General features: G+C 40.6%; 2 protein-coding genes across 3 annotated transcripts; both read right to left on the minus strand.

The window, feature by feature from the left end:
- Nucleotides 1-1,397: 1,397 nt before the first annotated feature.
- tfap2b (transcription factor AP-2 beta) lies at nt 1,398-11,003 on the minus strand. Of its 2 annotated transcripts, none has more exons than XM_023953210.1 (7): nt 10,877-11,003; nt 9,300-9,758; nt 8,218-8,272; nt 7,594-7,813; nt 7,401-7,519; nt 7,168-7,309; nt 1,398-2,381 (listed from the first exon to the last, which is right to left on the minus strand). In XM_023953210.1, the coding sequence occupies exons 1-7, from the start codon at nt 10,922-10,924 to the stop codon at nt 2,090-2,092; spliced, it is 1,335 nt and encodes a 444-aa protein (XP_023808978.1). In that variant the 5' UTR covers nt 10,925-11,003; the 3' UTR covers nt 1,398-2,089. The 2 variants fall into 2 exon arrangements, with proteins under 2 accessions (XP_023808978.1, XP_023808979.1); XM_023953211.1 differs by lacking the exon at nt 10,877-11,003 and adding an exon at nt 9,857-10,356.
- A 17,554-nt stretch (nt 11,004-28,557) lies between these two features.
- On the minus strand, nt 28,558-40,517 carry tfap2d (transcription factor AP-2 delta). The gene is made up of 8 exons (XM_023953242.1): nt 39,769-40,517; nt 39,032-39,550; nt 35,160-35,220; nt 31,685-31,850; nt 31,032-31,150; nt 30,815-30,956; nt 30,560-30,673; nt 28,558-29,467 (listed from the first exon to the last, which is right to left on the minus strand). Exons 1-8 carry the CDS (start codon nt 39,805-39,807, stop codon nt 29,254-29,256), a joined length of 1,374 nt encoding a protein of 457 aa, XP_023809010.1. The 5' UTR covers nt 39,808-40,517; the 3' UTR covers nt 28,558-29,253.
- Between the last annotated feature and the right edge of the window lie 31,572 nt (nt 40,518-72,089).

Consider the following 72,089-nt stretch of genomic DNA (forward strand, 5'->3'; position numbering starts at 1 on the left):
GTACAGAAAATCCAGTTATAGGTTTCTCGTATCGTGTACTCTAGATGGCTTTTGATGGCGCCCCCCTCTTTCTGCCACTGCCAGTTGCTGGACCACAGCGTATGTCAATCAGCGGTGGGCTGGTGACTGGTGGATTAGAGGGGGCGGGGCCTACCTGGGTGCGCGTTGGCTGAACGTTCTCCTCCGGCTGAGTGTATAAGCAGGCTGCGCTATTTTTGTTCGAGCTGTAACCATTCTGACAAGGTTAATAAAAGCCAATAAAAGCCCTGCATCATCTCCATCTTTTGGAAATGAACCCAAACGGCAGAATAGGGTTCTGACTCTGCAGAGGCTCTGGGAGTTTTAAAACAGCGTCAATTATTCGCTGATTTTTGTTATTCACGGGGGGGACTAAACAGGGGGATTACTGTAATGTTTCATATATTCACAATGCTTTTTTTAGGCTATATATTAATTAGTATACTTTTACTTAATATTTTAAATAATAAGAAAAATAATAATAATGACAATAAAACCGCTAAATATTTTGAAAAGCAGCCCAAATTTTATAGACCCGCCCAATGCCAATTTTACCCGCCCAACATAACCAAAAGAAGCCCAATTGGGCGGAAACCCGCCCAATCTGGCAACACTGCTCTCAGTTCATCATTAGCTTACCAGCAGTGAATCCCCAACAAGGAGGAAGTGGGGCCCGCGAGGCACGATTCTGATCCTCCCGCCCCCCTCCCGCGTGCATGAAACGAGGGCCGAAGCTTCTGGAAAATGCAGCCAATTATCTTTCTGGAATTATCCGTCACGGGGACGTGAGTGTCTGCGCGCTCACGCGGGAATCTGCACTTTGCCAACAAGAACCCTTGAAACCCTAAAGACACATTTGCAGGACTCTACATCATAAGAGGATCATTAATAATTATTGGAGAATGACCCGTTCATATTTAAACCACGAAAGGAATATATATATATATATATATATATATATATATATATATATATATATATATATATATATATATATATATATATATATATATATATATATATATATATATATATATATATATATATATATATATACCACACCTTTGGTCTGCACTGTATGTATATTTATATACATGTATATATTTACAGGGAGAGAAAAAAGGTCACATTTGGTCATTTTTTATTTTAAATACTTTTAAATGCGCTATTTATGTTGCTCCACCTGATTGTTACAGCGCTGCCGCTTTCTACATTGTTTTACATCAAAAACTTTATTAAAACTTTAAAGTCCCACCGTAAACTAATTTCATTCACAATTTTCTTCACTATCACATAAACCTTTGAATGGAGGGATTGAACCAGTTGACCCCAACGTTTGATCAGACTTTGGGAGACAGAGCGCAGGCTGCACACCTAGCGTAATAAAACAAATGGTTTATTATCAATATGATAGAAATGAAATCACTGGACAGTTAAAGCATGTCTACCCATCATCAGCACCATGACAACAGCTCTATGAGAACAGAAAAAAACCCACACTGGACAAGGCCTGTTTTCCCCCCAACACTGACTCACAAAGGTCACAAAGGTCACAGATAAATAGGTCTACTCCAAGAAAGCTGGGGCGCCTATTTACACGACCATCCATATAAATTAATATAAATAAATATTTACACATATTACCACCTTGCTTCCGTTTGCATTAAATAACCGGACAAACCTGTTTAACAGATATCATCAACTCCAAACTTGCGATGCGTTTTCAGTGAAGACAAACACAGGCACACACTCACTCAGACACAATGTTGTTTGCTTGCTGCTCGCAGCATCTCAGTCTCACAGGATGCAGGCGGGGGGGGGGCGAAATGGATGTAGCACGGTATGTCCTCGGGGGAATGAGAAGAGTGTAACACAGATGAAAAATCCCTCTGTGCTCTCTGACACTGGCCCACGGGTGTCTCTTCTCTGCCGTTTTCTCTTCACCAGATCCTCCTATTCGACCTCTGTGTTGGTGGCAGGGCAGCCGCAGTGGTGCAAATCTAGAGGAAAAGGTGTGATGCCTCTGTCCCTCTCTCCTCTTCATCGTCGGCGCTCCCCTCCTGGGCCTGCTTCATTTCCGCTGTTTCTCCTCTTTGTCGCCGGCTGCTTTGCCGGCATCCCCGTGCCGATTGTTGGACGGGTTGTTCAGAAACATCTTGTCGAGTCCTTTGAGAGCCTCGGTGAGGTAGTTCTGGAGGGCGGTGAGCGCTGCACAGATGGCCGGAGAGCCGAAGCCGTGTGTGATGAAGGAGAAGTGGGAGAGGCAGCTCTGGATGCCAGGCTCCAAGATAGGGGTGGGTCTTGAGTTGCCCAGGGGAGTCCTGTCCTGGGCCAGCAGGTCTGTGAACTCCTTACACAGCTGTCTGTGGGCAAAAATACAAAGTCAGGAGGAAACTCAGCCTCAGCACAGGCCCCCCTTTACTGTCTTTCAGTCATTTGGTGCCAGATTACCCGTAATATTGATATCACCACGGCCCAAATCCCATAGAAGGAGATTTAGAGCATAATCAAGGTTTTATATTATGACCATAGTCCTTGGAAAAAAACAAACTTTCACCCACAGTCAAGAAATTACAATCCATCCATCCATCCATTTTCCTAAACTGCTACATTCTTTTCAGGGTCACGGGGTTGCTGGAGCCTGTCCCTGCTACTGTTGGGCATACACCCTGGCATTGGTTGCCAGTCTGTCTCAGGGTAATTATTATACATGTTTTTGAAATCTAGCCACAAAAAAGTTCTAATTTAACTCTACATGACCTCTGATAATTGACTGTATATGAGAACTGGACTGAGTGTCCCTTCCCTCTGGCATTCCAAACAGGAAGTGCCCACTGGCTTAAAAAAACAAAAACCCATACACTTCTATGGAGCAATAACCAGCTGTTACTAAGTTCTATTCAGCAGAATGACAATTTTTGCTTTGATACCTTTTTTAACACGTCCTCGCTAATCCTAATTTTTGTTAACGATAGTTTTTTTTCTGCAGTGCAAGCTATTCAAGTTATAAACTGACCAATCAGGTGCCTCAATAAAAGTTTGTGGTCTTATGTTGAACATTCAGAACGTTTCGAGTGGTAGGGGTTTGGCCTTCAACCAAGCTCAATCTTGATTGGTGGAGTGGTTCTCGTAGATACAATGACTCAGACAAACTCAGTCCCATCACTGCTTACTAACAATTTCTGGTTCCAACACTCAGATGTCCGTATCGAGAAAGAATGACGACTGAATTGACTGACTGGTTGGAAAGTAAACCATTTTCTGGGGTTGACGTCCCACTCACTCAGTCCAGTTCTCATAAACAGTCAATGCCTCTGACCTTCATCAAGAGCGCCACCTAGGGTCAAATGTTTATGCCAACAAAAAAAATTTAACTATTTGTAAACTTTTGCATACTTGTCTTTTGATGCTTCTGCTACAGACTGGCCTTACAGGGAGGGTAATCTGTAGACCTTCTACTCAAAAATATACTAAAATCTTTACTGTCACATTTTTTAAGTGGCGTCCTCCATTAGGTGAAAGTAAGCAAAGAAACCCTTTGAACTCCCTCAACCTTCGTACAATCAACACTTATTTGGAAATCTTGTTCTAAATGGAGCAGACAGAGTTATTCAGTGCAACACATTTATGGTGTAAATACGGCAACAACTTGGGACCTAAAGGAAAGTTGAGAAAATTACTTTAGCATTAAAAAATGTAAACCAGTTCAAATATTTATGTACTATTGGAATTTTACGAGCTTCAATTGTAATTCTAACCATGATTTCCGCTGATTCCTTTTTCTACGTTTTGGTTTAAGGGAGTCTTGTCTTTCCACCGTCACCTCATGCATGTTCAGGATGGGAGAAACACAAATGGAAATGGACAGACCAAACTGGAACAGCAAATTTAGTTTTTGCTCAGTTAGACCTTTTTGGGTAATTAATATAATACAAAACTGATATTGCAGCGGTTCTCCCAAAGGATTCTGCAAAACGAATACTACTAATAGTATAACTACAACTACTACTGATAATAATAATAACATGTTATAGGTCAATTGCAAAATAATCCACAATCAAATGCCAACAAAAAAGATTCTGTAAACTTTGATAACTCTGTCATTTTTTCCTCATAAATTCTTTTTTTTTGTGTGTGTACAAAACGTTCTGCTACTTTGTGCTGTATAAATAAAGGTTATTTTGATTATTTGATTTGATTTACTGAACTGCAATGCAGCCTGGGAAAAAAATTTACAGAATGTCAATGTTTTCAGTCTTGTAAGCGTTACATAGCAGTAAAGCATTATGAGAGAAATGATGCAACAAATACAAAAAAGATACTTGAAAAATCATAAATCAAAATGAGAATTATCTCCTTCATGCCTGACTTTTTTACAATGATATAAAAAATACCTGGATTTAAACGAATTCTTGGCATACGGCGTGATTTACTTTATATTTAAAGGACATTTTTTATTTTATATCGACATTAAAGTTGTGTTTAGGTGAACTAGCTAAATTCTTCTATTTAAAAAGTCCTATAAATAGATGGAGGCGTTGAATTAAGAGTTTGGATCCCTGCAGGTGTGAAGCAGAGTAGACGTCCAGGAGCTCAGAGCTGTTCTCCTGCTCCGTCTGATGAAACTCTTGCAGGAAGCTCAGCAGCTCCTGAAGGACAAAGCCGCTCCGCCTGCCTGCTGTTCCACCAGAAGAGGAAGCATCTCCATGCTCACCATGAGATCTGTGAGCTGCTTTTTGATTTCAAAACGCTGCCTGGTTACATGTTGCTCACTGGCTGCCGTTTACATCAAGAAAAAGCAAACTGGCGTTAGCTTGCGAAGAAACATAGACAAGGAAGAAAGGTCCATTTTGCTGATAAATCCCATCAGAATCAACAAAAATAAAGGATGTGAAGGTAAACTCGCTGAAGAATCAGGAAAGAACTCTTTTGCATCCATATTTTCCTGTTTACATTTGATTTAACAAAGAAAAAAACTCAAAATGTACAAAAAAAATCAACAAAAATGTTAGAGAGAAGAAAACAAAGAAGGTGATTTTAGAATGACTTCCAGCTCCACAACCTTTTGACGCATTTCATATTTAACACGTTTTTCATTCAAATTAAAGGGCCTAAAACATTTCATTTTAACTTAATTTATATAGATTTAAATATATTGAAATAAATCTAAACAAAAATGATTTAAAGAGGTCTCTAAGCCTAAAAGTTCATCTGTTCTGTCATTATTAAGAAAGACCTTTTAATTCACTAAATAAGCTAAACATTTGTTTTATTTATAATAAATGTTATTGTATTGTAAAATATGTTTTTACTGTGTTCTTTTTGTAAAATAAGGTGATATTTTCCCTTTAGAAACACTGAAAAAATAAAAGATTTCTTTTAAAAATTCTGAACTTACACCTGTAGTCAAATATAATTAGTTTGGCAAAATCATTATTGCCTTTTTTTTAATATTATTTCATTTTTGGAAAAAAGCCAATCTTTTGAAATTTGTCTAATAATTTTACACAGGATGCAGTTATAACTAAAAAATAAACCTTGTAGATTTTTATAGCTATTTATTTGTGTTTGTCCAAATATATTAACGTTTTTAGTGTTTTAACTCTTTAACAGCATTTAATAAATTCTGGTCAATGATAAAAATATAAAAATAAATGAAATCAAGTAAAAATTTCATTGATAATAATAAACATTTTTATAACTCAATTTTTTAAAAAAGATTCCTGATTTATTTAACATTTTGTCAGTTATAAAGAAATTGTTGTATTTAGTTATTTTTTAAAGTCTAAAAGTGTTTTGAATAGTGTGTTTTAATATGAGATCGATCTTTTCAAAGATTAATAATTTAATCTGTATATATTAATTGTCTTCTTTTGTTATTATCAATATTTTGCAGGTTTTGATGCTTCAGATTGCTTAAGTCTTTAATAAAAAAAAGGGAGGGGGGTATCTCCAGTGTTTCCTCTAATTAAATAAAGATTAATATGATCAAATTATCATGGGGAATTATTCAAGAAAAAAATTGTTTAAAAAAAATGGAGGCCCCAGGGCTGAACAGCAAAACTACAAAGATGATTCTCACTGATTGTGTGTGAAGAATGGACAAAATAATGAATGCGGCAGTGAGCAGGCTGGACTTGGAGGCCTCGTTATTGAGAGTGTAACTAAAATCAGGAACATCTCTGTGTTTTCTCTCAGTTTGGTGCTAAAAGAGACCCCCCCCCCACACACACACACACACACACACACCACCACCACCCTCTGTCTGCTCGTTACACTTCAGCAAATCATCATCTGCTTTCAGGCCAACATTTTATATTCAGGAGACCTCGTTCCCCCTCTAACAGACTCACACACACACTCCCTGAAAGCGGCCTAAGGGCAGAGCTCCTGCAAATGAGTGACAGGATGTGCGGCCGAGCCCAGCTGGGGTTAGGGGAGGGGGGGGGGGGGTGAAGGGGGAGCAGGGAGGAGAAGCCTCCAGCACCCGGAGCTACACTCAAGGCTCTCGCTGTTGTTTTCTGACGACTTGAAACACTCCACTGCTAAATAATGAATTTCTAACAGGCTGCACAAACTATTGGAACAGGTTTGTACGTCCAACAACACACACACACACACACATAGGGCAGATGGTTTATGCAAGCTAAAAATACAAGCGTCCTGGAGGGGTCTTTGTTAGGTGATTTACAGCTTGTGCATTCAGAAAACCACAACTCAGAAGAACAAATTGACTCGGCCATTAATTACACAAACAGATCCATTATTCTCACACTTTTAAATACAATTATGCATCATTGTGATTCATAAAACAAATCCCACAGCTGAGTCAGTTCAGTTCATATGATCATAAGCAAGTTTTGTTTTATTATTTTGATCAAATCTGTCTTTTGTTGTTGATCTTACATGTGCATGCTGACTATTGTTTTCTACGAGTTTTAGGGGTTTCCTTTTTATTGTTGAGGGAAATCTGACTTTCTAAGGGAAACCAATCCATTAATGTGAATTTAAACAATTAAATGTGAGTTTTAATTTTTCTGTTTGACATCATTTGTTTTGCATGATGTCGTGCAGCACTGGTGTGAATATTGTGCGTAAACTTGCGGTTATTTTGTGCGCCTTGACGCGCAGGAATGGAGCAGCACTTACTTCGTGGCCAGCAGCATGTTCTTCCGCGTGTGCAGCTCGCTGGGGTCCGCGTGCTGCCGGTTCAGGTACTCGCTCACGGCTTTGGTGGGAAATTCCGTCTCACAGATGTAGCCAAAGTCCCGAGCCAGGTGGACCGCCTCACCTGGACTCAGGAAAAAGTAAATAAAGAAACAGGTTCATGCATTTCTGCGCCTGCGTCGCGAGGAAGGACGGCGCACAGACGCGCGGCTTACCTTCTACCAGAGAGGTGAGGAGCGTGACGTTGGCAGCTTTGCGCCTCCCTGCGGGTAAATTCAGGCCGATCTTCTCCAGCTTTTCCCGCAGACACTTCCCTCCGTTTTTCGACTTGGCTCTGCGGGAAGAAACGGTTATAAACTTTTGGAAACTGAACAACAAAGTTGTCCGGGGAAAATCTGCCCGCCTCACCTCCTCAGGACGCCCCCCAACAAGGAGGCGTTGAGGCACTCAGGTGGGGACAGCCTCCTCTGCACCTCCCCCACGGTCACCTTGTACTTGGAGGTGGAGCTGAGCAGCGACAGGCGGCCCGGAACCGAGCAGAACACCTCGTTGATGTTGACGCTCACGCCGCCGATCAGGCCGTCCTTCCCCAGCATCAGGGAGCCCACGTTCTTGGGGGGCATGGGGACTAAAGGAGGATGGGAGGGGATGATGAGGAGCCCACGTGCCATGTTTGCTGATACATAGTGTCGCGCGCTTGATCGATTGTTGATTGGCTCATAAGTTGTGTTAAAAAGTAGCAAGCAGTCATGCGCACGGGTGGAGGCGAGAGAGGGGGGGGGGGTGTTGATGGCTCCACGGGGGATAATACTGCAGATTAGCTCCAAACGAGAAGGGCCATTTATTACATCAGCGGCTTAAGGGCCCCGCGGGGAGCGAAGTCACTCAATCAGCGCGCGAGCGCCACGCGGCCAGTCAGTCAGAAGGCAGACCATTTCCCTCCCCCAGTGCCCACACAAAATTCCAATCAGGTGATGTCATAATTTAATTGTAACTATCGCTGAGATCAAATATGTGCGCGCATGCGCGTACCTTTCTTTATTACTGACTGATCCAGGATGTTGGTTCCGTTGCTCTCGTCGATGGCCTGTCAGAATCCAAACACACATGTAAGAAAAAGTCATAATCAGTCACCAAAACAAAGACAGTTTAAAAAAAAATAAAAGAATGAATTGAAAACAAAACTTTATTTAAACAAAGATCCTTAACAGTTACGTCTCTTAGTCTTAAATGTATTCTGACAACCGCAACAAAAAGCGAGCAGATCCACTGCAGCCAAGCGGGTCAAAGGTCTTGCTCAAGGGCACAATTGTGAGGTAACAAAACAGGGAAAATCACTGATACACAACCAGGCAGGACTTGAACCAGCGACCCTCCCACCATGCTCTCAGTAAAAAAATAATACATTTAGCCTAATTTCTTCATTAAAAAAGTTTTTTTTTTACAAAAAGATTAAAATGTGTTTAAAAAAACTAAACTCAGCCCAAGTCTCCTGTTTATAATTAGATATTTTAATTTATGGATTTTATTTTAAATTTAAACTTGAATATTTTTTGGTATTATTTAAATAATTAAAAGGAAAAAAGACTTTCCCGCAGTGCCGGGCCTCATTTATCTCAGTCTTTCTCTGTAATGCCATCATTTGTGAGATAAAAAGAAAGGCAGGGAAAGAGCCATGAAAACAAATTTATATGGGGTTAATAAATTCATGACACGCGCACAGAAGGGCAGAAATGAAAATCTATTGCGGGGTTAAATGACAAACAAATCATGATAGTCGCGCCCTGAGGGGAGAGGAGAGGAAAATGAAATCCTCCACAGCTGAGCTGCAGCTCCTGCTGCCTTTGGAGGATTTAGGGCCAAAGTCACTGAAAAGAAGCTGGATTTTATGCATGCCTTTAAAATAAATATTGTAATAATTTAATAGCATTTGGGGATTTTTATTTTAAAATAAAGGTTAACAAAATATTAGAAAACCGTTCATTTATTTTGTTAAAAATGGTCAATTTAAGCTTTTATTTTGTTAAATGTACACAAAATAATGCCCAAAAAATGAAATCTTCATTGAATGAACAAAAAACAACTTATTTAAAAACCTGAAACTGATGGATCACCTGCACTTCGTCCATGCCGTGCAGCCCGTGCAGCAGACTGTCCCCCATCCCGGGTTCGAGCCCCGGATGGGTGGAGTGAAGCAGCACGTCAGGGCGCCGCACGCCGTAGTCCCGCCGCGGGTCTAGGCCCGACAGCTGAGGCAGCGAGGCCCGCGGCTGCGCTAGCAGCGACGAGCCGTCCATGCGCTCCCCGGAGGCGTCCTGGCGCTGGCGCGCGCCCCACGCGCCCTGCTGGCTCTGGTGTAGAGAGTTCAGGGAGTAAGGGTCGCTCACGTGGGAGTACGGGTCCTGGCTCTGGTAGTGTGCGAGCGGCTGATACGGAGGGGGGAAGTACGGCGGCTGGAAGTCCGAGGAGGGCGCGTGGGACAACGGCGGCGCGCTGGAGTAAGGGCCCCCGTGCGCCACTGAACCCAGCTGTGACAGGCGCGAGCTGTGGCTCGAGACCCCATCATGTCGGTCCTTAAAGCAGAAAAAAGATTTCAAGCGTTAAAACCAGCAGAGTTCCCCCCTCTTCATCCGCGCGTCTTTGGTTGGAGGGGTCCTGCATCCACACTCACCGCGGCGGAATAGGAGTGCACCAACATCTGGACAAACCTCTGGAGCAGCGGGACGAAGCGCGAGGTCGTGGGCCGAGATGAAGCGAAGTGATTCCAGGTCAGCGCACTCTGAGTGTGTCTGCAGGCATGCCTGCACCCCGCTCTGACTGTGCGCGCTCAGCTCCCGCCTCTACGCCCCGCTGTAATTGTTATTCATGACTGAGACTTACAGGAATATTAATGCGCGCCGCGCGGGCAGGGGACTGGCAACACACGGAGCGTGAAGCCTTTCCGGGAGTGACGTTTGGAGTCCGTGGAGGGCCGACCCGCTAAGCCTGAATCTGACGCAGACAAGTGCGCCTTTTTTTTAACCCACAAGGGGGGCCAATTTACGCACGTTTTTGGAGGACACAAACACGCGCAAGAGTAAACTTGTGAACACCCCTCCCCTCTCATGCCCTACACTCTTTCAAAATTCAGGATTTTTATTTTTGTAGACGAGTTATTTTTGAGAAAGGTTTGTCTTAGTTCACACTGGAGGCCCCACTCTGCCCCCCGTGGGTTCCTCGCGCATGTGGGAGAAAAGTGCGGCGCCCTCATCGTTGACTGCTCTGTTCTCCAAACGCTCCTTCAGAGATGAAAGCCAGAAGATTTCCACGAAGTTCTCACTGATCTGCTCATGTTTGCAACAATTTAAGGAATTTAATAATATATATTTATGTAAAAACCTCCACAAATCTGTTTTTTCCCCAAACAGTTTAAAAAAATATGGATCATTTTACACAGAAATACACCCCACTATACACGAGATGTAAAAAGATCTAATTTAAACAGTTTTTAATTTTATTTTAGTGGCTTTAAAACTAAAATAGTTGTTCCTAAAATGTAGTTTACAGTATATAACAGTTTAAAGACACAAAAACATATTTTAGGCCTCAATGCCTCACATCTAAAGTAAAAGAAAATCTACAACAAAATCTCTAAATCCGAGCAAGAGCATCGGATTTAATGTCAATCCCAAATTACAAACAGTCGGATTACCTCGTAAATATCTTCATACTTGACATTCTCCACTAGTTTCCACAGCATGGTCGCCTCTCCGATGTCGGTAAAGCGAATGCAGCCAAGTGAGGAGCCTCTACTGTGTTTCTCTCTCCTCCTTCCCTCCCCTCTCCTCACCCCCCCCCCTCCTCTAATGTCAGAAAGGCAGGCTTTGTGAATGGGGAACCCCTCCAAGGACTCCTCTGCAGCCAAGAGGAGCCACGGGGCTCCGTGGAGTCGAAAGGGGAGGATGCATGTTTTATTGATCTCTGCAGTAATTAAAACACAAAGAAAAAAATATGTATTTACCTATTGTGGAACCACAATAGTTTTTGTCAGATTACACTGAAAATCTTCCATGGATGAGCCCACAGTTCCCTGTTTCTTCTGTTTTTTTCTTGTTGTGTAAACGTCCAGGTGCTGTGAGATTATTAGAAACAACAGTCCACTCCGAATATCCAACAAACGCTGATTGCTGCTGCAGGATCTCATCAGAAATGGTTGTGATCTCACGTTTACAGAGCTAGAATTTTATGTCTTCTTCTTCCTCACACTTTTCTCATTTTTTCTTGTAAAGTTGCTTATTTTTAAAGACCTACTCCATTAAAAATGTTGTTTTTGGTGTTTTTAACATGTTCTTGTTGTATTTATCTGATGATGGAGAACATATATTTAAAAAATGTAGGCTTATAATTGCATCTCTGAGTATTTCTTTTTTATAAACAGTTGTGAATTAGAAGCCGATGAAAATCTGTTGTTGGAAAACAATCGTGTTTGTGTCGTAAAGAATACATTCAAGGTACTACAGTCTTCCTGCTCCGCTCAATTCTGATTCATCCACCTGCAGACAAATAGATCCATGAATGTATTTGTTTTCCTCGTCTGAGCTGGAATCTGGATCAGAACTGAATGGCTGAGTAGCTTCAATCTTGCTGGCATTTTTGTTGCACCGGTAATGTTAGGTTGGGAGTGTGATGGGCTGTAAGCTAGTGGGAGAGAGTGTGAACAGAGAACTTTTAGTAACATGGAAGGGAAAGGGAGGTTGGGTTGTTCGCCGACGGTCCCGCTCACAACACAAAGGTGAGTTGTTGTTTTTTTTCACTTTGCCTAAAAACAGCATAATCATATAAAAAAAAAACACTGATCGTTTCTTTCTTTATGAGTTTTCCTTCTGTCTCACGCCTGGATTTGGTTCCCATGAAAACCCCTTTCTTTACGGAGACTTTGCTGGTTTGGCAAATAGGCGGAGCCAATAATCCCAGCAGTTGCTGGAAAACTTTCTGGTCACCTGCACAGTTTCTGATCTGTCAATTCTTTTTTTTTTCTTTGCTTCATTTTCTGATTTCTAACATTTCTCAGGAAAGGGAAAGTGTCTTTTCAAGAGGTTGTTCTCTGGAACGCAGGTGAGGCAACATCTGTCGGTTTTCCTGCTGTCCTTCCTCTGATCCCTAGAGACCATGCGGATAAACAGATTCTGACAAACTGATCCATCAACTGCAAGGAGGGAATGGTTTAGAAATCCTCAGGTTGGTATAGATTTGCAGAATCAAGAAGATTTTGCATTTCAGAAACACTAGATCTTCTGGGATTTTCCCTCCACCTCTTCAGAGGAAAGGAGGGACCATCCAAACATCCAGTCTGTTGATTGTGTGTGGATGATGACAACTGATTGAAACACAACAGTAGGGTTGTGTATCTTTCCCTCTTACATGATTCAATACACGTCTCCATACATGGTCTATCTATCAGTACATAAAAGATTCAACTAACTTTTTGGTGATACGACAGTTTAATTCTTTAACTTAATAGATAAAATATGGATATTTATTATTTATTAGGCATTTAAAATTATAAATAATATTTTCTTATATTATAATTGATTACTTCCTGATCCATTTTATGCCTTTTTAATCCAGTATTGATCTCATGCTGAGAGTACAGATGGATTTTTAGAAAACTATCTTTTCTATTCTTACCTATGAAGGATGAGCAGTTCTGCTGTTCTGAGGCAGATTATATTTGTTTCATGTAAAGTTGTGTTTTCCTGTAAAATGTTCATTTGCTTTAAATACAGATAATAATCATTTTGGGGGCCTATAAAAGGCAGAAAACTAACATATCATATATATATATATATATATATATATATATATATATATATATATATATATATATATATATATATATATATATATATATATTCAACCAGTGTGCCGTGGCTAAAAAGTGTGGCGTGGGAGATGGTCAGGTGTGCCGTGGGAAATATCCCCTCATTAACTGATTTAAAAACATTTACCATCTCCAGGAAATCAGCTCTGTGTTCATCCAAACAGGTCCTGATAAAACACTGAGGAGTTAGGAATATGAAAGATCGTGAAATACTTTTTCCTTGTGTTTATTTGATTCTACAGACATTTTGATAAGAAGACGGTACCACGATTTAGCCGCAGCTTCAGCTGTTTGCGGAAAAGTCCCGCCCCTTTAACTGTCTCCACCAATCATTCTTGGAGGCTTAATCACATGTCATCAGTCTGACCAATCAGAAGTGGTTAAAGTCTTCACTTCCTTGTTCTGATTTATCTCATAAAGTCTCTCAGTTCCAACAAAAATACCAGCTAAAGCTCGTCTTTAGCGGTGTACCTTTCCACAGAATCCAGTATCAGGCCGTGGAACAAGTGAACAAAACAATGAAGCTCAGAGACGCTAGTCTGTTTGCGTTCGGCGGCTGTTTTCACTACATCTCCCATGATGCATTGGGTTAACGTGACAGCGTCTCACCGCACAATGAGTCTTCCTTTGACGTCTTGAAAAAACAACAAACACACATCAAACAGTTTTTAAATCTTCTGACTTAACTTTTATTACCTCTTTTAGAAAAAAACAGCTGCAACTTCCAGCTTTTTCTGCCACAATTATCACAAAAATGCACAGGAGATTGCAGAGGGGCTCTAGATCAATACAGACTATTAGTTTCTCCTTTTTTTTTTGGATGCTGGTGTGCCGCGGGATTTTGATCAAGGTTAAAGTGTGCCGTGGCTCAATAAAGGTTTAAAAACACTGGTCTCTTGGTTGTTTTTACTGTTTGACGCGATGGTGGTGTAATGGTAAAGCTATCATTATTTTTCGTTGTTTTTGCGGGCTTTAATGTCGCCTGCATGTGATTTAACGGCCACATCTAGCTGGAGATGATCATGTCCTCATGGCGTAAGGATGAAATGTTCACAAAATGTCAGAACATCACAAACTGTTCTTCTGGTCCCACAGTCTCCGTCCAGCAGAGCAGCTCTGAAAAGAAGCCAAACAGGAGATTGTCGTCATGGATACGCAGGCGACACATCAGCAGGGGCTTCATGAAACTCTAATGGACAAAAACCTGATGATGACTGTCACCTGTGAGGAACATCTCTGAAGCTCACAGTCACTCCAAATGGAAGAGGAGTCCAACCCAGTACCAACAAAGTGAACCTGACATGGGGAGTCTCACTCTAGTCAAAACCTATTCTGCCATCTAGTGTTGGGTGGTGGTATTACAAACAGTTTCATTACTAAAACATTTAGCTTGCTCTAAAATTCTGCACATGGGTCCTTATTCTACTGCAAACACCAAATCCACTAAACTCATTTTGACTTTCAGATGATGATGATGATGAGGATGCTTTGATGATCACAAACGGTAGATCCATGAGAGAAGATCATACAGCTCTGGATTCACATGTAAACACTCGCTGCTCCATCTTTTGATGCTTTTGCTGAACTCAGATTAGTTCCTGTTCAACAGGAAATCTCAATAATATGACAAAAACATCCAAAATAAAAGCACATTTATATCCATGCATCGCAGCTGAGATGCTATCAATGAGCCTGATCAGGCTGATGAAAAGGTCTAGACTTCATTGTGACATGGAGACGTGATTCCTGACCGCTCTAAAGTTTGACCCTCAGCTCACCTGTGATTGGGCGTCTTTGAAGAAAATCTCATTCACTCGTTGGAGTTATCTGAAGATGAGACAATGAATAAAGTTTAAAGCTGCTTCTTGGTTGGATGGATGGATGGATGGATGGATGGATGGATGGATGGATGGATGGATGGATGGATGGATGGATGGATGGATGGATGGATGAATGTATGGATGGATGGATGAATGGATGGATGAATGTATGGATGAATGTATGGATGGATGGATGGATGGATGGATGGATGGATGGATGGATGGATGGATGGATGGATGGATGGATGGATGGATGGATGGATGGATGGATGGATGGATGGATGGATGGATAGATGGATGAATATGTGGATGGATAGATGGATGTATGGATGGATGGATGGATGGATGAATGGATGGATGGATGGATGGATGGATGGATGGATGGATGGATGGATGAATGTATGGATGGATGGATAGATGGATGGATCTATGGATGGATGGATCTATAGATGGATGGATCTATAGATGAATGTGTGGATGGATGGATAAACAAAGGAATAAATGAACAAATGGATGAATGCCTCAAAGAATAAATGAATTAATTGTATTTAAATAGATGGTCCTTTGTTTTTTATGTTGTTTGTTTTCTATGTGTTTGTGTTTTTTTCTTTCACTTTCACTTCTTTACTAACTATGAGGATTAAACTGGAAACACTTTGATGTCAAATGTCACCTTCTTATCTGGTTTTATTGGAATAATCTGGATTATAACAACTATTTTAACAGCTTTTATAACCCTTGTGCTGTCTTGTGGTGTCCAGATGACCCCACCCTTACATTGACGTGTTCTCCCTACCATGACAAAGGTGGACAAAGGTGGAAAGATTTCATGTAATCCATGGACACCAGTGAAGATCACAAATCATTGAAAAAAAAAGGTTCAGCGCACTGTCTACTGGGTCTAGATGACCCCACTCCAAATGTTAACGTGCCTCCGAGGCACGTTTTCGACTAGATACCACAAGGGATAATCCATGTTGAATATTTTTTTTACTCAACTGTCAACCGGCGCTTCATAAAAAACTGAACTAAACTCAACGGATTGCAGGTTGGGTTTACTTTGGCTCAAACTGAATGTTAGGAATGTTTTGATCAAGTGTAAAGTTTACAGCTGAGGATGCAAAGAAAAGTGTGATGTGTCTGGAAAACACAAAAAGGAGATTTAAAGACACTGTTTTACATTCGTGAATGCAAAGAGACAAACATGAAGAGGAAATTTAGTCAAAAACAACAACAACAAAGATGTTTACATGAATATGTTAAGATGATTTTGTGCTGACATACTATGAAACCTTTTAGCTAAACAGCAGCCTCTTCAAAACAAACCCCCCAAAAGTAAAAGTTGCAGCTCTATGAATTTGTTGAGCAAATCTGCAGGAGTTCTCTACACTGTTGAAGTGTGGGTAAAGGGCGCCATCTAGTGGGAGGAGTTCATCCTTGCAACCACCTGTAAGAAGTCCATCCATCCATTTCCCTAAGTAGCTGTACACCTTTTGGGGTCATGGGGGAGCATGTCCCAACTGCTCTTAGGTAAAGGCAGAGTACACCCTGGACCGATTAGCAGCCTGTTGCACACTCACAGTGACATCTAGGGACAACTTCAAGTCACGTATTAACCTATGAAGCATGTTGTTAGACTGTGAGGAAGCTGGAGTGCCCTGAGAAAACCCATGCATGCTCAAAAAGAACATGCAAGCTCCACACAGAAAGGACCCAGCCAGGATTTGAACCAGGACCTTCTAGCTGTAAGGCAAGAATGCTAAGCACTGCACTGCACTCGCGCCTTTGACTGTCCCCACAACCACGGCTGGATGAAGCTCGTCTGCTGGACTTTTATATATGTAGTTGTAGATTTAAATAAGTTAATTCTTCTCTAAGATTTCTGGTAAATCGCCTGTCCGTCCTGGGGGAGGATCCCTCCTTCATGTGGGCACCCCTGAGGTTTCTTCGTTTTTTCCGGAATCCGGTTTTTTTGGGAGTTTTTCCTTACCGCGAAGGGGGGTCTAAGGGCAGGGATGCCAGTATAGCTTAGTCAGTTTGTTAGTTCATTTTAGTATTTTTCTATTGAACTCTTTGTATTCGTGATCCTTTTGATTTCATGTTTTACTTCGAAGCCCATCGAGACGACTGTTGTTGTGATTTTGGGCTATACAAATAAAATTGAATTGAATTGAATTGAATTGAATTGAATTGAATTGAATTGAATTGCACCACCGCTTAGAAGTGCAGAGGAAGAAACTGATGTGTTATGGTCTCAAACTGTACAAATATAATAGTTAAGAAAAATGAAATTTCTGTATTCATGCAACTAATTTTAGGTTCAAATGATTAGAAAATTCTAAGAAGTTTCTGTACACAAAAAATCACAGTTTGGAACTTTTAGAGGCTGCAGAACCTACATGTATTTTCAGTATAACGTGTTTTTGTATTTTGCATATTCAAAAAAATTGTGCATTTCTATAGTTTCCATAAATCAAGGCATCCAACTTTTTTTTCTTTTTTTTCCTCAATGTTTTCATTGTTGAAGTGTTGTGATGCAGGGCGAGGCAGAAGGATCAATGTAGACACCGGCACATTGAGTTCAATACTGGTCAAGTTGTGAGAGTCCAGGGGGAAGGCCAGAGCTGGGATGAGTAGATGCAGTTCAGGAACAGGGCTGGATTGGGAGACTGGGAGCTGGAGCAGGCTGGGCGGCCGGCCGAGCGCCAGGGTGGGCCGGGCCGGCTGAGTGCTGGATCCAACAGAGCTATGAGCAGAGACAATTAGGCAGCTAGTTGATGAAAGAGCTTGGTTTATATGCTGGAGCCTAAGCAGGAGATTGAAAGCATCTTAGTAGGTGAGGCAAACAGAATGAGTTTTTTTGGTTTTCTTATCTATTTCTTTTACTTTTTAAATGTTTGCTAAAATTATTTTTAAATCAATTATGACATCTATACAAAAGCAATTTTAATTTTCTGTTAATTGTACCACCACATGGTTAAAAAAGACAGAGAGCTCTGGCTAAGGAGACAGAGCAGTCATCTCAAAGCTATGAGACTGGTGGTTCAATTCCTGGCTTCTAGTCGTGTTTCAAAGTGTCCTTGAGCGAGCACTGAAAGTTTGTGTCCGTCGGGTTTGGTCAAGCATCATGACTGCCTCCTTTTTAGAGAGGCAATGTTTGTGCGAGCAAATAGAAAATAAAAATGAAAAGTGCTTAGAGAAACTCAATAGAAAAAAAAGTTCAGAACATTTTTCTATTTAGAATCACATATGGGGTTCCCCAGAGATCCATGCTGGAACCACAAATTTTACATTTGTTTTGGCTGACTCGTTTTTTGGTAAAAATCTGAGTATTTGGGGTAAAACTGAACTGGATGGTTTAAAAAACCACAGAGAAGATGATTTAACAGGGGAGCAAATGAATAAACTAACACTTGATTAAAAAAACATTCAACAGTTTGATCAGAAGAAACAAACTGATGCTCTGGTTGATCACAGCGTCATCCATTTGGAACTCTAGGGACTATTGTGGCATCACCACTGGCGTCTGTTTAACCCTTGTGCTATCCTAGGCACTTTAACATTAGGAGTGGGGTCATCTAGACCCACTAGACAGTGCTCGGAACCTTTTTTCTTCAATGATTTGTGATCTTCACTGGTCTCCATGGATTACATGAAATCTTTCCACCTTTATCCACCTTTGTCATGGTAGGGAGAAGGGGGGGGTGGTCATCTAAGATAGCACAAGGGTTACGATCCAAACAAATCCGTAGAAAACCTTCAGCTTTTCTGCTCTGACTGTGCTGCTCTTTAATTTTCAATTTCCCTTTCTGTGGGCGACATAACCTTTGACCCTTTGTAAGGCTAAAGTCGATTGCATCAGTCAGTTTAAATTATTCAATTATTTAAAAGTTGGCAGAAGAGTTTGGTTCCACCAAAATATATTAAATATTAACATGTTTCATAGATTTACATACAATTTTCTTTTTCTATTTGGGAGCTTTACTTTAGGACCGGAAATCTTAACTGCTGTGTTGAAGGTTTCATCCTGATGGTGGCGGTTATGATGTCATCTTGTTATTTATTTTTTATTGTTGTCTGCACAGACTGAGTCCATGTGTGTGTTGGCTTTCTGGGTTGGCGTTGAAAAGTTTGAAATAGTTTATTTATCTATTTATTAAAATTTCTTTCAAACTGTAAAGTGAATTCAACATATAATGGATAGTAAAAATGTAGGGCTGGTTTGATAAAATGGATCTGAATCGATCAATGTTTAATATATCAATAAAACTAGTGTTTTCATTTCTTTTATGCCTCTCCCTGTCCGGTGACTTAACGCACAACAGCAGTAAAACCATAGTCTGCTAGCTTGATGCTAACGTATAATGGAATTTCCCATAGGACGGCTAATGCTAACACTCAACCTAAATATACATTGCTGACTAAATGGACAGCTTTATATCCTCACAGACAGGAATTTTCCAAATTCTTTAAAGGAAACATTTGAGGTCTGAAGCACAGTATTTTTCGTCAAATCTCATGTGTATGGTTACGGCGCAAGCTCCATCTAGTGGCCAAACTGAAACGCCCTCCAGGAGAGGCAGAATATAATAAACTACACATTTTTCTTGGAGCTTCTCCTTTTAACAGTTTTACAGTATGTGAAATTGTATCAGATGGTGATGGTAAATGGCGTATACTTATATAGCGCCTTTCTTCCTACAAGGACAAAGCGCTTTACAGTCACGGACCCATTCACCCAGTCACACACACATTCACTCACACATTCACACACTGGTGGCCGCTCTGCTGCCAAACACAGGCGCCCGCCTACCACCAGAGGCAAGATGAAGACGAATATCTTTGAAACATAAATAGATCATTAATGTATTTCTATGCAAATGCAGTACAGACCTAAAGTTTCGACACACCTTCTCATTCAAAGAGTTTTATTTATTTTCATGACTAGGAAAAGATTCCCACTGAAGGCATCAAAACTGTGAATTAACACATGTGGAATAATATACATAACTAAAAAGTGTGAAACAACTGAAAATGTGTCACATTGTAGGTTCTTCAAAGTAGCCACCTTTTGATTTGATTACTGCTTTGCACATTCTTGGCATTCTCTTGAGCTTCTAGAGGTAGTCACCTGAAATGGTCTTCCAACAGTCTTGAAGGAGTTCCCAGAATGCTTAGCACTTGTTGGCCCCTTTGCCTTCACTCTGCAGTCCAGCTCACCCATCACACTCCATCTCCATTGGGTTCAGGTCAGGTGACTGTGGAGGCCAGGTCATCTGGAGCAGCCCCCCATCACTCTACTTCTTGGTCAAATAGCCCTTACACAGCCTGGAAGTGTGTTTGGGGTCATTGTCCTGTTGAAAAAGAAATGATGGTCCAACTAAACGCAAACAGAATAGCATGCCACTGTAAGATGCTGTGGTAGCCATGCTGGTTCAGAATGCCTTCAATTTGGAATAAATCCCCAACAGTGTCACCAGCAAAGCACCCCCACACCATCACACCTCCTCCTCCATGCTTCACGGTGGGAACCATGTAGAGTCCATCCGTTCACCTTTTCTGGGTCACATAAAGACCAAACCAAACCAAACCAAAAATCTCCAATTTGGACTCATCAGACCAAAGCCCAGATTTCCACTGGTCTGATGTCCATTCCTTGTGTTCTTAAGCCCAAACAAGTCTCTTCTGCTTGTTGCCTTTCTTTAGCAGTGGTTTCCAAGCAGATATTCTACCATGAAGGCCTGATTCACACAGTCTCCTTTGAACAGTTGTTGTAGAGATGTGTCTGCTGCTAGAACTCTGTCTGCCATTGACCTGCTCCCAGAGGAGGGCTACACCCTGGACAGGTCACCAATCTGTTGTGGGGCACACACTCACACATGCACACCTAGGGACAAGTAGATAAACCAATCAACCTGTGAAGCATGTTTTTGGACTGTAGGAAGAAGCCAGAGTGCCAGGAGAAAACCCACGCATGCATGAGGAGAACATGCAAACTGCATACAGAAAGAACCCAGCCAGGATTGGAACCAACTCCAACCATTTCTTCCTCCATGAAAGACACAAATTCTCTCAAATCTATGTCACATTTTCATCTGAAAAGACCCAGTCTCTTGCTAATTATTTTCAATGTCCTTAGATTTATGATTAAACTACGTCTCCCATACTTTAACACACTATTGGTTCCTTTTGAAGTTGTTTTTGATAAACAGCCTTTTGCCTCATAAATTGATGACTTTATCCTTGTACATTTCATATACTTTTAACTTGTAAATGTATGACTTTCTTCCCATAAAATGTATATCTTTTTAATCATAACTTTATAACTTTATTCTTAATAAGGTTTTTTTTTCATGGTGGCCCTAATATTGTTTAGTTTCCAGATGATCTTACAATTAACGCTAAATCCTAACTCCTCTTAAAAAGTTGAATGCCAGAAGAAATAGAGCAGTGAAAATTTACCAACTAAATACCAGATTGAATCAAAAAGTGCTATTAAGAAAAATTCAAAGTTATGTGAAAAAAAGCTACAAATGGAAGAATCTGTGAATGGTGGAAAATCTGACCAAAGAAATTAACTGAATGCTTAAAATGGTAAATAAAGAGGTACATGTAAAAACAAAAAAACATTATGTGCTCAATACTAACTCTGTTGCATAATATATGATATTTTAAATTCTTTATTGATCTTGAAAAGCATTAACAATGTGATGTCAAAGCTAAACTATCTAAAAAAAATGGAAAAGCTGAACAGAAGTAGGATTAAAGCAATGATTTTAAGAAAAGCTAAGATGTTTTGTAATAGAAATATTGAAAAAAATGCTGTGAAATCTTTTAATTTGGAAGCCTAAACAAAACTTAAATCATTTACAGACTCATGAATTTAGTCTGTAGAAGCAGTTCGATCATCTTCAGATAGTAAACAGACACTTTTCCATTTGAAAGAAGTTCAAACGAGACTTTTGGTGTGTTTCATTCACGTTTTGTGTCTAAAATCACATCTTCTAGATACGTTTTCCATCCACTAGTAAAATTCATGACTATTTCCTGTTTTTTTAGGCCTAAAATACTGGTTATCTTTCCGATCCTTGGGAAAGTAGCAGCCGTGTGGTTCTCCGTAAACACACACATGCATGCCCGCAGTAGGCTAACGCAAACACACACATTGTAGGACATATGACTGTGAGCATTAGCAGATGTCCTGACAGTCTGGGGGTCTGGAGGCGTAGTTGTGCTTCGGTCCTGCAGGGCTTTGACACACGATGCATCAGCATACATTACACACATGCCACTCCAACGCTGCTCCATTTGCCCCCCTGTCTTGGCAGCAATCTGTAAGTTTGGTTTTCTCTGTGTTTGCAGTCTCCAGGCTTTTTGCTCCGGAACTCAAACGGTTCCCACAGCGTCTGCTGTCATGTATGTATTATATATTCTTGTCTGTGTTCAGCGGTATCACCCTGGAACGAACCTCTCAAGGCTGCATCAGAATCATTATGGCAAAGAAAACTGGAGTTTTTACAGAAAACTCTTTGAAAAATAATTTGTCTTTGTCAGTGATGAGCAGTAATGGGATTAACTCTTTAAGTTACAGTAACACAGTAGTGAAAAACATTAAATATGATTTTAGACCATTTTTTAAATGTATTTCAGGTCCAGTATAGCACGCAATCGCAAAAACATCTGTAGCTCCTTTGAGCTTTTTTTAAAAAAAATTCATTTGGTCTTAAATTACTAAACTAAATTACAGTTAAAATTAGTCTCTCCTCAAACAAAAATTTACTAGAAAAAAAATATAAGTGAAACAAAAATGTGAAATGAAATATAATTGTTTGCATAAGTATTCACCCCTTTTAAATGTAATGGTCTAATTCAATAGAAGTCCATCCAATTAGTCCCAATAATGAAAACTGAAAACTGAGGGGTGTGGGTGTGTCCTAAGTGACTGAGTTATGAAACACCAGTCTATGAAGGGTCCAGATACTGGTGGAGCGGTCCTCCTGGCTACAACTTCACCATGAAGACGGAGGAACACTCCAAGCAATGGTTGTTAAAAGGTACAAGTCATTTCCAAGGCATTGAACATCCCCAGGAGTTCAGTGAAAGCAATCATCAAGAAATGGAAGGAATGTGGCACATGTGTGAATCTGCCTAGATCAGGCTGCCCTCAAAAAGTACCTGCACCTGTGCAAGTCTTTGTTTTCCTCGTCTGAGCTGGAATCCCCATCAAAACTGCACGACTGGATAGCTCCAACACTGCTCGCCGCTGATGTTAGGTTGGGGATTTGAGGGGCTGTAAGGTAGCAGAAGAGAGTGTAAACATGGGCAACCGAAAGGGAGGCAGGACTCAGAGGGACTTACTAATGAGGTCCTGCCGCCCTGCAGAAACTATGTCTTAAAAACTGTTAAAAACGTGAACTAAAATAGAATAGAGTAGCTCTTTAATAATCCCTAAGGAAATTTAAAGTATAATTTTTAATTTTTTATAATTTTTTGAAATTTAAATAGTTTAAAGGATGATCGAAGTAGAACTTTTATTTTGTTCTTTCCAGCTGTTGTAGATCAGGTCCAGTAGCTTTTAGCTGCTTTTAAGTAGTAAAGTAGTTTTTGTTTTCCTGAAGCACACAGTCCTCAAGGTCTAAAATCCATGACTCTTTCTGTATTTTTTAAAGCAAAATGCCTCAAATTGTTGTTTTTGTGGAGCAAAGTTGTAATATATATATATATATATATATATATATATATATATATATATATATATATATATATATATATATATATATATATATATATATATATATATATATATATATATATATATATATATATATATATATATATATATATATAAAAAATATATAGTTCTCCAGCTGTGGTTTGTGTGCTTCTACCAAAAATCCCTGTTTTATTTCAGTCATCACAATTACATCATATCACCTTTCATCTAAATATGATATATTTTGATGGTACATTTGTCAGCTAGGATTTAAATAGCAATGAGTTTAAGTTTCACAACACAATTAATAGTGTGAAAACAGAATTTAAAATAAACTCACAAGCTTATTTTATTGCAATTTAAAAACACAACATGTTCTCTGCTAATTTCAACAGAGCTCTGGTAACTAGGTAAATTCTCCTTTGTGGGCTCAATTAAGTTCTATACGTTTCTATTCTTAGCCTGAATGCGTATATTGTTGTCCTGAAAGAAAACACTTCAATTGCTAGTTTCATATCAATTCTCTTAGTCATCTAAAATATATTTTTTTTTCGAATTCTCAACTTTAAGCTGCAGTTCCATCTTTGACCACTAGGTCGCACTCGAACCCCATTTAAGGACAGAACTAGATTGTTTTTCTGCTGAAATTGTCTCAGAAAAAGACCTTACAGTATTAAAAAATGACCCATAACATTATTCTAAAACTTTTGGACATTTCCAATGAATTTTAGCTTAATCTTCTCCAGCTCTTTAATTGAGTTGCAGAAACTTCCTCCTATAATAGTGTGAATTGCAGCCGTTAATTTAGAAATTTTCGGTGTTTCATTTTATAAATTGTAGATTTGCACAGATTTCAGGATGTTATTAATACTCTGTATGAAATGACAAAAGTGTGACAGCAACTGTTGGGATGTTTCAGAGGAGAAAAGGCCTTGAGTGTTTCTGGGATCAGGGCTGAAGAGGAGGAGGTTTTAAAGGAGAGACGCAGGGAAGATGAGTTGGAGGAGGAGGAGTGTCATGGGGTTTCTCGCTTCAGAGGAGGAAAGAGTGGAGAGATGGGGGCTTAGAAGTTGGCAGAGGCTGGTATCCGTGACTGTGGGGCTCAGTCAGCGGGAGTTATAGTCCCACTGAGACGTCAGACTGCCTAATTCACCTGCACAGGTTCATCAGTATTCATGCATGCATTTCTGGATTGAAGAAGTAAATTTGAGTGTGTTTTCCAAATCTAAAGTATCATGAGAAAATTTTCCCTGATCCATAAAGACTGATAACTCGGCAGCGCACCGTTATGCGCTCGATAATCTGTGCATAATGCACCCCTCATCCATCACATTAGGCTCTACTGTTGTCAAGGATTTCATCTATTTATGTCAGTTTGTCCATTCACAATCAAATGTATTGATCCAATTCTTCTTTTTTGGCCCTGGGTTTGGGTGCTGCTGCATCAAATGAATGTTTATCATGCGAGCATGACCAGAGAAGCGGCAGCGCTCTCTGTTTGTGTGCATGCACAGCACAGATTCTGTTTGTGCTGATTTGTCGGTGCTTGTGCTCTCCTGTGAGATGCAGAAACCATCAAAGAGCCAATTAAGAGGGCTGCTTTCCTTCATACACGTCTATCTGTTAAATCTTCGCTCATGCATACACTTTTGATAAATCAGACTGGGTTTCTGGAAAACAAACGTACAAAGGGCCACTTTTCCAAATGCCAGAAATTAGAAGGGTTTTTAAGAAAATAGTGCTTTTGGTGCTTTTAACATGGCATTTTTCTGATGAAGGAGGACAAATACACAGAAAATTAAGATTAAAATTGCATTTCTAAGGTATTTCTTTTTTCAAATTGTTGTGAATCAGGAGCAGATGAAAAGATGTCACATGGGTGGCACACAGTCTTCCTGCTCCTCTCCATTCTGATGAATCCACCTGCAGACTATTAGATCCATGAACATCTTTGTTTTCCCTGTCTGAGCTGGAATCTGCTAAACTGTCCGACGGAATAGCTCCAGTATTGCTCACCGTTTTTGTTGCACTGCTGATGTTAGCTTGAGGGTTTGAGGGGCTGTAAGCTAGCGGGAGAGAGTGTAAACAGATGGATGATGGGAAATGGGGCAGGCTCACTCCGCAGTAACAGTCCCGCCGACAACTCAGAGGGGAATTTCTAATAAATTCTGCAGAAACTATGGACGACAGAGTTTTAGGGCCACGGTGAGAGAAAAATTCTGGAGGATAATTTTGTTTTAGTTCCTCACTTAAAGGGAAAAAAAGTCGAAATGTCGAGAATAAAGTCAAAATAAAGCAATTTTACTTTTTTTTTGGGTGGCCCTAAGACTCTCGTAACTACGTCCTAGAAAAGGTCTCAGTTTTTTTTTATTTTGACTAAAGACAGCATCATCATCATTAAAAGACCACTGGGAACACTTTGACTTTAAATTGTTTTCTTAACATAGCAATTGGAAAAGATAAAAATTATACCAGACTGGATTAACATAACCTTTAGCAAAAGTTGTTTTTTAAAATGTACTACAAGCATTCTCAGTCTATACTAAAACAGAGGCAGGATACTTGAAGCTTAATTTTTATACACATTGGTTCAATTTAGTCTAATGAAGTATTCTGGTAGTATAGTTCCTACGCTACAAGTACACTGTCTATAGCTATTCTTTTTCTGTTATGGTTGCATGCACAACTAAACATAAGTGTATTTTAAATAAGATAAAATAAGTTTTCATCGAGTGTGCAATCTAACGTTAATGCTAGAGGCTAATTATATGACTGTGTTTACAAGCACAAGACACGATATTTTCATCCGATCTTAAATACAAAAAATACGTTTAAGAAATGCTAATTTATGTCGGCATGTCGGCATATGGAATGTGTTGACTGTATTGGTAAAGATTGTTCCTGCAGTATCAGTCAGCATTTCTAATTTAAATCAAAGCCTTGCTTTATATTGGATTAAAATAATTGGGCCAAATTTTTCAGAAAAGCATGGGATCCACAAGAAAATACCAGATATTAGAAGATATATATTTATAATACACAGGTACTGTACTATAATAGTATTGTGAATGTACCCCTCAAGTTTAAAGACTGCAGTTTGTGCATAAACAGTCCATATTGTTGAGACTGGAGCAAATAGACATTGAGCATTTTTGTAACAATTGTGTGGACGGCCGCCATCTTTACACGTGGCCGCCACCATTTTAGATTTTTTGGCGTAAAAGCTAACACGCTTTTCTGAAAGAGGGGATCCTAAGCCAAATGAGGTGTTCGTACCACAAATGTGTGAAATATCAGGCCTTATTATGTTAGGCTGTGTGACATCGTTGGCCGTAGACGACAAATGACTCAAAAGATGCTGAGGCAACATGGAGATTCCTGCTGCCTGACGGCTTATTTCAAAATGATTTAGACAACTGAAACGCGTTACTTAAGCCGTTAGTTTATTTTCTTTAGCTAAGGCTAACACGAGTTTATACTGCCATCTAGTGTTGAGTCATGTTCATATTTAGCAATACAAGCATAAATGCAAGAAAACCGTCACTTGACCTCCACCTGGTTCAGCTTTTAGTGCAAAAAGAATTGCAAACCTGAAACTCTTCAGGATGTGGGCTATTTATTTTCTCTGTAGTAAGCAGTCTTGCTGCTCTGCAGAAAAGCTTCACTTCAAAAACTGGTTAACCCCCTCCTGGGGGAGACGCTGCACAGAGGATGTGTGTGACAGCAGAGCAAACAATCCCAGCAAGACTGGGAATATTCTGGTATCCTGCACCTGTGTCACTTCCTTCCTTTACATCTGTCTTTACCACCATTACCGACCCACCTGAGGGCAGCGTTTGCACTGATCCGGGGTGACAAACCGGTGCAGGCGTCACTGTAAATGCATCCTGTCTGATTATGCATGTTTGTGTCGCGCGCTGGATGTGACCTCCTTTCAGAAACGACTGGAATATTAAAGAGTCAACAGAACCCGTGGAGTCCTGATGGAGGCGCCGGCAGGCAGCTGCTCCTCTCTCTGTTTTATCATTAGGGTTCTTCTTTTTTTTGGGGTTGTTTTTTTAAATGTAAACAAACAGAGAAGCTGACAGAAGTCGCTCGAACTGCACACAGACTCCTGAACACAAAGGAGGCGTTTGAACTTCCCCTCCAAACATGAGAGGGGAACTCTGGCTTTTCATAATGTGGATAATTCCCTCTCACCGGCTTTGATCCGCTCTCCGTCTTTTGTCTCTCCTCATATATATATATATATATATACACACACATGTGTATGTTCACATATGGAGCGTGAACGTGTGTGTGCATGTGTGTGTGGTATGCCACGGAGCCAGGAATAAACACAACCGTCTTTATTGAACACCAGAATTTTAGAAGGATTTAACATATATATAGTCGAAAGCCTACAAGAAAAGTAATTTAAATATTTATATATATCTTTACAAATGTTCATGAGTCGGTTTCGCAATCTGGGGGGGCGAGGGTGTACAAAGATAGACATGCACAGGGAGGGGGGGTGTAACCATAATGTTACCTTTTACAAAAATGGCTGCGTTGGACCCATTTGTCTCCATTTTCTCTCAACGACCAAAAAAAACATTTTCCTTTTCATTCAGGATGGAAACAAAAAAATCATAAAAAAGGTAGAAATATGCCAGCTTGTTTTTGTTTGCTTGTTGTTTAATAGAAAAATGACTCAGAAGTCAGTTTGTGGTTTGTCCCCCCCCTGTCTGGAGGGGTCAGGGTGATTGGAAACATCCAAATGTTGCATGGTACGGTGGCCCAGAAGGTCAAATCACATCAACGAATCACTTAATGCCGAAACATATTAAACAACAATTAAAAAGGCTAAACAAAGAATTAAAAAGAATGACAACAGATTTTAGAAATCAAAACTAAATTCCAGAAACCAAAATGTAATTCCAAAAAAACAAAATAGACAAAAAAATAAGACAATTCTAAAAGACAAAATACAATCCGAATAAACAAAACACATTTCTAGAAAAAGGAAAAAAATAAAAGAACTGAAAAAGGTAGGAAAGGGACATCACTGATTGGATGATGACATTTGAGTTTTGAAGAAGAGGAAAAGCAGAAGAACGTTGATGAACTGTGGTAAAGAGTTGATCAGTCACTGAACTTTAGAAATGAAGATATTCCCAAGTAACTTCCCGTTGAAAATGAAAACAAATATCTCATCAGTAACTTCCCATAATTCCATCATACCTTTTTTGGTTTAATATTTTTTTTTGTTTTTTAACATTTCATTTCAATGTCTGCAAAATCTTTTTCTGAAATGTTTCCTTTTTTTGTGTCATTTTTTTGTCATTTATTTCTTTTTTTTCCAGAACTTGATTAGTTTTTTGGGAATTTTGGTCTCGATTTTGTTTAGATTTCCAAAATGTGATGTTTTTGTATTATTTGTTTGGCTTTTTTAATTTTTAAATTGTGATCTTTAATAAGTTTTTGCATTGAGTGATTTGCTGCTGTGATTTGACCCTCAGGGCCACCGTAGCACGTCGACGTGAGTTAGAGGACAGCCAAAGACCTTCGTCATCAGATGGAAGGATGCTCGCACACACGCTCACATTCCTAAATGCGGCGCTCCAAGGCACGGGGACCAGCCGGGCGGGGGTTTCCGTGAGGGGCCTGGGGCAGGGGGGTTTCGGAGGGCGGGGCTACTCAGTCTTTTCCGATTTCCCGTCTTTGCTCTGCGACTCGGCCGTTTTCCGCAGCTGCTGTGACTTTTCCGAACTGTTGCTGATCTGCTGGTCGTTGGCGGTTTTCCCGTTCGAGTTCTTGTCCAGGTAGTTGAGCATCTCGCTCAGGACCGTCTGGAAGGTGCTGAGGGCGGCGCAGACCGCCGGTGTGCCAAAGCCGTGGGTGATCAGGCTGTACGGGGGGGGGCAGACGATCATTAACACAAATATTCCATATACTTTTGGCATCTTCACATTTTTGGTTTCTTGTTGTGAAATGAAGCCAAAGTTGATCAACCGAGTGTTTTCATCATCGATTGTATAACAGAACTGGACTGAGCGATGTCATCCAGAGAAAATAGGTCACTTCCAGCTCCAACCAAACAAAGTCGATTCAGTTTTTCAATATTCAGTTCCGTTTTTTTTTTCCCAATACGGATGCCGCCACGTTGGAGCCAGACGACGTCAGTAAGCAGTGATTGGTGCAAGTTGGTCTGAGTTAACGTTTCTATGGCAACCACTCCTGCCAATCAGGAGTGAGCTTATTGGAAGACCACACCCCTATCACTGAAATGAAATCTGTCAGTGAAACATTTCAACCAATCAACACTAGATCACTTAGTTTTATTGAGACATCTGATTGGTGGGTCAGTTTATAGCTTCAATAACTTGCACTAAAGGAAAAAATATTATGCAAAAATGAGGATTACCAACAAGGTGTTAAAAAAAAGGCATCAGAGCAAGAACGGTTGTTCTGACAAATAGAGTGACGGCTGTTCATTTCTCTATAGAAGTCTATGGGATTCTGGCTTCTTGGAGCCAGCGGGTACTTCCTGTTTCAGTCCAGTTCTTATATACAGTCAATGGTTCCCACATCCATTGATTTGGTAGAAATTTAGAAGAGTAACCTTAAAATCCCATTTTAACTGTAAAACCTGCAAATTGATCTTAAACCTGAGGCCGTTTATAATACATTTCTGCAAATGAGAACAGAATGTAATAGAATAAAACTTTGTAAATAACACTAAAAATATGCTTAAAATAATTAGTAATGAATGTAATTAAATGATTCATCTTTTGTGCAGACAGATAGTATTGGACAGATTTGGCTGTTGCAACAGAGGGTTCTGGATCTTCTAACACACTGGGTTTGTATTTGTATAAACCCGCTTTTGTAATTTAGGCTAGGCATTAAAGGATTCATTAAATGAGGTCACTTCCCCTGTCATGTATGCCAAAGCGGCATGAAACTGAAAAACAGTGATGTGATTGTACGGCGTGTCACCTGAAGTGAGTGAGGTGTCTCTGGATGTCCAGGTCCAGGATGGGGGTGGGTCTAGAGGAGCCCAGAGGAGAGCGGTCTTGGCTCAGCAAGTCCTGGAACTCCTTACAGATTTGCCTGTTAAACAGAAGGGGGAGTTGGAATGGGGGGGGGGGAGTTGCCATCTGTCTCCACAGAGGAAAACAGAGCCAACTCCACACTCCCGTCCTCGCTCTCATGCAAAACCAAAAACTTCTGCAGAACTTTGCGTCTCCTCACTTTGTTGCCAGCACCATTTTCTTGCGCGCGCTCGTCTCTTTGGGCTCGCTGTGCTGCCTCGCCAAATGTTCCCCCACCGCCTTGCTGGGAAACTCTGTCTCGCAGGTGTAGCCGAAGTCCCTCGCCAGGTGGAGCGCCTCACCTGAGCAGCAAACGGGGGCTCATTAGAGGCGTGAGGCAGGTTCCATATCCTTCTGCGATAAAGAAAGAGACCCACCTTCCACCAGGGAGGTGAGGAGCGTGACGTTGGCCGCTTTCCGTCGTCCTGCCGGCAGGTTGAGGCCTAAGCGGTCCAGTTTTTCACGAAGACACCTGCCGCCATTCTTGGACTTGGCTCTGCAGGGCGGACAGAAGGAGAGTTTAGTCTTTCTGTGAAAACAATCCTGGTTTTTGCATCTTTAATGTGTCCACGAGCAGTTTCAATTCTTCCATTTTGAGTCTGGTTGAAAAAGAGTGGGGGGGGGGGGTCTCTAACCATATTCTCCCCCACCCCCCACCCCCTCCTGCTCTTTCTCTCTGCCTCATCAATAATCCAGAGCTGGCAACCCTTGCTTTCCTCCGTTCCTCTGATCCCCCCTGCTCTGGCCTGCTCTCGCCTCCCTCTGGCTCCCAGGACATGGCGGCGTGAGCAACGACCTCTCTCGCCCACCGACCTCTTTGTGAGGCTCAGCAGCCAGATGCATCCTTTTCCCAACTTTTCCTGTCTGATTCCTGCTTTTTTTCCGAGCCGCTTCTGCCAGCGGTCGCAGTGGATCCATGATTTATGAGAGGAAATCTAAGAGTCAGACTAGCAACCGTCTGCGATTCTGTGAAGCAGATGAGCTCGGAAGCTGGCGAAGCAGCTTCTTCTGGAGGCTCGCTCCGTCTTACCTGCGCAGGATGCCCCCCAGTAGGGAGGCGTTGAGGCACTCTGGCGGCGACAGTCGTCTCTTCACCTCGGCGATGGTGACTTTGTACTTTGAGGTGGAGCTGAGCAGGGAGAGGCGGCCTGGCACAGAGCAGAACAGGTCTGTGGGGTTGACTACGCACGTCCCCCCTGAGGACACAGGAAGAGTGGACAAAGTCCACCGAGACATGACTCCATTTGCTGCAGAACAATGTGAGGGCTGAGCAGCTTTAAGTTATGCAAGATGGATGAAAAACACCTGCAGAGAGCTGGATGTGCGTAGAAATGACATAAGTTCATTTTAAAAATGTAAACAGAGAAAAAATACATAAGATAGTTGTAAAAGCTGAAAAAAAGTGAGCGAAAAATGGAAATATTCACTGTTAAGATCTAAAATCACCACCTTCAGACCCAACTGAATTGGAAAAAAAGAAATAATTATTGTCTGAAAAGAAAAAAACTTTTAATAAAACTGAAATTTATATATTTTTTAAACTCTGACATTTAGTGGCATTTGAAAGACTTTGTGGTTTCATACCAATGATAAAATGTGTAAAAAAATGTAGTTTTATTTGTGACATCAGCAGCATTTGGCATCTGTTGCTTAGAAAGAAGAACTCCTGGGTTGTGATTTGTAAAGGTGTACATTGTTTTTTGCTGATGAGAAAATGAACAGAAAAAAGCAAATAAAAAAAATGTTTTTGTTTTTTTCAAAACAGATACATACTGGAGATGGTCTGATTTGGAAATTCTCATAAAGCAGCTTTGGAAGATTTTTCCGTGTAGAAAATGTCATTAAATAACAGCAAATATTCGGAAGAAAAGCTTTTTGTTTCAGTCAGATGGTTCTTTATCCATTATTCAGTTCATAATTAATAGTAGACACCACCTGAAATTGGTACTAAAGGGGTTTAATGAAGTTTCTTTTTGACCATAAATAAATCTTTTGGTTCTAATTTTTGGTTGATTTTTTCCTAGAAGAGCAAAAAAAAGATGCAGAAAATTATTATTTTCGTGTGTTTAATTAAAAAAAAGTTACTTTTACGCGAATAAAAGGGTTGAAATCGATATTATTCTTTGCTTTAATCAATATGTATGCCGTAATGTAGCTTACATATTTGCAAATGATCGAAAAAAACGACTTATTTGTGATCTTCTTCGCCTTCCGGGTTCAGCAGCTGAACTGAGGCCTGCCGGACTCGAACCGGTCAAAACTGTCTGTCAGGGCGCGCGCGCGTGAGTTCACGTCATATTAATTCCCTCCTAAAAAATGTTTTGATTCAAAGTAGTTTGTATTTTATGTTGCCGAGGGCGATCCGAAAAGAGCTGCTGCCGGTCTGCAGTCAGTGAGCGGAGCGCGCGGGCCCAGAGGCGATAACGGTATTTAAGTAACGGGAGAGTAGCCTCGGGCGGCGGCGCGAGCCGGATCACACGCGCCTTTTACGAGTTTACCACGGAAATTAAAGAAAAGGGGACGAGAGCCAAACTCTTTCTATTTTAACAAAAAATGTTTACGCCTACTATATTTAAGGGGGAAAAGGAGACAGCGAGCGAGCATGCGCAGTGGGGTGGAAAATGATTAAAAACACAGACGAATCCTCATAAAAGCGCAATTCTTGAGTGGATTTCTTTTGAGAAAAAAAGGGGGTTACGTGAATATTCATGGCGCCAGTCAGAAAGAACAACATTAATATGATCTCGGCTGAATCCCCCGCTCCTCATTTCCATATCAAAGCGTCCGCCCGAGGCGAGAGAAGCTATCGATACGGGAGCGCGAGGTAAAGCAAAGATTATTGGTTGTGATGGTTGCAGCGGCTGAGCTCAGGGCCAAATGCGGCGCGCCGTTAACCGAAAGTGATGGCGGAGGGATTCCCGCGTCAATCCGAGAGAAAAGCCCCGACACCCCAGCAGAGCTGATAAAACATTCAAGCGGAGACGCAGCTCTGCACAGTCCAGGGCGGAAGGAGACGGCTTTGATGCGCGAAAGTGCACCTGCGCTCACGCGGACACTGATTAGGCGTTTCAGATGTGCGCCATTGGGCTGGATACCATCAATAAATGCACAGCTGAACTAAACAGGAGCACTAATGTGATCACATTCAAACTTTTACAGTTTAAACATCCCATTATGTATGGAAGACAGGAAGTGACTTGGGCCGAAACATCAACAGTTATTGCCTAAATGACCCTTTACCACCAGACATGTCGCTGGCAACACCTAAAGAACACGTGCTCTTTGACCTATGGCGACTCCTCCACAGTTTCGAGTAGATCAGCTGGCTTTTCATCCTTTGCACTGAAACATTTTGCAGATGTAAACAGCAGAATCAGCCGATCCGTGTGGATGCGTAAACTCCTTACTAAAGTGTTGCATATCGGTGAAAAAGAACTGCAGAATCTGCTAGAATAACGTCAATTGCGTAAACAGTTTAAGAGTAACAGACGACAGAATGTTAGATTTCTCTAATTACATAAATGGCGGAACAGGTACAGTAGATGCGTTAAAGTGCGTTAATTGGGTGGGTGTTGCCACATAAAGTCTAAATCTATAATGTTATGTTCTGCACAGGTTAACTAAAAAGAGATTTTAAAAAAACACATTTTACTTAATGTTAACACCTTAATGTGACAACACTGCCCCCTAGTGGAACGTGACCAGCTTTAAAATCAGGCAAACTGTTTAAAAAGGTAAAAACTGTGATATGAATGCATAAAAAAATTGATCAGATACATGTCTGCATTTTCCTAACAAATTATTTTAATTATTTGCATGAATTGAGTAGGCAGGGCTATTGCACATCTGAATCCTAAGATTTAGCAAAAGCAATTCATTAAAAAAATTAAACTAGGTTTTTGTATTAATGAGCTGCTAAAAATTACACTTATCAACTTAAGAGAAAAACGTTTAAAAAGAAAAACAAACAATTGGTATAAGTCTTATAGGGCAAAACAAGATGCAACCAATCACTTCCCTACAATCAGAATAGCCCCGCCCACCAAATTAGCATACAAGGAAATGGGCGATCCGAATGACTACTACAGAAATACTTTATATTTTGTTTGTTTGCTTTTTGAAAAAGATGTTTGGATATAATTAATGCACTTTTAGACAATTTTTTTTAAAGAAAGTCCTCAATGCTCATCAAAAAACAGAAATACAAACCGGCATATTTACGTGTGCTGTCAAACACGGAGCTTCTCTGCCCGCCAAGTCAGGTTAAGATAGTGGCGATATTTCTACACGAACGCCGTGACTTTGTTGACATTTTAATTGTAAGGCGCGAGCGCTGAGTGACAGTCAGGTGCGCGCGCGGCGGGTTGCGCTGCCGCCGCGCGCTGACAGCAGACAAGAGAGGAGCGTGTTTGTCTGTCTGCTCGCTGTCTTGTCGTGTCGGCCTCCGGTGCCGCCGCAGACAGCGGGAGAGACAGGATATGAAAGAGTAAAGAGGGGGCTCTTACCTCTCCTGATGACGCCCCCTTGGCCGTTCAGCACGAGCCCGCACTGCGCCTCCACGGAGCCCTGCGGAGACACGCGCTCATTAGGAGGAGCCGGGGGTTAGGCTAGCTGCGGGGCCTCACGTGCCGCTCAGCCCTGCGCAGCCGCAACGGAGCCGCTAATTCCGTTATTAAAGAGCTAATCCCAAACGTGATAACCCTTAAGAAACCGTTTACAACGAAACACCCGAAAAGTCTTCATAGTTGACTATAGTGCCGATAATAAAAAGATAGGCTGCAATTAGCAATGTATTCTGGGTAAATTCCATATTAGCGATTATTTTTATTCTTGTTATTTATTTATTTATTTTTACAAAAAAACATTTTTCATGCTAAGAAAAACACAAGAAATGACACATTACAATTTTATAGTGAAACCTTCAGATAGTATTTAGCAGGTCTGGGTACAAATAAAGAGAGAAAATAAACACGTTTCTTTTTATTTAAATAAACCTTCCTGAACACTTTATTAGAACTCCCACAACAACCCCTCTAAAAATATGTGAATTTATAAAGCTTTCATGATATATTGATTGAATATGGATATACGTTGTTATGATTCAATAAAAATACTGAAACACTGAATTTTAAAGTTATAATAGAGTTCAAAGTTTTACAGCCTATAATGAAATATAAATATAAGGGGAATTTCAAGATTTAGCAGTAAACAAAAGGTTTTGTCATATTTCCAAAAATGGGAAAAAATACAATAGAATCACAGGAAATACATCTAAATCATTCCATTTAGCTTTAAATTTTATTTATTGATAAATTATTGTGTTTTTACATTAAAATTTTGATAGAAGAAAAAATCTGATGAAAATCCAACACTGAAATTTGAAATTTTACATTGTGTGTACATTTTTTTTTTTTTTAGATATTATTGAATCTTAACTGTAAATTTTAATCACAATATCTTTTAATGACTATTCTTTGGGCATTTGTAGTTTCAAACATTAAAAATAGAAATAAAAGTATAACCTGAAAACCTTTAGAGATTGTTTTCATGAATGTTTATTCATATATTCTTTATAAAAGTTTACTTTCACAGTGAGCTTGTATGGAAGACGAATCTATAGTTTTGGATCTGATAGCATGTAAAAAAAATGTGCCAGAATTTTACACAAGTCCACAGTATTAAAAACAGTCAATTGATGAATGTAAAGAAACAAATAATGTTTTTTTTTATTCATTCTCTAATTTCATATCCAGACTGTGTCCAAAGGCTGTTAAAAAAATCTGGTTCACGAAAATTGAGCTAAATAAAAAAGATGCATTAACTATTTGATTGGGGGAAAAAAAGGAAATTAATCCAACTTAATAAAGTCCATGCTTTTCTGCAGAGGTGGGGGTTTGGGGGATCACTTCCGTGTAGAACTGCAGCTCTTGCATGTGTGGAAACCTGTTAGCATTTGCTGCAGATCAGGCTGCTATCAAAGATGTCATCAAGACAGGAGAACATGCGCTTTTTATTCAGTCAAAAAAAAACACACTTAATTCTCCCCCCCCCCCCCAGCAAAGAGGCCTGGAGATCCCCTGATTCTATTAAACTCAAATGGAGGTGGGGGGAGCAGGGATCTTGTTGGAGCTCCTTCTTAACCAGCTCCTGCTCTCTTCCTTTTCTTCAGCTGCGAAACTAAAGTGATTATAAAATCAATATACAAAGCGAGGAGGTCCTGCGTGGATCCGCGCCGCGACTGAGGAGAAAGGTGTGGCAGCTGCTTTTGTTCGCGCGTGGAAATCTCTTTAACGCGCTCAAACACGCGACCGGGGCTCCACGAGACCGCATCTGTTCCATCCGCCCAGGTTCACGAGCTCTGCTCTGCTTTCTTATTTCCCAATCAAAGGTCAAACCTGCGCTCTTTTATGCCCCGAAAAGCTTAAATGTCGGGCTTTTGCCACAAAACTCTACTATTTTATTTCTTCCAAGAAAACCTCAAATCAGACACACATTATATAAATATGCATACATAAATATATTCGATTTTACTTGTCCAAATGATTTAAAAAAGATTGTTTTATGTTACATGTTAGAAGGAGTTGTCGTGCGCCAGGACGCGTTCACGTTCCTCAATCTGCTCCAGGAAAACAGTTAACGCAGCTCAATACAAAGCGTCAAAGTGTTAAACAGTCTTTAAGCAGCTTGCTCTTGACAGAATAAAAGCATGCAAAGTTGATTGACGTTAAGTCGCTAATTGGATAAACTACGGTGCTTTGTGGCGCTCGAGCCAGCCATTGTGCGCCGAGCCCCGATCCGTTAATCCGCTCTTTACCGGAGAAAAGGAGCAAGCAGCGGCTTTTCTTCGGCTTTTCTCTGCTCCGGCAGACAGCCGGACGGGCACAAACACGCGCTCAGGAACCGTGTGAAGCTTTTTTATTTACTCCATTCTTTTTTTTTTTAACATGGAAAGGGAATTATGTAAAAATATGGGTCACGTGCACTTGTGGATGGGTTTAACAAAAGGCTGGTATAGACTGCCAGTCAATTAACCTTTCAGAGATGGGCCCTGCGTTTGGATTTAGCCTGTTTGGTCACGTTTGAGCCAAATGATCCCAAAATCCAGGAAAATTGAGCTTTCAGTGATGCTGTTTGCTCAATGATTTCAATTTTTAAAATACTTTGTAGCGAATAAAGTTTATGAATATTAAGGCCACCCAATTAAATACCAACATGTAAACATAAACATATTTATTCCCCCCCCCCTTGTTTTGCATTTATTCTTTTCTGTATTTATTTTGTCAACATGCATTCATCAGGGGCTATAGCGTCACTGAAAAAAGGGATTGTTGAGGAATTTTGTCTTCATCCCTAAACTTGTGCTTTAAATCAGAAACTTTGCTGCAAAGTTGTTGTTTTTCCCCGTCAAATTGCCATTGATCTCTTTCCTTTTCCTGCAGCCACTAGAGGCCACAGTTGAGCCATTTCGAGGAGCTAGCATTAGGCAAATTTAGTTAAAAATGGACACGATGAGGAGATCTGCTCCCCACAGAGGCACCTCAGATGCTTCACATGTTTACACACATTTTATTTAATAAACCAACTACTAGAATTATATTTTATTGAGTAAATCAATATTTATATATTTTTTTGAATTGTATTTTCTTCTACTTCTCTATTTTCCTAACTATTTTGTTAGGAGTTTTTTGTTTTTACTTTATTAACAAATAGGTAACATACATTAAATACGAACAATAACCATGTAATCAACATTACCTCGAAGATCAATCAACAATGCCAACCAAAACATATTAACATAGAAAATAAAGAATAAAGGAAATAATATTTTTAATAATAATAATATATTTAGAGTATTTAAAATTTCTGTTTAACTTTTGATCTAATTATTAGGCCACAATTTCAATTCTACAACAATTACAAGGTTTTGTTGTAATACAAATCTAAATATAGCATACTTGTGGATATAAGTCTATTTGAATTAACTTCATTAAAAATAATACATTTACAACAGGTTTGTCAGGGTTTAAAAAAACATACCTTATTTGTAGACAAAATGATTTCATTTTTTTATTATTTTTAAATACTAATGATGCACATTTATTTAACTTAATACTATAGCATAATCCAGCAATTTATACAATGTATTTTTTAGTGTCAATTGTAATTTAATTTCAATATTTATTTTATTGTTGCCCACTAATTTAGCCAAATATAAACAGTGACAAATGAATATTAATAAATATAATACTTTGGAAATAACCACATTGATTAAAATCGGATTAAATTATATTTTTTAACTAAAACTAAATTTATGTATATTTGCTTGATTTTTTTTTTCTGTCCCTCGTAGCTCCCCGTAGAAAAAGAGCAGCGGTACCTGCAGGTCGTCCGCCGCGGGCGGAGGGAGGCCGAGGCCGGCGGCGGGCAGCAGCCTCTGGTCCGGGTGGTGCATCCCGACGCCGTAGGCCTGCGAGCCGTGTGACGTCATCAGCGATAAATCATGGCGCCGGTAAGCGTCGAGGCAGCCCAGCTCGCGCCGCTGCTGCTCGTCCAGGCACGAGGACTTGAGGGCCGAGCGCGCGCTGTGCAGGTTGATGAAGTCCGCGGGCTCGCCGTGGTGGATCTGCTGGTAGTACTGGCCCGAGTGCAGCGAGTTGAGGCCATAGGCCTCAGGGCCCACGGCAGGGTGGGAGTGCTGGAACTCGTAGTGGAAGGACTGGTGGTGCAGCGGCGTGTACTGGTGGTTCGCCGAGAAGTAGGGCGAGGCGAACTCCGTTCCCGCCGGCGCTGGGTAGGTGAGCGGCGAGGAGGAGGAGTAAGCGACCGAGGAGTTGGCCACGGACTCCAGACAGCCGAGCTGCATGAGCCGGTAGCTGTTTGATCCGTCGTGACGTATCTGCAAGAAAACGGCGAACCTGTCAGCCTCCCGAACCTCCCGAACTAAACTCACTTTTCCCCCCCGGCTTCCTTTCATCACCTGGAGCAGACCTCGCGCGCGGGGATTTAGAGGAACCGCATCTTCTTTATTTGTCAAGCTTTTTTCTACATTTTAATCAAATGTTCCCCCGAAAAAAAATCAGAAATAAAAACCTAAAAACTGACAATAGATCTTACCTCTGCGTCGTGGACAAGTCCAGGGAAGGTCGCTGACATTGTGCTTTCTCCCCCCCAAAAAATCCCTTTTTATTTCCTCTCCTATATAGCGAGGCCGGCTGAGTGAGAATAACAGCAAAAATAAAAAAGTCTTCAAATGTCCCCCCCCCAGAAAAAAACCCCAGTAAAAATAGCCAAAGTCCCTCCTCTCGCGCTCTTGGAAGCGGCGGAAAGCTGGCTCCCTCTGCACGGACGGGGCTGGCGCGCGGATTTTGTACTTGCAGGGGTATTTCTCGGCTGATGTCGTAGGTCCCTTGGTAATATGGAAGTTTTGAAAATGAAGCATCAGCAGCAGCGCGGAATGGGAGGACAATAGACGGAGCGGAACGTCCCCAGGAGACCCGGAATAAATATTGGATCTGCGGCTTAATAAGGAGCCCGGCGCCTGCTTCCAAAGCGTCCTGCGCGCGGCGTTTTCTGGACATTTTTGACGCTTTTCTCCCCACTGCTCGCTCCCGATGCGTGAATTCACGGGTGGATCGCGTGGTGTTTGTGTTGTTGTTTTTGTTTTTCTTCCCCACCCCCCACTATTTTTCTTTTTTTAATTACAATTGTAAGTTTGAATTTCATCTGATTTTCAGAAAAACCTGCGTGTTTGCGCGTTTTCCTGCTCCGCGTGCGTAAAGGTGGAATTTGGAGAGATTTTACATAAAGGGGTGGGAGGATTTTACTTCCACGCAGTCTGCAGGCGGGCTTTTTTATTTTTCTTATTGTTTTCGGGGAGTTTTGATAAATTGAAACATTTTTAACAAAAAAATATTTAAAAGAGATGTTTTTAAAACAAAGAACAGATAAAAAAATGAGAATTTTTGTTTTCATTTTTCTCTTGTGAAAATACATTTTTTTTCTTCCTAAGGGGGGGGGGGTCTTATTTTTTTTCATAGACTTTCTGCATTATGAGTGAACCGTGTGGTCTGAATAATTGTGATTATATATCTCCAGTCTGTTTTCACCTGCCTAACTCACCTTTGCACGTGCCCTTCGAGGGGAGGATCTCACAGCTGGATTTAAAGGGGAAAAAAATTCTGTTTTTTTTTTTGTTTCTTCTTTTTTTGTTCACATGTTTTACAAACTTATGCTTTTAATCTGATAAAACAGAAAACTTTCAAAATAAAAATAAAATTGTAAAAACAAAAAAAACGGAGGAGCAAAGATGGTAAAAATCCACGCACCCACAGAATGGGAGTCGCCCTCAGGCCACTAATGCTTTTATTCTGAAAAAACAAAAACTTTCAAACTAAATATCGAAATTTAATTTGTAAAAAAAAGGGGGAAAAGGGGAGGGGAGTAAAACAAATCAATGCGGGATGTAAAATAAAGAAATAAAGCCAAAGGAAAAGAAAGACGAGAGTAAAAAGGAGCTCATTCTGGAGAGGAGTGGAGGAGCAGAAAGAAGAGGAGGAGGAGAGGAGTCTTCTTCTCTCTGTTTCCTGCCATTCAAGGAGCAGCAGAGAGATAGAGGGAGGAGGGATGGGGGGAGGGGGGTAATAACTGTAACTCGTAGCAATGATAAACCCCTAATCAGGATTGTTTTTGGAAAACCCCCGCGCGCCCCCTCTCAGCTGTAACTGCAACCAAAGCGACTCGGTTTCATTAAGGCGCAGACGGGAGCGCGCAGACGCCGCGACGCCGACATCGACTCTTTAATTAAGGAATTGGCCCCCCTCCCCATCTGTTCCTGTCCCGCCATGCAGCTCGTCTCCGATCACTCCAAAAATTATTATTATAATGATTAATAACAATCAGATTAGTCTGAGTTCAGATTATTTTTCTTCCACTTGGATCAGTTTTTTCTTTATTTCTATTCAATCCAAGAGGAGTCGGGGGGGGGGGGGGGGGGGTGTTAAAGCGTTATGAAGGCCACTTAAAAAAACCCATTCTAATTAACGAATTGTTTTGCCTGCAGGCTTAACCAGAATGCGGAGAAGATAGTTTTTATCGTTTCTTTTATTGTTTTTTTTTTTTGGGGGGGGGGGGGGGGGTGCTTTAAGAGACAGCACATCGTTGCATTTGAACTCCGCACATGGACTTACGTGGATGTGGTGCGTTCGCGGTCGCCTGACTCCATCTGAAACCCAAAGCTTTACTATGACAGATCACTTTTTGGGTTCTTTTTATGTCAAGGATGAATCTTCTGATTAAAGAGCATCTGCTGCATGACAAGGCCCAACAGTCCACATTTAAAATGGGATTTTCCACAAGTAAAATACGTATATAAATTCAAGAGGAGCGTTTTTTAAATTCCCAGCATTCCCTCTGCCACAAAGCCAACCTTTAACCTTAAAAAAAAAGAGCAGGAATCGCCACCAGTCATCCATTATACATTCATTTCTATAGCCTGCAGTCATCTGATCCATGACTGCATCTGGAAATCTTAATCCTCTTAAAAGCTCCACATTGTGCCTGATTGGAGCAGAATTTAGTTACAGATTCATATAAATCTTTATTTTTCACTTTCTGAAAACCTGTCAGAGCAGAAACTACAATGTCATGATTTTGGCGTATAACAGTCAGGAAAAAAACTCACAAAATTGTGTTTTATGAGAACATTTTTGTTCAAATCTGCAATGAAATAAAACAGCATCAAAAGTTTACTTTCAATTTTTAAAAAGCATCTATAAATAAACTTTAAAATCGTTATCAGGAGAAAAAGTAAATGGTTTGACCGGAGGAAGAAAAGATGTGAAGGACCACAAAACGGGACATGTTTAGAAACCTGCAGGTCTGGGAGCAGTTATGCAGATTTCCAGATAAAAAATAGAAATGAGTTTATTAAAAAGCGTCCAATCAACAGGGAAAAAGATGTGAGACTTTGCAGTAAAAAACACACAACTTCATATTCAGCTGTTTTGTATATAAAAAGAAAAAAATCATTTTATTTAAATAAAAATAAAAAATTTGAACCAAAACCATAAAACACAGTTTAAAGAAAATAATAATTCTTTTAATCCCATAATAGTATAATGCAATAAAAACAACTCTTGTCACTGTAATTGCGACCAAATGGATAAAAGGTTTGTCCAGCCAGATATTTTAATATATGATAGAACAAAATAATGAAATTATTCAACATTTAGCAGTAATATTTATTATTTTATTATGAATCTTCCCAGATTTCACCTTTATTCTTTGTTGTGTTGCACAAATTTACCGTAAAATTTTATTTTCCAGTTAATCCAACTTTATTATGTCAAGAATTTTATAAAGTTATAGTTATCCTTTAGAATTATTATTAATGTTATTGTTAAAAACAAAACAAAAAACATTTTTTTTAGAGTTGATTATTTTTTTTCTTTTAAGTACAGACCTAAAGTTTGGACACACCTTCTCATTCAAAGAGTTTTCTTTCTTTTCATGACTATGAATTGTAGATACACACTAATTGCATCAAAACTATGAATTAACACATGTGGAGTTATATACATAACAAAAAAAGTGTGAAACAACTGAAAATATGTCATATTGTAGTTTCTTCATAGTAGCCACCTTTTGTTTTGATTACTGCTTTGCACACTCTTGGATTCTCTTGATGAGCTTCTAGAGGTAGTCACCTGAAATGTTTGTCACTTCACAGGTGTGCCCTGTCAGGTTTCATAAGTGTGATTTCTTCCCTTATAAATGGGCAACATCAGTTATAAATTGGGACCATCAGTTGTGTTGTGGAGAAGTCAGGTGGATACACAGCTGATAGTCCTACTGAATAGACTGTTAGAATTTGGATTATGGCAAGAAAAAAGCAGCTAAGTACAGAAAAACGAGTGACCATCATTATTTTAAGAAATGAAGGTCAGTCAGTCCAAAACATTGGGAAAACTTTGAAAGTGTCCCCAAGTGTCACAAAAACCATCAAGCGCTACAAAGAAACTGGCTCACATGTGGACCGTCCCAGGAAAGGAAGACCAAGAGTCACCTCTGCTGTGGAGGATAAGTTCCTCTGAGTCACCAGCCTCAGAAATGACAGGTTAACAGCAGCTCAGATTAGAGAGCAGGTCAATGGCAGACAGAGTTCTAGCAGCAGACACATCTCTACAACAACTGTTCAAAGGAGACTGTGTGAATCAGGCCTTCATGGTAGAATATCTGCTTGGAAACCACTGCTAAAGAAAGGCAACAAGCAGAAGAGACTTGTTTGGGCTAAAGAACACAAGGAATGGACATCAGACCAGTGGAAATCTGTGCTTTGGTCTGATGAGTCCAAATTGGAGATTTTTGGTTCCAACCACCGTGTCTTTGTGCGACGCAGAAAAGGTGAACGGATGGACTCTACATGCCTGGTTCCCACCGTGAAGCATGGAGGAGGAGGTGTGATGGTGTGGGGCTGCTTTGCTGGTGACACTGTTGGAGATTTACTCCAAACTGAAGGCATTCTGAACCAGCATGGCTACCACAGCATCTTACAGTGGCATGCTATTCTGTTTGCGTTTAGTTGGACCATCATTTATATTTCAACAGGACAATGACCCCAAACACACCTCCAGGCTGTGTAAGGGCTATTTGACCAAGAAGGAGAGGAATGGGGGGCTGCTCCAGATGACCTGGCCTCCACAGTCACCTGACCTGAACCCAATGGAGATGGTTTGGGGTGAGCTGGACCACAGAGTGAAGGCAAAAGGGCCAACAAGTGCTAAACATTCTGGGAACTCCTTCGAGACTGTTGGAAGACCATTTCAGGTGACTACCTCTAGAAGCTCATCAAGAGAATCCAAGAGTGAGCAAAGCAGTAATCAAAGCAAAAGGTGGCTACTATGAAGAACCTACAATATGACATATTTTCAGTTGTTTCACACTTTTTAGTTATGTATATAATTCCACATGTGTTAATTCACAGTTTTAATGCCTTCAGTGGGAATCTACAATTTTCATTATATATATATATATATATATTTATATCAGATGGTTACGGGGGCTCTGAACTTCCTTTTGTTCTGGACCAAAAGTCCTGCGTTTGACGAATATACACTTTCAGAAATAAATAAAAATAAGTATACACCGTTAAAAAAAAATGTAACAGTCGGAGCAGAAGTTGTTATCGGTTGAACTTTCATTCAGACGTCAGTTGGACTTGTTTGGGGTTGACGCACGCGGCCGTTACAGTCCCCTCTGCGCGCGCACCTTCCATTATTTACGTTTTTCAGGCAAAACAGCGTCTGACACAAAGGCCAAAAGTAATTAATAATAAAATATAAAAAACTGTCTGACCCACATAAGCCATGCGCAGGTTATATATGCTAATATGAATCTGCTAATTGTTAGGATTTAGTTGCCGCGGGATGGGGGTGGGGGGGTGGGGGAGGGCAGCCACGCCCCCATAAGCCCTGAAGATCTGCAGAAAAAATAATTTAGTGGAGGTGAGGCAGAGAACAGGTGGTCCCTCTAACGCAGCCCCCCCCCGGACCCCCCCATAGAAAAACAAGCTCTCTAAAGGAAGTGACTCAAAAAAAAAAGGCAAACCCTTCCGCGGCCCGCGGTTACCTGCTGGAGGTGTGTCTAAACACAAAGTCTTAGTACTTTCATCAAAAAACAAATGACGTCATTCAGAACAATAATAAAGTGAGCAGAATTTTTTTTCTTTTCCAAAAACGAACATTTGATGTAAATGATTGATTTCTGTCAGAACTGAAGCTGTAAAAATTGATCCAGAAAAGTTAAACCGGAGCAGCTGCTGGATCAGCGCGGCGCAGATCGATGCTCATTAACTTCTCTTTTTCAGGACTTTCTGGAGATCACACGAGAGCTAAAGAGCTTCCCTTCCACGCATGTCCAATCCACGCACGTCCAATGCACGCATATCTCATCCATGCATGTCTTCCTCTGGATTTGCTCGATTTCTGGCTTTATTGTCTTTAAAACACACAAAAAATCAATGGTTCACATAAAAATATTGACTTTAGTCTAAAATATATTGTCTCTGGATTGGATCTAGTATTTTATATTTTTTTTGTTTAAATAAATAAAAAAAATTCTCTAATAGTCTTTTTATGTGTCTCGTGAGGCAGAAAGCATTTTTAGATAAACAATTTAGACTCAAATCATCCAATTTTTTATTTTCAAGTTAAAATGAATGAATAATAAAATAAAGATTCTTCTAAAAATCAATTTAACTTCTAAATTCAGAGCAAAATCAACTCTTTTCATAAAAATAATTAAGAGTATAATAAAGTGGAACAAATGCATTTAGAGTTTCCATTAATAAGGATCATATATTCATAGACAGAGAAGTTGTAAAATGTTTATACTTTTTTGCAGATGTCAGTGCTGCCTTGACTGTCCCGGCCAGCAGAGGGCGCCGCTCTGGCACTGCAGCCTGAGGGGGGATTAGCCTGCAGCTCTCCAAGAAAAGAGAGGGCACCCTCACACTCTCACCACCTCACAATTGGTGTCTGTACACGCGTGGGGGGGCGACGCAGGTTCGATGGCTCTGATCCTGTAATTCCTGTGTAATCTCTATAATCTCTCACTGTTTGAATATGTGGATGTGTGAGGGGCCATGTAGATTGAATTAGGGATGAAGCAAAAGACCAAGAGGAACATCAGTTTTTTAGTCTGAGCGGGATTAGTGAGGAAGACTCCTTCATGGTCAGATCTTCATGATGTCGAGTTGAGCTTCTGCTTTACATAAATCACCTTTGAGGAGATGAGAAATGTGAAATAATCTCAGAGTTGAGGAATATTTTCCATCAGTTGTTCACATTTTTGTGTCTTTATTAAAGATGTGTAATTTCTGGGCTTTATAATGAGAAATGGAATAAAAACAGTTTTAAATCCGTTTCTGAATGAAAAAATAAAAATGTGATGCTTAGTTTCTTTCGTTAAGTGAAAATATCATCTAAACCAGCATCAACACCCATAATATCCTCAATGTTTGCCCCTTTTTGGAAGATTCTTTCCAATATTTTGAAAAAATACAAAAACTCTAATTGTATCTGAGATCTTTTTACTTTGCTGTAATCTAAAAAAATGTCCTTATTTGTGAAAAAATAATTATATCATGAAAAAACTGAGGTTTTGGCAGAAAAAAGTCAAAAAATTAATTAAACTATTCTGTTAGAACAATTAGGGAACCAGAAAACGCTAAATATAACTGATCAAGAGTAAAAAAAAAATAGTGTTAAAGAACAAAAAAATTCTGCCTTAATTAAAGAATTTTGAATAAAAAACGAGGTTTTATAATGTTAAACAATGTCAAAATAAACGATAAAATGACGTTGAAATAGTGTGAGATTTTGGAAAAACAGAAAAATGCTAAAAAACTGTTTTAAATTTAATGCAACACAAATCGAAGTGATTGAGAAAATAGATCCACGATGGTGCTAAACTCCCCCAACATTTACTGCTCAACCCACCTAAAATTTTTTAAAAGATTAAAAGACTGTAAAATGTGACAATCACTATAAATGGTTAAAAGGCAAAAAAGCCAAGAAGTTTGAAGATTCAAAGCATAGCAAACATACATTTAAATTTTGCTTAAAAAGTGATATACAGCTGGTTAAAATCAGATTCTGCTAAAAAATGATCCAAGTTAAACTGAAATAGTGCAATGATGTTTGCTCTGTAAAGATAGAAAAAAAATGATGCCATGTTTTGTCATGAGCACATAAAAAAGCTGGAACTTTTTGATCAGAGCACACAATTTCGGAAAGTAAATGCTTTAATTAAAAACAAAAGGTCAAAGTCGGAGGAAAAAATCCTCAGCAACAAAGTGTAGCATTTACACCAACAAATACGACAAATACATTAGCAAAGAGTGAACGGTTCAGTTTATGGAAATCAAGAGCAGCGGGATAAAACGAAATGATTAAAATGCTGATTTAAATATTAGTATCAGATCAAAGAAAGATGCAGATATTTTAGCTTTTACTTAGCAACTATGTCTGGATGTTGCTTTGTGGGTACAGTGAGCAACTTAGCTTCTAGTTTGCCAGCATCCCACAAGAGTCAAGATAAGTTCTATTACTGTATAATAGAATAGAATAGAATAGAATGCCTTTATTGTCACTGTACACATGTAGAATTCACATCACACACGCATACAGTGAAATGAGAGCCGCTCACTGTTCAGTGCAAACATGCATGAGAAAAAATAATTTCACATAATAATAATAATTTCAAATTAGGAATAAAAAACTTTTACTGGCTTGTAAAGGAAGTTTATTTGTTATCATTTAAAGTTCCACTCCGATCATCTTTTGTAAGAGAGTTCCCATAGTTTCTTTAATTATGGTTATGCTGTTTTTAGACAAATAATAAAAACTTTTCTGTTTTCTAGGACATAGTTTCTGCAGAGCGGCAGGAGTCCATTAGAAATTCACCTCTGAGTTGTGGGCGGTTCTGTTGGCACAGAGCGATTCCAACCTCCTTCCTGCCACCCACAATTGAGAGCTCTCTGTTTACACACTCTCCTGCGAGCCCCTCACACCCCCAAGCTAACATCAGTGGTGCAAGAAAATTGGTTGGCACTATCGTAGCTATCCAGCCGTACAGTTTAGATCCAGATTCCAGCTCTGATGAGGAAAAACAAAGACGTTCATGGATCTATTTATCTGACAGTGGATGATCAGAATGGAGCAGATCAGAGAGCTTGTGGCCCACTCAGAGTATTTTCACAAAACAGTCTTTTTGAAAAGCCTTTTTTTTATCTTCTCCTGATTTACAACACTTTCAATAAAGTAACACACAGAAATTCAATTTTAATCTACATTTTCTTTATAACTGTCTTCCATCATGTTAAAAACCCATTTTCATCAGTGTGGGTCTTTAAAAAGAAAATTAAAAAAATTAATTCAGGCAATTGAAATTATTAGGCTTTTAACTTTATTAATGTATTTTGATATATACTTTCATATTTTACTGTGTTACTTTTAAATTGTTTTATCCTTGAAACTGCTGTTTTTTTTATATTTAATGTTTGTCATGTTAAGGCACTTTAAAAATGAAATGATCTATCGTTTAGGAACCAAAAATAAAACTACAACAATTGGGTCAAGGACAATTCCAAACAAATACTGTGAATTTTTTTAAGTACTTCTCTTTTTTAGTGTTAAAGCTACTAGTTTTATCAAGTATCAAGTTCATCAACCTTTTCCAATGCTGATCCATTCAGTTTATGTTCTTCACTGTTGCTTCTAGAAGCATTGAAGCCAGAAGAAACACAATGTTTTTAATGCCAAAACGGTGTTTAATAGTTTTAAACCCCAAAAACAACACAGCTGACACTTTTTGACTAAAACCTATGATTTTAATGATCAGAACACAAATTTGCAGAACTACGGAGAGCCAAAAGGTCCACGTTTGACCAGCTGTTGAGCATCTTGACATGTAAACTGTAGCTGAAGAGGACAAAAGGGAAGCAGGAAAGAAACCTTAATGACTAAACTAAACTACAGAATCCAACAAAGGAACAAATCCTGCTGAACTAAATCTGCTGATATTTCTCTGCATTATTTTAGAGAGGCAAATTCTTTCAATTAGAAAAGCATTTTCACCATTTCACAACACTTTGTAGCAGTTTCTTTGTCTCATAAAGATTCAGACTCAGTTTGAAAAACTTTATTGAAACATGATGATTTCATGCTGTCTGGATGACATGAATCAATACATTTGAATGTTTTGATTCTGGGTTTCATTTACATTTTTGCAGCAGCTTCTTTTTTAAACCTGCAGCAGAACCAGAGATTATTGATAGTTGTGTGTGTGTTTTTTTGTGTGTAAAGTTTGCAAAGCTGCGGCTGGGGTTGTGTGGGAAAAGCTCCACATAACAAAGAAAAGTCTCCGACAGGCGGGGAGGTGGGTGTTCCTGGGAGATGACACCCCAAGGAGACAGTTTCCTCAGCCTGTCAGCACTTTGGAGCGGCGCACAGCCGTCTGCACATTTTCCAGGTTTGGATGACGACACGGCCGACAGGTCTCTGCCCAGACTCGGTGCCGGCTATCTCTGGTGTCAGGGGGCTGTCAGGAGGCCTGACACCGGCGCCCCTCACCGCCAGGCCCTTTGGGCTCATCTGAACAACAAGAACTCGGGGACTTGAACACGTGAAGGAACGCTGTGTTCTGCAGCCGGATCAAAGTGTGGGTAAGACGTGAAGAATGCTGTGCTGATTGCTGCACCTCCATCCACCCTTTGGTGTTGGCAGTGTGATGGTGCGAGCTGGCATCTCCCCTCCAGAAAAGCAAGGCTTCTCAAAATAAGAGTCTGAAAGAAGAAGAAAGAAAACCGAGAGAGGAAATTCTGCAAACCGGGAACAATTCTTTTTCTCTGTAATCTGGAAGCGACCTCCGTTTGAAAGATGACAACGTGACTTTACCGACCACCTGTGAGAGGAGAAGCCTCTGCTTCAAAACAGGGAGAAAACACTTGACTTCCTGTTTGAAGCAGGCTTAAAAATAAAACCATGACTGTTCATCAGGTACCCACTTGGTGGCTTGCTACACAAACAAAATGGCTCATTTTTAAAGTCCCACTCCAACTAATTTTAGTAATTTTTCAATTATAATTATTATGTTTTTAGCCCAAATTTAATAATCTGTGTTGTTTTCTAGAACATGGTTTTTGCAGAGCAGCAGGAGTTCATTAGAAATTCACCTCTGTGTTTTGGGCATCTGTGTTCTGTTGGCATAAAGCAACCCTCTGCTGATGTCCCATCATTCTTTAGTTTACACTCTTTCCCACTAGCTTACAGCCCCATACAACCCCAATCTAACGTTACAACAGAAACAGCGAGAAATCGGAAATGTCCAGCCGTACAGTTTGATCCAGATTCTGGCTCAGACGAGAAAAAAATGAAGACACGAAGACTGTAAATGTATCCACTCCAATAAAAAAATGTAATAATGCCCATCCAGTCATTGGATGTTTGCAGGCTGTTTTTGCTGCTTTCACACTCAAACAAGGCTGCTTGGTTGAGTGTTTGTAATATTACTTTATATCATGGTTTGGGGGAATACTCGACTCTGATTGGCTGCAGGATGTCCAATAAAAAGTGATAATGGGAATCTAAAAAAAAAGCTCTGGTCAAATTGCCTTAATAGTCCCTATTAGTTTTCTGACCTAAAGGTTACCGGAACAGCAGAAACTTGACAGCAGCTGCAAAGTGAGCGGCAGGATCTGTGGCCATTACCATGACAACCCTTTACAAACTATTTAAATGTAAGGGTTGACTGGGGTACAAGCAAGATAATGTCTTAAGAGGTGTCCATTATCAGAAATGTACGCACTTGGTGAAAAAAACTGTCTGAGGCTACGTGGAGAACGGTTCACGCCTCTGTTTCGTCTGTTGATTTCTGACAATAGACGCACCATCCAGCATTATTTGTGGTTTCTGATTCTGGTGACCACTCGTGGCTATGGATTCCTGGGGGGGGGGGGGGGGGGGGGAGTGAGTGAGTGAGAGAGTGAGAGAGTGAGAGAGAGGGGGGGGGAGTTTAGGCGCAGGCTTGACGGCTTGACGTAGTGAGACAAACTAGAGCTTGACATGAAGACCAACTATGCACCATCAGGGGCAATGGACTGGCGAAGAATGATGATCCTGGAGCTTCTTAAGAAGGCAGGTGAGGCGATGAGGTATGTGGTCGCAGCTGGGATGAATCAGGAGCCAAGCGGAAAGGAGAGGGGGAGGAGTCTGACAGAGGCACCATATCAGCCTCACAGGTTAATATGTATATATCCCTTGTGCTATCTTAGATGACCCCACCCTTACACTGACGTGTTCTCCCTACCATGACAAAGGTGGATAAAGGTGTAGAGGATTTCATGTAATCCATGGACACCAGTGAAGATCATAAATCATTGAAGAAAAAAGGTTCAGTGCACTGTCTAGTGGGTCTAGATGACCCAACTCCCAATGTTGAAGGGCCTAGGATAGCACAAGGGTTACATATAAATATATGGCAACTACTGTCGCCAAACAGGAGTGAGTTTATTGGGAGTCCCCACCTTTTTCCACGCCTCTACTTGTTGAGTGCTGCGTTTCCATTGACTATAAAATTGTGCAAATTGGATTAACGATAATAAATTTGCTTAATTTAGACAAAACTCACATTTTTGCGCTTGGCAGAGGTTGTTTTTAAGGCGTATTGAAATGGACACATTTTGCAAAACTGCAATGGAAACACTTTAAACGAGTCACGTGACCAACAACTCAACAAGTAGACAGTTTGCATCCAGTTGCTGAAGCCTGTCTCTGACATGTTGCAGCGGAGACTGAATGATCTCATGAACTTAGACGTGGAGAGGAGATGCTTTTAGAGCTTTTAAAAAAACTTTTAACATTCTCCATGTCTTCCATGCACTGTAATGAAATATACACAGACAGAAAGATAAATTTATCTGCTGTAAATCAAAGTATTTTTCACATCCGGGTTTTTGAATGACTTTACGCGAGTCAGTTTGTGTTTATTTTCATAATCAAGATTTATTGGAAACAGCAATATTGTATTTGTTTGACATTAGAATTTCAATAAAGTTTTGCACATTTGTGTGATGGAATCACAGACTGTATTTTGCTTTCCCTTTATACAGTCAATAACGCGACTTGGGAGAATTGTACAAGCCGTAGAAAGAGAACCATCTGAACATTTGAATGTCCAAACGGTAATTTTCCAAAGTTCAACCTTCATTCTTATTTTTATTTTTCATCCAAGTTGAGTCAGAGAGACACGGGAACATATTTTTTTAATAATTCCTTTATTAACGCTTTAAAAGAATCACAAAATAAGAAGGAAAAGGCCCTCACAGACAGCGTGGATGAAATCTACTGCCATTGGCTACCCAAAATCTGTCAAACACCTCAGACGTCAACGTCAGACCCACAGGCTTTTACTGAGGCATCTGATTGGTCAGTCAATAACTTGAATAACTTCTTAAAAAAATCTTTAAAAAATAGAATTAGAAAGAAGATACTAAGAAGAAGAAGGTATCAGAGTAAGAATGATTCTTCTGACAAATAAAATGACTAACTGTCTATTTCTCAATAGAAGTCTATGGGATTTTGGTTTCTTGAAACCTGCGGGTACTTCCTATTTGGGAATACAGGAGGGAGGGTTTGAGCAATCAATTTAAATCAGCAAATCAATCAATTTTCACATCAGAATCCATTGGAATTAATTGCGTAAACAATCATTAGTTACAGTCTGTCACCAGCAACATATCTGGTGGGGTTTAAGGGTTAACTAGTCAGCAAAATAGATCCAATACAAGTTCAGCCTTAAAAAAACATGAAGTGTGTTAAGAAGAACTTGTAAGAATTTTATTTACCAATCCGCCAATTAAATTTCTTTAGAAAGGAAAGCAGTTGGCTTTAGACTGCCTGAAACGAGTTTAGAAACCATTGTTTAAGTTTCACGCTGACTTCTGTCGACTAAGGAGCGACTGTGATGAAGTTCGCCTGTAGCTCGGCTACATGACAGGCTAAACACAAAAAGGGTGATGGTTCTTCCCAGAGAGCTGGACCTTTGATAAGAAGAAAAATAACGTTTTTGAGCACTATAACATTTTATTTTTAAATGGTGCTGCATGGTGGTGTAGTGGTTAGCTCTTACACCTCACAGCCAGAGGCTCAAATCCCGACAGGGACCCTTCTGTGTGAAGATTGCATGTTGTCCTCAAGCATGTGTGGATTTCCACTGGCTTCTTCCCACTTCCTAAACTATCCTGCAGTATTTTAGTGTGTGAGGGCCTGCGATGGACCAGTGACCTGTCTAGGATGTACCCCACCTTCACTCAAGCAGCTGGGATAGGCTCCACATGTCACCAGCCACACCTAAAAAAAACACCCTAGCTTTTTGTTTGTCTACACAATTACTGTGATTCCAACTGATTCTGATGCATAAAGGCGTCAGAATCTGTTGATTGCATAAGCACTTCACTGAAGGGTTACACATCAGTGCAAGGCCATTTTTCTCTGCCTCAGAATCCGTTGAAACTACGCCAGTTTTGTTGATGATTATGGTAATTCAAAGAGTGTCAACTGGAGCTAAAACTCTGGTGTTAACCCTTGTGCTATCTTAGATGACCCCACCCCTACATTGACGTGTTCTCCCTACCATGACAAAGGTGGATAAAGGTGGAAAGATTTCATGGAATCCATGGACACCAGTGAAGATCACAAATCATTGAAGAAAAAAGGTTCAGAGCACTGTCTAGTGGGTCTAGATGACCCAACTCCCAATGGTAAAGTGCCTAGGATAGCACAAGGGTTACAGGGTCAAAGGAGCAGGAAGCATTACACAGCCACTCTCCTACTGTCTAAACACAAAGGAAGTGTCTGCTTTAAAACGATGAAACTTTTTTTTTTGTTTTTTTTGTCTTTTGTTCATCTTTAAACACAAGAATCAGGGGAGCGGATTGGCCTTGGCGGTGGAGCAGGTCAGTCGTAACGGGCTGTGGTCCGCATCAAGCTCAACGTTGTTCTCCTAATTCTCCCTCCGCTGGAGACAAAAAAAACAAACCTGTTTACCGTGGAGCAGCGAGCGCGTACAACCACAGCTAACACGCATTCACCCGAGATCACAGGTTTGCTGTTTCACGACAAAAACAAACACCCACATTACACACTCACAAGCAGCGGCGCGCAGGAAGCCCACCGCAGGAACACGGGCGAGGATGAGCGTGTGACGGCGCCTCTGTAATTACCAGCCAAGTCTCCTAATGTGGGGCCTTTTCGCTGGTCTCAAAAATGAACCTATTTACCGTTGCAAACCATCAAATGCTGCAGACACACAATCCCACACAGACCCACACAAACACACACCAAACCGTTTCAAAAGAACGCCGGGAAATAAACAGAGACGAGAGCACACAACCCCTTCACACCTCTGGGAATTTTACTATTCCGCACTCCTCTGCTCCTCTCATCCCTCTTTCCCTCACACACTCCTTTCCTCCCTCTCTTCGTCTCTTCCTCTGCTCCTTTGTCTCCCTGATTATGCAGTCGATCCCAGGGTGCTCCACTCACCGAGATCATCCACCTGTCAATCTGAGACACACACACGGAGTCCTGCGCACACACTCCAGTGATATTGATACAGACGAAATATAAATGACTCTGCTCAGCTGCAATACGCTGTTGTGTCTTGCACATCCAACAGCGGGCCATGCAATTCATCAAGACGCAGCTCTGGAAACTTCCACCCGAACAAAAACAACAGAGAGACGCGGTGACACACACCCATGTGTCAAAAGGTGTCACATCAAGTGGGGAAAAATGCAAGATGGCGTGTAATTTTAGCACATCTTTAACACCTGTCATTTACTTTTTTGGTGCTTTCACATTCCTTTTGGTAGTTTTTTTTTTCCGCCCCGGTGTTGATTCTGACGAGAACAGTTACAGTAAAGTTTCTGCAAACAGAAGAGAGCAGCAGCAGCTGAAGCTTATGGTTCAGGAACTTGATTCCAACGTGTCAATTTATGATAGAAACATCATCATTTTCACTTTGTTGCTTATTTGTGCTCTTAAAGTCACGTTTTAGAAGAAGGTGTGAGTAATTCTGTGTCCAACAGTTATCCATTTAAAGTAAAAAAAGGCTAAAAATAGAATAAATTCAGAGGATGTTTTTTATTATTACCTTGATGAAAATAAGAAAAGTATCATAAATTTCAGGTCTCAGTCTGTTTGCCAGCTCGCCTTCCGGGGGCCGGCATAGTGATCGGGATCGCTCCAGCTCGATCGGCCCTGCGACGTTGTCTAAAGGTGTACCTGCCTTTGGTACCCGCCGATATGGTTCCGACGGGTACCACATTGTGCCACTGAAATCACACTACTGCCAAAATTTCTCCCCCCCATCATTCAAATCGCACTGCAGGACCTCAAATCATGTCTGTACTGTTGATTTAACATTGAAACTGGCCGCCTCTGTCGCACGAATTGCGTTCGGTGAGAACGCAGCTTAACCTTAACCTGTAATCCTAAACGTAACCTTCCTCTGGGTCCGTGCCGCCAAGAAACTGGCCGCTCGTATTTGGAAAATAACGTGCAAATAGTCACTTCCTTTCTGGTAAGTCTTTATAGTTTTTTGCTAAAGATAAACTTTTGAGAATAGAGACTGTCAGTCGGTCACGTTTGTGCCACTCACCTCCCATGTCAAGCTCTTCACTTATGCAAGACACAGCTTGCAGAAAGGGGGGGGTCAAGGGCAGGGCTACTCAGCGCCAACAGCCACGCCCATGCCCAAGACATTTAGGTTGTGGGATTTTGGTTTAAAACTTCATAATCATAATCAAAAAACCCTTGGGAAGGTTTTTTTAAACTGTCATTGGGGGACTGTAACATCTGAGCTTTGGATCCAGTATTTATATTCTTTAAATTATTGCAACTCTTTAACCTCTAACATAATTAATGTAATTCCTGTAGATTCTTGAGAGGAGAAAAGCAGCTTTGCACTGACATGCAACACTTTACACTAGTCTCCCTTGTGGCCACCAGAAGACGAAACCATCCTGATGAGTTAAAGTCAAATGGTTGGTGTGTATAAAGCTTCGACTGTGAAGAGAACAGTCCAGACCTGCATGAGAGGATCTTCCCAATGATCCTAAAGCAGCTGGAACCAAAGTCTCCTGGAAAACTGTTGGTGATACACTGAAAAGGGTTCAGATCCTACAAAGAAAGCACAGGATGACGCAAATGTTCTAACAAACAGGAAGAATTCTCAGAAGAACTGAATCAAAGTTTAGGCCAAAAAACCAAAGTTGTTAACCGTTGTGCTATCCTAGCCACTTTAACATTGGGAGTTGGGTCATCTAGACCCACTAGACAGTGCTCTGAACCTTTTTTCTTCAATGATTTGTGATCTTCACTGGTGTCCATGGATTACATGAAATCTTTCCACCTTTATCCACCTTTGTCATGGTGGGGAGAACACGTCAATGGAAGGGTGGGGTCATCTAAGATAACACAAGGGTTAAAATCAAGTTTTTGGAAGAGGAAGGAAGGTTGTTGACCTTTCAGCATATCCCTTCAGCGCCACAGATTCACTGCTTCGCACAGGTGGTTTGGCAGAGATTTTTAAGCTGGATGGCCATCCTGACACAACTCTGTATTTTATCTGGGCTGGGGATCAGCACGTCCTTGTGGCTACATAGATAGGCAGTAGCGTAAAGGATCTTGGCCAAAGACCCACACTGGATGAAACTCATCGTGCTCCACGGGTATTCGAACCCTGCTTTCCCATGAACCAGTCCTGCACTGAAACCATGGCCTCTAAAACACCCATTCAATCGTCAAACATGAACACGGAAACAATTGTTCTTTTTTTTGGTGGGGAAGTGGGGTTCTGTCACAGTGACAGGTCTACTGCACCACATCACTAAAACATGGGGCCATGTAACGTTATTTCTTTTGTGAGAATGAATCCATCCATCCATCCATCCTGTTGGTTAAAGGTGGGGTACACCCTGGCCAAGAAAACTGGATTTTAAAGCAACTGCTGAAGCATGTGAGCCTGCTCATGCATACACCTTTACGCTGATGATACTTTGATGTACGTGTGTTCTTTGTTCACAGCAGAGGTGGTGTAAGAGCTTCAAAATACATTTCCAGCATTACACATCAGCTTCTCTGGATTCAAACTTTGTTTGATGGTTCTGGGACTATCACATTTATTGTAAAGCCATTCAAAAGAGCTTTCATCCAGGCTTCTGTCACTTCAACTGGATCTACTTGTGGATGTGATTTAGGACAAAGTTTATTAGCTCAGTAGCACTGATCAATTCCTTATTATTTGTTGTCATTTATCATGAAGTCTAACCTTCAAATTTCATTTATCAGCCCCTCAAGCCTCAACACCAAGCATTTGAACTTCCAGAGCTCCCGAATCAAAAAACGAAATTCCTTTGAAATCCAGATTCATGAAGCTTGTTTGAGCTTCAAAACTGAGTCTAAAGCCAAAAGAACTGAAGGTTCCTTCTGCACCCTCACTGGTGGGCTGTTTTGTTTTTGGTTACGTCATAGAAAAAAACCTTTGCTTGTATAGAACGTTAGGAAAGATAATGTTAGTTCTGTATTTATAAAAACAGAAATCGTATTTTTTTTTGTCTCAGTCGCTTATTTTCTTTCTCATTCTCATTCCATCACTCTGATCCTGGGCCTTAGCCTCCTGTGCTCTCCTCCCAGAGGTTACCATAGCAACGGAGTGGTCCTGTGGCCCTCAATGTGTGCACCAGCGAACGCAGTCTCTCCCTCTCTTCATGCATGCATAGTTGGTGCTACAGGTGCCCCCAAACGTATCATCCTTCCTGCCTTTGACTGACACACTCGCGGGGCTGTGGATTACGATTAGTGATGCGGCTAATTTCCCACAATGCCCTGCAGCCACTGGGCACCCAATGCGCCCGCAGCCAACTTATAAATATTCATTGAGCCATCTGATGAATATGTAAATGCAGGGCAAGGTGGAGGGGGGCCTAGGTGCCCAGGTGAGGAATCACATCCCGCCAGTCTGCATGATGTCCAAGGGTGGGCCAAAAATATGAGCGAATGAATTCCTGCATTTTAACAAATACCAACTCCAAACTATTTCCTATATGGATAATCTCTGTCTAAAAAAGCCAAATCCTAGACTTAAACTGTTTAACACAATAGTTTAAAGACCCGCTCCAATTAAAAAACTATTAATTTTGGAAGTTTTAACATATTCATGTGCCGTTTTACTGCTGATAGAGTAAATATTGAAAGAAACATAAACTTAAAATTGCATTTCTAAATATTTTTCATTGAAATCATTGTGAATCAGGAGCAGACAAACAAATGTCATTTGTAAAAGATCTTATTGGTGACGTAGAAAATGCGCATAGCGTGTGACAATCTCTCTGCTCTTCTCCATTTTAAAGTCTCCACAAATACATCCATGTATGTCTCTATTTTCCTCGTCTGAATCTGGCTCCAAATTATACGACTGGATAGCTCGAACATTTCTCCGCATTTTTGTTGCACTGCTGTTAGGTTGGGGATGTGAGGGGCTGTAAGGGGCCTGGTTGCTCTGCTCCAACAGTCCCCCCCACAACTCAGAGGCAAATATGTGATGAACCCCTGCCACTCTGCAGAAACTATGTCCTAGAGAGCAACACGGGTTTTTGAATTTTGGCTAAAAATGGCATTTTTACAATAAAAAGACCGTTGGGAACAGTTAGAAAATAAATCTAAAGATGACTTTAGTGTGACGAGAGTGTTACTTTAAACCAAATATCAGCTATTTTAATATTGAAATAATAGTCGCAGCTGATTTCAAGTCTTACTTTTTATTCCAAATTTAACATTTACATATAAACGGCGTTCATACCTGGACTTGGACTCTGTGAACAATATTCAAAGACAGAACAGGTTTACAGTAAAGTATGAGCTTTGGTTAAATGTTCTTAGATCTGCTGCAACATTAAAAATAGCATCTCCAAAAGCTGTGATTCGAAGCAATAATCAAAAATATTCATATTTATTCCATAAAGAGATTCGTTATATAGCAAAAAGAGTGCAGTGAAGACAGACGCAGCAATGTAATAACAGAGCTTTGTAAAAAATGTGACAAGCTCGTAAAACCTCAAGTCTTCAGCTATGAGCAAATCTCTTTTTAGGTGGTTCTGTCCAGTCGCTGGTGACTGACGTCACATACGCGTCATGCTCCCTTAAATGACTCCCTGACTTAGATCAATTCATGCACAATTCTAAATTTCTTTGCCCCGTGGATCCCAGTGCGAACAGTGTAGGGGGCAAAATTCTGCAATATGTGGCAATATCAATATTAAGAAGCCAGCAGAACCGTTGTGAACCTTTTGCCCTTAATTTTTGGGCTTGGGGAATAATAATAACCCCTCCAGTCACAGAGATGCTTTTTGTCTTTATTCTGTGGACTCACACAATTATGATTAAAGTTACCATCTGACCTATTTTCCCTATTAAAAAGACAACAGTCATAATAATATTCAGTGCAGATATAACATTGCCTTTAGAATGTATTTATTTGTTCTTTATATTTATTTCTTGGTTTATTTTTCAGGAATATTTTTTATTTCTTGTAGTTATGACATGGTCTTTGTACCCGACTCTTTTGGCATTAGGTCTCAAAATATTCATTTTAACAATTTAAACGTTGCCCTTTGATATTTTTGTCAGGGCCAAGACTGTAATGATATAAAAAATAAAAATACTAATAGTTACTTTGCCCCTACTCATGTTTTCCTGGAATATTACAATAGTAATTGTTATGTGTAGAATATAATTGTAAAAATAATATGTCTGGTTCTTTATTACAAAACCTGCTTTAACTCTAATTCAAAATTCAGAAAATCACAATTATAATCCTTGTTGATACATAATGTTTGTTTGTAATCTGGTTTAGGGAAAATATTTCTTAGATTTAAATCAAGGTCCTTACTATAGGGCCATATAATCCTCACAATTACAGCATGACCTTTGGCTTTTATTTTGAAGGACTGGGCCACCATAGGTTTTAACAGATACAATTTGAAAACCTTCTTCTTTTTCTCTGGAGCATCATGATTCCAATACCCGCAGTTAAATTAAGATTTCTTCCCCTCAATCTGAGGATGTGGGCCGTCATAATAATCTATGCTCAGCCCAGTGTGCAGACAATAAAGCGCATGCAGCATCTACAGAGTAGAACAAAGGCTTGAATATAAAGAACCAACCAAAGGGTTTGTTGCATTGTAAAGAAACGGAACTCTAACTGAGATGACAAACAGGAAGTCCGTGCATTCAGCGTTTACACAAACTGGGTTTCATCTGGATCTTTGAAGACTTGCTGGGTGAGGGGAAGGTCGTGGATATTTATGGGAAAACGTGGTCTTCTAACCCTGGACCACACTTATTACAGATATGAAAGTGTTTTTATTTTCTGTGAGGGTTCAAACATCAAACCGCGCTCACACAAACACACAAGTGGAGTTGAAGCTACACTGGGAGCTGCTTTTCCAAAGCACTTAGATCAGAGCGGAGATATAATCAACCCTGAGTTCTGAGGAAAAAGGCGCTTCACTCGCTTTTTCCTAGATTTACCTCACGCCATCTTGCACCATCACCTCCCCCTTCCGCTTCCAGCTCCGGCTCGGCAGACCTGGTTCCAGGTTTGAAGGGCCGGACCCGTTCCAGCTCGGAGCTCAGACGGTGGCAGAGTTCAGCCCAACCAGAAGGTTTCTCCCCCTGCAAGATGTGGCGTGTGTGTAGGTGTTATCGAGAGGCATGGCGTTCCCCCGAGAGATCCTCCATTAATTGTGAAGTGAAGGAGCCCGAGGGTGACACCAGGGACCTCCATTAAACACAGACAGGCAACTGACAACCTCCCTCTTTCTCCCTCTCTCTCCACTTTTCTTTCCTCATCCCCCCCTCCCTCATTTATCCTCTAAAATTCAAATTCACATTCAAATTTAAACAAGGTTCATTGCCATGAAAGGAGCAAGATAATGTCGGCAAAGCAATAACAACACAAAAGGAAGCGGCTTTGTTTATTCTAAGAGGGTGCAAACTATAAAGAGTCTGGCATGCAGAAAATACACAATTTTTAGCTCATGTCATGCAGCAATTACCCTCCTGAAAGAGTTTTTTTCTGCAGGAATTTTACCCCGACTGTTGTCTGATTCCATCAGTTCAAGTCAGGTTTGTATTTAACTCCAGACGTCCCAATTAAACCTCCGTGCTGTTCACGAACCGCCCTTTCATTCCCAGCTTCCGCTGCACTGACACTGAATGGAGATAAACTTTGTCTTCTCACAAGTAAAGTTGAAACTTGCTAATGTGCTGTGCTTTAACCCTCGGAGCTTGCCCGCATTATGGGCACTTTTTGAAGCCGAGCTGCGAGTCCCGTATGAACTTGTTTCCAGAGTAGGGTAATTATTGCAGGTACAGCGCCTCAGGATGGCCTCCTGATTCCCAACAGGGTCTGGACGAGTCCTCGCTCAGTTCTCCACACTGCAGCCCGATCTGTTCCAGCAGAGGGACAGCGGTCATCTTGTAGGATGATTCATTATTTCAGTAGTTCTAAAAAAAATATTTAAAAAAATTGTTCTTTGGTTCTCATTCTGCTTCTTTACAGCAGTGATGTTCCCCATCCACTAGAGGGAGCACCAGTAGTGTGGAAAAAGGCTCCCTAATTCCAGTCCGTGATGATTTCACACAACCTGTCCAGTACAAGCGCTGCTGTAGGCAAATACCCACATACCTGATACCCACCTTAACTGCCATCATCAATGAACTTTGAATGCGCCCAGACGCAGAAATGCCCCGTCCTGCACGCTCTCCATGCACACTTTATACACACATATGCTACAGCAGATGTTAAGGATTAGTGTGCCTGCATGGGTGTGTGTGTGCGCGTTGCCTCAGGCACTGTTCAACAATGCATTATTCCTGAGTGCACCAGTTAAGAGGGGCACTCCATCTCCATGGCAACCACCCCTGCTGCGATGTAAACACAGGGGCAGTTGAACGTCAGGCCCAAAAATGGAAAAAAAAAAAAAAAGATAATAAACAACAAAAGATAATGATCTTTTCTGAAGAAGGATGGGACCACCAGGATGCAGAGGTGACCTTTAGGGGAGGTTAGTTCCAGCACTTGAGCAAAGTTACTACAGCTGATCTGAACTGAATGGAACCATTCTAAGTAAGCCTAGTAAACTAACAAGTTATTAGGGCCATCTCCTTAAGGACTTCATTTTTAATCTGCGATCCAAAAACCCCAACAAAGCCACTTACTTCCTGGTTCCCATCTGATGGAGACCCCGCTTTGTTCTCTCATACAGACGTCTGCCAACTTGTGGGAGCCTGTGGCGAGAATGGTGAATTTCTGCAGAGATTAGTATAATGACCCCCGTCCCTGGGGGCCAAATATGGGTCAACCACAACGGGAGATGCTAAGTTAAGAGAGACAGTGTTTCAGGCTTTGTAAGTATGGCTGCTGGTGCAGTTTAACTTCTATTGAACTACAAATGTACAAAGATGGAGCTCAGAAGCTCCATTTACACCTGCGTATGGATCACATGTAAACACACAGTGCTGGGCAACAAAAAAGACACGTCAAAGAATAAAACAAAAAAAGGTTTAAAGTAACAAAGATGGAATTCCTAAATCAGATTAGTTTAGGGAATTTAGTTTTAAAATTTTATATTTGCTGCTAAATTCATCCACAGACCAGTAGTAGATTACCAAATGAATTATTTGCATGACAGAAAATTGCACAAAACATCAAAGTGTCTTTGATGCTTCTTTGTTTTATTGAAAAAAGGATGGATTATTTACTTGTTTTTGGTGTTTTGACAGCAAAGAATTGTGGGATGGGATTCTTTTATCTTCTTCCAGAATGGACGGTCTGATGTATCCTTTGCTGTTCAATATCATGAACTTTAACATCCTTTCCAAACGAGACAACAACTTCCAGAGAAGCTTCTCTAGTCATAAAAGATCATTTGTTTTCAACAGCTTAGTTCCTTAAACCAGTGGTCCTCAGCCGCCGGGGCACACGCCGGTGTGGGTACCGGATGTTCTCGGGGTCCTTCAGGGTCCTTCCAATGAGTTATATCACTAGAGGAGACATCACGTGGTTCCTCATGGGAGGAGAGCACCGCCATCTTGGTGAGGTCAAGTTTTGAAGACCAAACCACTTTTTATAACATTTAATAAAGAGCTCTGTTTTTACTTTCAATCACTTCATTATATGAAAAAGAAGAATGGCTTGAAATTGCTTAGTTTTGTTCCGAAATACAAACTTCACGAGTACCCCTAACTTAACTAGTATTCGACTATTTAGATTTTTTCTATGTTCCTTTTATTTTATTTTACTTATGTTTTTATTTATTTGTGTGTTATGTTCATTGTTTCTTTTTTCCCCTCTATTCTTTATTTTCTATGTTAATATGTTATTTTTGGCAATGGTGACTCATCTTCGAAGCAATATTCATTACATTGTTATTGTTCGTTGTTAACGTTAATGTCATTGTTAATGTATGATACCGCAATAGTCAATAAAGTTTTTTAAAAAACTTAGCGACATTAACTCATTGGTCGTGGCAACTTACAGCCAATCAAATAGTGTGACGTCATCATTGGTCGAAGGACCCCGAAGGACCCCGAGAACATCCGGCAAACCGAGAACATCCGGTACCCACACCGGTCTGTGGAACAATACCAGGCGGCAGAGAAAAACAAAAGACCAGGAGTCTTTACTCCAAATAGGGATTTATTGTTCCCACAATAATAATGGAGAATGTTCAGTAAGCAGCTGTCTAATGTTATGAGGTTGCTGCTAATAAAGTTGTTCAAACGGTGGATTGACACGGATTGTCACACAATAAATGTCGGATTCTTTAGCTTCTACTCCTCCACAGTTATCGGTTGTTTGGGCTGAAAGTAAGCCGGTAGGCCTGTGCTTTGTACCGGCATAAGATCTGGCGGAGGTACATGTGTGGCAGCTCACACACATACAAAAGCAGCTGTGGCCTAAAACTACCGTTAATGTCGCCAAAACTGTAAGGCAGCACTTGATCTCATCATTTTAGCGTCTCTGTGGTTTTTAGGGACTTATCAACTCTGAAAAATGGGATTTACGTCCCTCTCTCCTTTCACGTTATCCGCTAATTCTCTCACTTCCCTACACAGACACATTGAACATGCATGATCTACAGGATACATTTTGATTTATTGTGCCGGGACGCTCAATTCGTTTATGGTCAAGGAGGCATATTTCTATGCAAGCTGGAGGTTGGTTTGTTTGCAACGTTTATAAATGTCCATTATTCATAATTAAATGTTCACTGTAAGCTTCTAAGTTTAAACCATCTGAACAGGAAAATAAAACAAACACTTATCTTGTTCAGAAATACAAATTCTGGTTTTGATCAACATGACAAATAAATCTGTTCTTCTTGCTTTGCCCTTAATGCTCTAAGGGTTAAGTAGCCACAGACTGTTGCCACAGATTTAAAAACGACTGTAATTTAGCCAATCACAATCAAAAAATCATACCTGCAGTTTTTGGAAAGAAAAACTACAAACAGGAAAACAAAACAAAACATCATGCAGTTACAGCATCTACTCATTCGGGCGCAGTATTGCCCAAAATGAGCTCAGAGCACTAAGGAAAGAAAAAAAATTCTATTAATTAGCCGCATAAGATCTTAAATACATTTAATTAAGATATATATTTTTGAAACCTTTAACAGCGAAGATGATGCTAGCAGCAAGGAATAACACAAGTTCTTTGAATAAAACAACTCTTGCACCAATATGCAACACTTAATGTAAAAGTCCTTCATATCAGAATCAGTTACCAGAGTTGTACGGTGTAAAGTGCAACACTTTACTACTTTAAACTTACATTTGTTAGGGTTAGAAGGAGGGGAAATCTTTAGGTTATCCAGGATGGCGGTGAAAACTGCACAAAGCATGAAGTTTTCTAAGGCTTCCGTTTCATAGCTTACAGAGACTCTGATCTGCTGTATAATAAGGTTTTGGGCCAAACCATTGCTATAAATGAAGAAGTAAATTGAAAGCATAAATTTGCAGTCACAGTGAAAACTAACTACGTAGTATCAACGTTTCAAAAGGAATGACTAAATAACACAAAAAAACTGTCTTATAATCTTGTCAAAGTGTATTTCTTTATTTTTGTCTTGAGCAGAAACCTGTTCCCCCTTTGCTGACTGCACACAGCAGACCTTCATCAGGCAGAACCTCTGACTCGCTTCCATGAAAGCCCAGGGAGAAGAGCAAGAACCGACACAAATCTGCTGAACTCCATCTTTAGAGACCAACAAAACACAAAACAAATTTGTTTGAATTAGGCGGTGAGAGTGTCAGTGGTTCACCTACACAATGAGGTCATGCATGTCACTCGCCCTCCTTTCCAAAATTTGTTTTGCAGTTTTTCCTGGCGTCTCAGAGCGTCTTCTTAAATGTTCCTCCTCAGTTCCTTTCACAGAAGAGTATTTTTGATGAGTTATCCTAGAGGAAATTTTGAAAAGCTGAGCCGTTCTTATCAGGTTCTATCTGAAAATGAAAAATTGAACTGAATACTGGTTTCTGTAACTAAAAGTCATCCATCTTCAGATGCTCCTCAATCCCTCTTGGGGTCAGTGGGTTGCTGGAGCCTATCCCAGTTACTGACAGGTGAAGGCGGAGTAGCCCCTAGACCAGGGGTGGGCAAACGTTTAGACTCGTGGGCCACAAAGGGTTCTAAGAATCAATAGAAGGGCCCAAAGACCAGGAGGACATGTGTGGAGTGTTTTGGTCATCCACCTAATAAGAGAAAGAAATAACATGGAATCTTGATGAAAACATTTTGACTGAAAAATAATATATAATTTAAAACAGAACATTCTTTGGTTTTTAATTCAAAACTGTGGCTTTAGTTTTTATTTTAGAGCCAATTGCACCAATGAATTGATGTTCCTCCTGTAAAACCCAGAAATGCTGCATTCATGTGATGTTTGAATGATTTAAAGAATGAAAAACAAATAATCGTCCAACACCACATGGATGCTAGAGCGGGGTCCCCAGACGTTTCAAAACTTTTGTCCTTTCTCATTTGTCTAATTTTAAACTTCTTTAGTCATTTGTTATGAAGCACTTTGGGACCCTGAAGGAGTTGTAATTCATTCATTCAATCATTAGTCTTTTAATAAAACAAACACAATCATTTATGAAATAAAAGAATAACCAAATAACTCTCTCTGTGAGTTTACTTTAAACTTTTAAAACTTTAAAAATATAACCAATCCTCTTCTGTCATTTTCCTTTGGGAGAGCTGCAGCTCCTCGGACATCGAATAAAACTGAACAGCTGTGCTGTGTCTTGCACATCTGTTTCTCATCCAGTGATAACGAAAAAGAGTCAAATTTCTTTGTCTTCTGCTGCAGCTGGACATTTATCTGTCTTACCTTTTCATCAGTACGCTATTCCCTTGTTAATCGTTCGTTCTAAAAATGACCCATGAGTGGGATTACAGACGTTTTATGGCAGCAAAACTCCTCACTGCCCACTCTATACACTTTTCTCGGACAGACACGAACATTTTCACGATAATCTATCATGTATTTATCTCAAAGTTCAAACCTTCATCGTTATTGAGAATGAAATCAAAGATCATGAAAGATTTTTGCAGCTCTGAAGAGCTGCATGACACCGACGAAATTCATTGAAAAGATTCCCAGCCAATCAGGACACAGAACAGGATGCGCTGTTTTAAAAAAGCAGCATAATCTCTCTAAAACCACAACAGATGAACTGCAACGTAGAAAGGGAACACTGTCTTCTGTTCTTTCTGACAGGGACTTTTAGAGGGGTTCAGATTGGGGCACAGCCTGCAGAAGGATGAATTTAAATATCATGTTCTATGTGTTTCGATCGCGTGGCCAGACTGAAAAACAAAAACAAATTTATGCGTCTCTGAAGTTGTTTGGTCCGGAGGCCAGACCAAACATGGAGGCAGGCCGGATCAGGCCCGCGTGCCGTCGATGGCCCACCCCTGCCCTGGTTGCCATTGCGTTGCAGGACCAACTAAAACCACGTTAACATGTTTTCTGAACATATTAGAGCATAAGTGTTGATTTGTTCTGTTCACCAGATGACCCACATGAGAAAGACAAAGATATTTTGTCGAAGAAGTTAAACTATCTTTATGTAGAGAGCTGCTTATTTCACGTATTGATCTATATATCAGAATTTATCCTTGACCTTGACAGCTCTGTTGTCCTTCAGTAGTTAGCCTTATATCCATGTTGGAGTTCTGCTTGATATCAGCCTCCAGGTCTCTTCTCCACATGTTCCTCGGTTTTTCTTCATTCTCTCTTTTCAGAGCCTGAAAGATGGTGCTGGATTCTCTTTGTTCCTGATGGTTCTTGAGGATTCCTCTCAGACAGGATATGATAAACGTTTTTAATGTCTTGATGGTGGTTTTAGTTCTGCTCCATGTTTCAGCTCCATACAACGGAACACACTTAATGTTTGAGTTGAACCAGCGAGACGCTGTACGCGTTATGAAGGTGGGATCCCACCTCATCACAACGTCCTTCATCAGGGGTGGTACTGTAACCATTTAAAACTGGAGATGTCGCAGGTGACTCCTAAAAAACACACTCTTTGACACACCGTAACTCTTCGACCGTTTGTCAATGTGAATCAGCCCATTCTGACGCGGAGAACAGTGGCTTTTCATATTGGTTTTGCATCATTATGCAGCACTTCACTAACGTAAAGCCACTTTACTCCACGACAGATTCTGCTGGAAATATATCACTGTATTTTATTGCACTGTAGGCCGCACTGTCAAGAATGGTTTATTTTCTAATTTAATTCATATATAAGGACAAACGAATCAGGGATATGTCTGTCAGTCAGTCAGACTTTAATAAATGCGTTCACTGCAACTCTAGAACTCGTTTGTAACGCGCTACACGTCAACCGTGCTAGACATGTTCACATATTCACAATACCTATAACTCCCAACCTTATGGGCAACACCTAAACAAAAACACAGACAGATACTGCTCAAACAAATGTAACTGTGAGTACTGCTACATAATAGCAACGTTAACACATTTACAATACTATGCAACCAAACATTTTGACACAACGCCATTTAACTCTCGAAATCCCTATAATATCAGTAAGAACAACCAGAATCAATCCATATATAAGTTGCACTTTTGTTCAGTTTTTTTAAGTCAAAGCTTTTAAGTGCACCTTATAGAGTAAAAATAGGTAAATGCATAAATGGTAGAGGGCTGCACGATGGCGCAGTAGTTAGCGCTCTTGCCTCACAGCAAGAAGGCCCCCAGTTCAAGTCCCGGCTGGGGGACCTGAACCAGAACATCAATGGGGGACCTTTCTGTGTGGGGTTTTCATGTTCTCGTGCATGTGTGGGTTCTCTCTGGGGTCTCCAGCTTCCTCCCACCATCCAAAAACATGCTTCATAGGTTAATTGGCAACTCTAAATTGTCCATAGTTGTGAGTGTGAGAATGATTAGGTGTGTGATTGTGGATATTCTACCCTGCGACAGACTGGCGACCTGTCCAGGGCATCCCCTGCCTTCGCCCACAAGTGGCCGGAATAGTCTCCGGCAGCCCAGTGACCCCGAAAGGGAAAAAAACGGAATAGAAAATGAATGAATGAATAAAAAAATGGTAGAAGAGTTACAGTAGTTGAGAGAATATCAACAAAACTGGAAACCCCCGGTGTAAAATGGTAAGTGGCGTATATTTGTGAAGCCCTTTTCTACCTTCCTCAAAGGCCCAAAGTGCCTTACAGTCACATTCACACATTCACATCCATTCACACACTGGTGGCGGCTCCGCTGCCGAACACTGGCGCCAACCTTCCACCAGAGGCAGAGGACACTTTGACACATGGGCGAGCAAGGCGGGAATTGAACCCGCATTAATTTGGAGGTCGACCACCCTACTAGTGCTCCACAGCCGCCCCTTTAATTCAAGTATTGAATTTAATTCAAGTATTGAATTAAAGGTTGGAACATAACTAATGCTACAGTGATGAAAACGTTTTATAACTGATTGACTTTCAGGCTCTGTTGTGATGCTGGGATGTGTTTGGATGGATCCTTGAATGAACATTGAGTTAAAAACCTATTTAGGACAAAAAGACACACCACACAGTGGAAATTCAGTTTTTCAAAATTTGATTCCATTATATTAAATGTAACTCAAGTTGAGTACTTTAAATCAAGTTCTGATGTAAAAATTGTCCATGGTGACAAATCTGCATTGGTTTTTGTAACATAGACTGCATCCACAACCTTATCCATTATCATATGGAAGCCACACAGGCAGAAAAGTGGGGGTGACGGAGGTTATAATGCTCACGAGTGTGTTTACGGTGCATGTGCATCCTAAACTCTCCCCGGCTCTCTATTGTAATGGCTGCTGGAGTGTGTGTTTGTGTGTCTGACAGCTCAGATGAGGACTGGCTGCAGGCAGCTGCTTTGCTCCAGGCCACATTCAGTTCCGTCGCGCTGCATTAGTCCCCAACCAACCTGTCACCCCTAGCAAGAGAGTGATCGCACGCTAACACACACACACACACACACACACATGTTTAACACATACACAAAAACAAAACAGGAAAGTTTAGTTTTGCAGGCAGCATTTGTGTACCAGTTGTGGTGTCGGCGCTAAAACGGCTGATAATAATAAAGGGGAGAGAGCAGTTAATGCGCGGGACTGCGATGTGCAAGTATTTACACATGCGTGTGGTCCGTCAGTGCCGATATGCTGGCGAGGGCGACTAACCAGAGTTGAGTGGAGTCTTTTGTAGCGCAGGCGAGGCCCTCAGGCACAGCCCCAGACCTAGAACCCCCCCCATTACACACACACAAGTTCACACACATGCATATGCCCGCGGCCGTCGTGCTGTAGATATGATGTGACAACTATAGTGACTTTCCCACCATCGTTCTGGGTGTGTGCGGGCTTTGCGGCAACAGTGGGTTGGGGTTAGTTGCAGGATGTCATAATGAGGCTCGGTTTGGTGGTACAGATGTTGGGATTGGGAGACGTGGAAGTGATGGTTTATTAGGATGAGGACCTCTCCCTCCCTCTTGCAGCCTGTCTGCTTCGTTGTGTTTTTCTGTCTCCATGGCTGCCTCCCGCTCTCTGGTTTGATTTCCTGTGCCCAGGGCCACTGACAGAAGCAATTCCTCCCCACTCCCTGATTAACTTTTAACAACTTCACCATCACAGCCACGGACACAAGCAGGCCCCACAAGCAGCCAGATGAACCCACCAAGAAGCTTGCACCATGACTCAACCTGATAGCTTGTAGTTAAGAAATTCCAAAACTGTAGCTTGGATACCAAATACAGACTGCCCCTCAATATAATGAAAAAATATTCAGTATAAAAAACCTATAAATCAAGCTAAAACTCCCCACTTATGTCCTTTTATGCAAAGCAAGAAAAAAGTAAAGTCCACCATAAATGCCCCTATATGACGCTCACGCTTTAGCATTATACTTTATTCCAGAAGATTTGAGCAAAAAACGGTGCTTTACAACACAAATGGATACAGTAAAAAAAAAAATCTTAAAACAGTTTGGAAAACTCATGCCTGTGCGCATATTAAGCCTATTCATTTAGTCAGGAACATATTTATATTTATTGTAAACATATAGATTGAATGCAATGAAGGAGCGGGTTCAAAATAATAAATTAGGTTAAAGACCCACTCCGATGAAAATTGTGTTTTTGGTGTTCTTAACATGTTCTTGTAGTATTTTTCTGATGATAGAGGAGATATTGGCTATAAAAAGATATGAGATTGAAACTGCGTTTCTGACTATTTCTTATTGATATAAAGAAATTGACCTTTAAAAAAGCTTGTATTTGTTGCTTCCAAACTGGAATCGGCAGTCCACAATCTCTCTGCGGACAAGTAGATCCATGTTCGTCTGTGTTTTCCTTGTCTAGAATCTGGATCAAAACTGTAGAGCTAGATAGCTCCAATACTGCTCACCATTTTTGTTCCACCGATAAGATCAGGTTGGGGGTGTGAGGGGCTGTAAACTAGTGGGAAAGAGTGTAAACAAAGACTTGATGGGAAATGGGAGGAGGATTACTCAGACTATTGTCAGTGAACAACAATGGTGTGTGTAGGGGAGGTTAATAAGTAACTGTTATGCCTTAGTCAAAACTGCCCTTACAGGTGGATATGGGCTGTCCCCAGGTGAGAATGGTCAAACCTGTACGAGGCCCGCAGGTGGTCCACACAAAATATCAAGGTCATAAACCCGTAGAGAGAAAATGTTCAGGCACATTTTATTCTACAAGCTTGTGGCAGGTTGTAGCGAACTTCTATACAACATATAATGGTAAATAAGAGTGAATTAGGTGAGATTTCATTTCTTGAATTGTGCATGGAGCCCGTTAGTGCTGTTAAAGTATAGCGCTGCTTGCTGCCTGTTTGTTAGAAATAGGGAAATTTTACAATCAGAGTGTAGTTTGTGTGGACATCCTACAACCTTGCGTATCACCTGCACATCCAATTTTGTTCACCTTTTGGCTTTTTAATTTTATTTTCACAGGTGGTTTGGCAGACAGATGCAGAGATACAAAACCTGCATGACAGTTCTACTCCCAGCTATCCTTGCACACCCCGTATAAGCAACATTTGTAAGGACTGATCCGTAAGAAGCCAGTACTCGCATCTTAGTAACGACTAGAGTGTGGCGTAAGGGCAATGTACAACATCTTCACTCATACAGTACAGACCAAACTTTTGTGTCATGGTGCCTCTGTCAGACTCCTCCCCCTCCTCCTATTCTCCTCACCTGACGCAGCCAGC

Source organism: Oryzias latipes, chromosome 24 (genome assembly GCF_002234675.1).
Source record: "Oryzias latipes chromosome 24, ASM223467v1".
NCBI classification, from domain to species: Eukaryota; Metazoa; Chordata; class Actinopteri; order Beloniformes; family Adrianichthyidae; genus Oryzias; species Oryzias latipes.

Excerpts from the sequence above, each read along its gene's own strand:
- tfap2d (XM_023953242.1), bottom strand. The coding sequence starts at position 39,807 with ATGTCAGCGACCTTCCCTGGACTTGTCCACGACGCAGAG. Across the intron at positions 39,551-39,768 it reads GACTTGTCCACGACGCAGAG|ATACGTCACGACGGATCAAA; the intron begins GTAAGATCTATT and ends GTTTTCTTGCAG. Across the intron at positions 35,221-39,031 it reads CCGCGGCGGACGACCTGCAG|GGCTCCGTGGAGGCGCAGTG; the intron begins GTACCGCTGCTC and ends GTGTCTCCGCAG.
- tfap2b (XM_023953210.1), bottom strand. The coding sequence starts at position 10,924 with ATGCTGTGGAAACTAGTGGAGAATGTCAAGTATGAAGATATTTACGAG. Across the intron at positions 7,814-8,217 it reads TCAGTCAGTAATAAAGAAAG|TCCCCATGCCCCCCAAGAAC; the intron begins GTACGCGCATGC and ends ATCCTCCTTTAG. Across the intron at positions 7,520-7,593 it reads TTGGGGGGCGTCCTGAGGAG|AGCCAAGTCGAAAAACGGAG; the intron begins GTGAGGCGGGCA and ends TTCTTCCCGCAG.